We start from the raw sequence: 72,089 nt of genomic DNA on the forward strand, positions 1-72,089 counted from the left end.
TACCTTTTTTGGTGGCAGCTCGTGCTAAGCTGTTTGCATCCCCAATCCCACCGACGTTGTCTGGATCTATGGTGGACTCCACCAGCTACTCAAGCTCAGTTAGGGCAGGTGACCTGTTCCTCCCTCCTCCTGTCCGCCTCGCTTGTTTCTGGAGCTCAGCCAGTTTTCTCTTTGTCACGCTCCGGAGGTCATACCACCTCTTCTTGAGGTTGTCGATGTCCCGTGGGGTCACTCCAATGGCATTTACCTTGGTTTGTATAGACAGCCAAATCTTCCTTTTGGCAGATTCTGCCACCGGCAGGGACTGCTTGCCAAACAACTTGTGGTGTTCCTTCACTACCTCCTCCACAAGGACCTGCAGCTCCATTGTGCTGAATTTCACCTTCCTCTTTCTCTCTGCTCCTTCCCTTTCAGTGTCCTTGCTTGACATTGTGCTGTTTTCCTGGAGTAAGTATCCCAGTGTCTCAAGGGCTCTGCTCTGCTCTCCCAGCCTACCCAGCAGCTTCAGATTGAGTGCACCTGCATGGGTGTGGCCACTTCCTGGTTGGGAGGTTGGGTGGTTGCACCGGATTGGCTGATTCCTTAATTGTTTCTTTTTTGAATTGCCGATTCGGTATCTACCGAATCGGTATTTACCGAATCCGATTTTACCGATTAGGGCCTAGATGTAGGTAAATGTGAAATACCGATTCATAAATACAGAATTTTACCGATTCGGTATTCATGAATCGGTAATTCAAATGTAGGTAGAAATTCGGTAACAAATACCGAATCGGTATGTTCGGTATTTACCGATTCTGTAATTACAGAATCGGTATTTGTCATTGATTCCTATGGGCCTTGAAGCCCATAGGATTCAATGGCAGATACCGAATCGGTAATTACCGAATCAGTAAAAATACCGAGTTCACAAGGGGGACAGGGTGTCACTTTGACACCCTGTTGCACCCCTGTTTCTGGGTTGTGTGCCATGTGGCACACAGACACAGACATGCCTTAGGGCATGTCTGTGTGCCACATGGCACGGGTGTACATGCACAGATGTGCATGTACACAGGAATTCGTTATTTACCATGGAATAGTATTCCATGGTAAATAACGATTCGGTAAGGCCCTGTGGCACTGATTACAGTGCCACCTACATATTGATTTACAGAATCGGTAATTTTACCGATTCGGTATTTTACCGACTCTGTATATTTACCGAATCGGTAAAATGACTGATTCTGTAAATCAATGGCCCCCTACATGTCAATTCCCAATTACCGGTCGGTAACGGCCGAAATCGGCCGTTACCGACCGGTAATTGGCGAGCTACATCTGGCCCTAGGTTTTTACCGATCTGTGTTGGGGATTCGGTATTTCTTTACCGAATTTTACCGATTCGGTAAATATTACCGAATTTTTACCTACATCCCAAATACCGAATTCCTATTACCGATTCGGTAAAATTCGGTAATAATCGGTATTTAAGATTCGGTATTTGGGATTTACCTACATATGGCCCTTGGTTGTGCTGGGACTATTTTACTATCACAGACTACAGTTTACACTGAAGAGCTTGAAGGGTAGAGTGTAGGGTTCAGTGAAATCTTCCGAAATTATGCAAATCTTAAGTGAAATTACATGTAACTACTAAAAAATGCAAAACCGCATTTGGACTGTATTTTAGTGTGGAATGTGTCCTTGCATACATTTTGGATATGAGTTTGCATTTTCTGCTAAAACAATTATAGGATAAACACAAGCACTGCAAAAAGCAGCTGCTCCTGCTGTATGGCCATATTATGTAAAGAGTGCACTGTCCCTGTTTGTGTCGTTGCACACCTTCAACTAGGTGCTCCTGTCACAAACAGGGACAGTGCATCCGATTACAAAAATGTGAACTTGCGCCTGCCTGAGGGCAGCAAGTTAGCGAAAGGCAGAGTGGCTACTCCAAAGAGCAATTTAATGTAGGTGGTCCATCTTTAACACTGCAGGACACATCCACTTGCTTTCCAAAGGAGAACAGGGATCCCCTGGCAAGGCGGGTACAGTGAGTGACTGCACCCACCTGTAGGGAATTGTCTAGGGTGACCACAGGACCTACTTTTCCCTTTGGGAGCACACTGACAATGCACCACCTTTTTCTGTGTCGCAGTCAGTGCACCCGGTGATAGCCTCCTTGACGTTCTACCTGCTTCCATAATATGGTAGGGCCACATTGGCAAAGTGTTTCCATCATTATTTGCATGGGCCACACCCCCATGCAAATGAGGGAACACCTCTTCAGGCTCTCATGGGGAATACATATGTGCCAGAGCTTTCTGTATTATAGAAGGGGCTGCACAAGTGTCTGCAGGACCTTCTGTAATATCAAAACTCCCCAGGTCCACACAAAGCAGAAGCACACACCCATTGCAATCTCAGGGCCCTTTAGGTAATGTGGCCCCTAGTAATTTGCGTTATTCCTGTGTGCCCACACTAAAGTTTTTGCATGAATATCATGTATCTACATGACATAATAGCATAATTTCTGAAAATGTGCGTAACACGCACAATGTAAAACTATGAGATTACGTTGGCGTTGCAGAATTTTTGTCCGGGAATAAGATGTCTACATAGCTGCATCCATTTTGAAAGGACACAGAAACCTGCAATGGGTGACCACAAGCAAATGCAAATAAGCACTTCAAATGACATTTATTTTCCTCTGGCATGACTTAAAAGTATTTCAGAGAGATAATAAAAGTTTTAAATACTGTGCTAGAACGAAAGGACAACTTAAAACCTTTATTGTTTAAAAAATATGTTAATTTCTGAATGGACATTTGAGAACAGGTGAAAGGTTTGCTGAGTTACACTTGCTAATGCAGGAGATGTAGTAAACAGTTCTGGAATATTACTGGACCTAAACTTAAAGGTAACCTCTCTGTTTTAAAAAAATAATTGTTTTCCTAAATCCCAAATATGAAATTGGGAACCATCAATTCAGCAATAGTAGAAATGGGAACTAGGAGAATCATGAGGTTGGATAATAGATGGAACCTTTCATTGCAGAAGAAGTACATCACACACTCAAAAATCTAATCTAATTGACTGCTAATCCTCATGATGGCAATTTGCTGCAACTGGGCATATAACAAACAGCTCTGTTTTTGCAATGAAAGCATTATGCATACTTATACGGGCTCTGGACATCAAACATGCTGGATTTTACTGCGAAAATCTGTCTAGTGAAACCACTTATTATGTGTCCTGGGACAAAGCATAGAACACTTTATTTTATTCATTTTAATTTATAAAATGTTATACCGTTGTATATATAACACAGTCCAAGTCCATCACTATGTCAAAGCGCGGACCAGAAAATGTTTATTAGACTATATATAAATTATATGGAAAATTGTCCTAACTAGACATATTTTATAGTTATAATAAAAATTCATTAGAAGGAACTATCACAAAGTGTAGGACAGAGAGCCATATTATACAGTATTATTATTTTATATAAAAGTTTATTTTAGCCTGAAAGCCTGTTGTTGAGGGCTATACACGTTGTTAAAGTCCTTGAACAAAGAGGACTTTGAACAACTAGTATAGCCGAATGCAGAAGGGCTATGACACTATTTGAAAATTCCACCCACTGAGGGTAGAGGGCTCTAAATTGAAAAGGGAGGAACACTAAGATAAAGACTGGATTGTTGGAGCAGAATGCTTAAACCAGCCATTATTAACCCTGCAAAGAAAAACTAAAGGGGACGATGGACGGAGCGTTGACAATACAAACACTCACCCCCAGTCAACTGATCTGGGTTTAATCCATCACCGTTCTTTAGCTCACTCCGCCACCCCAGTTCAGACATGGCCATGTGCAAATCAGTCTGACCCTGTGCCTCATGGGAACAGTCCAGGCCGAACTGCCAAGCCATGTCTTCCCTGGACCGGAATCAAGCTTCCCAGGACCGGTTTCTGGCATTACAGCCGTCTTCAGACGGGCTTGCTTGAATGCAGTGGCAAAGTGAGCAAGGGACTCACGTCTGAGCATACCCTGCCAACTTAGGGCGAACAAAGAAAAACCAAAGGGGATGATGGATGGAGCGTTGACAATACAAACACTCACCCCCAGTCAACTGATCTGGGTTTAATCCATCACCGTTCTTTAGCTCACTCCGCCACCCCAGTTCAAACATGGCCATGTGCAAATCAGTCTGACCCTGTGCCTCATGGGAACAGTCCAGGCCGAACTGCCAAGCCATGTCTTCCCTGGACCGGAATCAAGCTTCCCAGGACCGGTTTCTGGCATTACAGCCGTCTTCAGCCGGGCTTGCTTGAATCCAGTGGCAAAGTGAGCAAGGGACTCACGTCTACGCATACCCTGCCAACTTAGGGCGAACAAAGAAAAACCAAAGGGGATGATGGACGGAGCGTTGACAATACAAACACTCACCCCCAGTCAACTGATCTGGGTTTAATCCATCACCGTTCTTTAGCTCACTCCGCCACCCCAGTTCAGACATGGCCATGTGCAAATCAGTCTGATCCTGTGCCTCATGGTAACAGTCCAGGCCGAACTGCCAAGCCATGTCTTCCCTGGACCGGAATCAAGCTTTCCAGGACCGGTTTCTGTCATTACAGCCGTCTTCAGCCGGGCTTGCTTGAATCCAGTGGCAAAGTGAGCAAGGGACTCACGTCTGAGCATACCCTGCCAACTTAGGGCGAACAAAGAAAAACCAAAGGGGATGATGGACGGAGCGTTGACAATACAAACACTCACCCCCAGTCAACTGATCTGGGTTTAATCCATCACCGTTCTTTAGCTCACTCCGCCACCCCAGTTCAGACATGGCCATGTGCAAATCAGTCTGATCCTGTGCCTCAGGGTAACAGTCCAGGCCGAACTGCCAAGCCATGTCTTCCCTGGACCGGAATCAAGCTTTCCAGGACCGGTTTCTGGCATTACAGCCGTCTTCAGCCGGGCTTGCTTGAATCCAGTGGCAAAGTGAGCAAGGGACTCACGTCTGAGCATACCCTGCCAACTTAGGGCGAACAAAGAAAAACCAAAGGGGATGATGGACGGAGCGTTGACAATACAAACACTCACCCCCAGTCAACTGATCTGGGTTTAATCCATCACCGTTCTTTAGCTCACTCCGCCACCCCAGTTCAGACATGGCCATGTGCAAATCAGTCTGATCCTGTGCCTCATGGTAACAGTCCAGGCCGAACTGCCAAGCCATGTCTTCCCTGGACCGGAATCAAGCTTTCCAGGACCGGTTTCTGGCATTACAGCCGTCTTCAGCCGGGCTTGCTTGAATCCAGTGGCAAAGTGAGCAAGGGACTCACGTCTGAGCATACCCTGCCAACTTAGGGCGAACAAAGAAAAACCAAAGGGGATGATGGACGGAGCCTTGACAATACAAACACTCACCCCCAGTCAACTGATCTGGGTTTAATCCATCACCGTTCTTTAGCTCACTCCGCCACCCCAGTTCAGACATGGCCATGTGCAAATCAGTCTAACCCTGCACCAGTGTCTTCAATGGAGCTCTCATCATTCCAATATTCTAATTTGGTTGTAAATGTTATAAACATATATCTATCAGAAGCTTTCATCATACATAAAAGGTTTGAAATATGATCAACATCTTCACTTTTAATATGGAGCGGAGTTATAAAAATGTATCACGCTCTATCTAAAGCAGTACAATGAAAGAACAGGGGACATATTTAATAAAATGGGCACGGTAAGTTCTAAATTAAAACACGGTTTCTACCACAGTTTTAGGGTGACTGGTGTCTTAAATAATTGAAGAGGGGGAGCAGCACTATTTTCCTACCTTGGACAGTCGTAAATAGTTGTTTTTTACGGCATTGCAATGAGTTCCCATTAGGGCCCACTTAATTCTCCCTTATTTTAGCCTAACTGTAAGTTGTAGGCTACTTTGCTTTGCACACATTGCAGTCAACGCATTTAATGTGTGCCACAGTATTATTTTAGCAAAACACTGCACATGTTTTTTTGTTATTGGTTCTTCTCTCTGGGATTATGTCTGAACATCTCGTGCAAGGTCATACAACACTATGCCTTGTCTTCTGTGCACGGTTAGCAACATAGCTTGGCATTTAGACACAGCGGCGTAACGAAACTCAAGGGGGCCCCCCCTTCAAAGTACATGGCGCCCCCCCTTCTGCCTCACTCAGGAGCTCCCAGGCCAGCATACTTTGCTGAAGGGGCCCCCTGGAGCTCGCCCCCACCCGCACTGCAGGGTTTGCGGGGGCCTTTGTTACGCCCCTGTTTAGACACTACATACATTCACAACTGCTGTTTTCAAAAAGACACCTCGTATCATGGACACCAAGACTTGCCATTTGAAAATAGAGAGGGGAATTCTTGCAGAGAAGAGTGTCTTAGACGAACATGCCAGCCCTGCGCATCCTGAAATGCAGACTACCTAACCATAATACAAGGAAAGGTGTTCGGTTCTAATCTCAGAGATCTATGATTTATCACTGTGCCCACGTAGTGATGACAGGCTGAGGCAGATATATCTTTAAACATTAGGGCTTCTCAATGTATACAGTTTACTTGTTATGATACTTATTCTGCTTACATATATATGTTTTAAAGTTGCAGGGCCAATGTTTTATAATAGAACACAATAGTTTCAATAAATATTGTAAACTGTTCACTTGTCTTTGTTTTGTTTATTATGGGCATGCATAAGTGAGAAACGAAAGGTGATGATCCATTTCCATGGTTCCCTGAGGGGACTAGAGTGGTATGTTCTGGGGTACTAACTTACCTGTCACTCTGGAAAGTTTAGGAGGGCAGGTAGAGGACTATGAGCTAGTTTGGATTTGGGCTCATAGGAACTGATGTGGTATGGAGTCAGTCCCTACATACTGACGTTCTGTGATCACAGGCATAGTTCTGTTTACACAGAATCCCTGCAACATCATTTGCTGTTTACTGTTGGAAATGTAACAGCATTTGTGAGGCATCTAAGGTAAACATCAGAACATACCACAATATCATACACAAAACAACATAGCAACACAAATAAAACACAGCACAATACAAGAAAATACTCAAAACATAATATGTAGCAACCACAGTAGAAGACAACTCCACATTGCAATTAATGCAGCTCAAAAACACAGCAGCAAGAAGACAAGAGAGCATAATTACCACCACAACAAAACGTCACACAACAAATATGCACAAACATTCTTTTCATATATTACTAACCCCAAAAACCTGTTTTCAAAGCAGGGTGGTAAAATGTATTTGCAACTACCACTGTTTTAATTTACCACAAAGGACATAAAATAGTTCCAGTGAAAATGTCTTGTGATCCGGCCCCAAGTATTCTAAAGTATCCCTGCTTACCCGGCTTAAGCCACGCAATCTAGATCCGAGAGCAAGGCCATGCCAAGCACCTCTCACTTCAATGAGTGGTAGATAATTAGATATGATCTGCAACACTAGTAAAATGTATTTCTTATTCATCAAATCAAAGTGTGGAGCTGAAGACAGTTTGTATATAGACTGCTTAAGTTTGTACTTGAACATACTGAAAGAAATAGAGAAGTCAGACAAGTTTTCAGTCGTGCTTTGATGTATGGCCTCCTTAACGATGATGTACCGATTTTCCCACAGAGAATCCTTATCGGATCTCGGAGAAATCATTACCTAACTTAGAGCTAATTGTGTGTACTTCCCTGGTAGATCGATTCCCAGGTGTCTCAGGTAAGAGCCCTTGCTGGACTGAGCTCTCAAAACATTTTTTACTAATCCATATGGGATTGATAGATTTCCTCCTTTTCCTTCCTTCCTCTCCTTGTCTACGCACTCAGGCGAGACTTATTGGTTCCTTTGTGAACTATCTGACACCCCCATCAAAGGTGCGATACAGATAAGAACTGTAGAGGCTCCTACTAACTATCACAACAGATGAGGCATACATGGAGTAATAGATAAACTCCTTGAATAATTAGTTTTTCTACAACTTGACACCAACACATATTCTCTAACACATAGGCTGTTTTCCTGGCCCAGTCCTGATGAAGACCTGACGTGATGATTGTGAATTATACACATGATGGGTCGAAACGTCAATGATAATTTCTAGTATTCCCGTAACCTGCCAAGCTATTTCCACTTGTAAATATAGAAAGGACATCTGCTTGGACAGGCATCTGTTTCTTTGGGATACTCTCAGAAAGAATTGTTTATGTAACGATTGTATTTGTGTATATGTCAACATTGGTTTAAGTTCACAATTTTTATGCAATTCTATTTTTGTATGTTTCCAGTCCATGTTTATCAATGTTTATCTCTTAACAGTCCTGTGCCATTTTGAGATTCATTATGATTTATTATTCAGTCTATCATTTTACGATATACAATTAAAAATATATCGTGTTTTCTAAATCGTGTGTTGGTGTCCTATTATATGTGGTCCGTACCAAGGCGTGATTGAGTTACCAGACCGACATAAAGTATTTGTGAATGAATTAATGTTCTTGTTAAAAAAATATAACTCCCCATAGAACCAATTGTTCTTGCAATTTAAATCTGTGGTACAATCTGTCAAAATAACCCTTTTGACAGGGGAAAACATTTCTCTTAAATATTAAGCCACCCCTTTGTAGGCCTTGTATCCCACAGTGTAAGCTCTAAGGTATTTAAAAGTGGGACATGTAGAACTGTAAGGTTACCTTATACCTACAGTTACTAGGTCCCAAAAGCTGTATGGAAGGATCTGGCTGTCCTATAGGAAAACTAGAGTACAAATGAAAATATTAATTCTGCTATCTCCAGTATTGTCCCAGCTAGAAAAATATTATAACCATTCATTTTAATATTTATTTAAATCCCAATCCACCCACTGGTGACATTTTATTTTTAATAAATATTTAGCAAAAGTCACTTTTAGAAAGTTGTCTTTTCCCTGCCTGAAGATCCTGGAGGATAATCTACTTTATCTCTCCAGCTACTGTCAATCAATGGCCTGACCTCAATTAGGCATGAAAACTGCTCCCAGATCGTAGACATTGACCTGGGAATTGGGAACTGTTTTCTTCCGTTGGCAGGAAGACCATTTAGGTTGGGCCCAGAAACTAAATTAACTTTAGAGGAACCTGCTGTCATAAGCCACCTACCTGGATCCCAGATTATTCCAATGGGGTGGAGACACTAGTTCCCGTATCCTCCAAAGACCTGACCTTGCTTTAAAGGAGGCGATACTGATCCGGTGGCAAATCCCACAGAGAAAGGGGGTTGGGAAGGAGAGAGAGTCTAGAGTCAAAGATGCTGTGGGTCATCTACTGAACAGCAACACTGCGGCAGGCATTCACACAAGTCTGATGAATGGAACCAGCAGATATTGTACCTATAAACAAACAAATAATAAGGCTTTAGTCTAGTATTAACTCTATCTCTTAAGATATCACCTCACAAAAGCTACTCTAATCTCAGCCAACCTTTAGTTTTGTTGTTGTTTTGTTTTAATTTAGATTGTCTGTAGAGCATCAAACTCACAAGCAAATTTAGGCGGGGTTCGCTTCACCCAAGCCCTCCCAGGCAGAGCCCTGCCAACAGTATATACAAGTGGAACAAAAATATTGGTTACCTTTTTTGCTGCACAATGTTGCGACTGTGCTCAGCGCATAGAAAAATCAAGTCTGTTAATGTGCTTCTCCTTTTCTTCTTGTTCTTTTTTCTATCCCGATGCAAGACTAATGTGGGACATTCTTTGCGGTGAGGTCAAAGCTGGAGGATCAAGGGTGTTGGCAAGACAGCGGCCTGGAAGCCAGGAAATAGGTACGTGACAGGTGAAGAGGCTAAGCAAAGGGGAAGAGTGTGGACAGTTTTTAAATAAGACGGCTTTAGAATGTTCATAAAGGTCACATACTAACTGATTGTAACAAGGAATAGGTGCAGATAATTAACCTGATGTGGCTGCCTTTTTGAAGGTGCTTTAGAATGTTCACAAAGGTTGCTTTCTAATTGCTTATAGCAAGGAACCGGGTGCAGATGATTAATGTGATGGAGTTGTTTTCTAGGAGGTGTTTTACAATGTTCACAAAATGTGCGTTCTAATTCCTAATAGCAAGGAACAGATGCAGGGGATTCATTCAATAAGGGCTGTCTTCCGGAAGGTTCAGGTTGAGGTCATCTATGACGGTTGCTTGATGCTTATTCTGGCAGATATTCTGGATGTTTCCATGGCGCCTGAAACCTGACCTTGCATATGCATGGTAAAACATTTGTAAAAGCTATTAAGCCTTTTCAAACAAACCAGGGGCACCAGCTGCAGCTAACTATTACCTACAGGATGTAAGTTTCTCATAAGGGTTGGGAAGAATGATAAGAGTCATGGCGGTAAATTGTGATAGTCAAGAGAAGTGAGCTGTGGCAGGAATCCTGACACCTACCCTTCCATAAGCAAATATCATGTGACACCTGCTAGGGTCAAACCTTTGTCACAATAGTCAGGTTGGCACCAAACCGAGCAGGAGGAAAGCTACACAAAGACCTGGTTTTTAGTGACCACAGAGGAGAGCACTGTTCATTACCCTGGCCAACTCTCTGGATAGGTACACAGGCAATGCAAAAAGGGAGATGGATTGCCCCAATTTTGATTTTGGGAATACGATGCACTGTGAGATTCTTTGCAGAAGGGCAAACAGGAACTATTGTAAAAGTGGGGAGGGCTGCTCCTGGAATCTTTTGCACAATTGGTTAGGGAAGAGCCAGGAGTCATCCTCACCCACTGGCTGGTACCCAGCATAAATGTGGCACCCCAAGGTACCCTCCTTAGCACTCTCTCTGGATCAGTGGAAAAAGGACTACACCTGCTCTTGGAGAGCTGAGATGAGACTTGAAGGGTTGTACCTGCTCCTACCTGTGCCCAGGACAAAGAAGCAAACACGAATGGTCAGATGGCTGATCTTCTGTATTGCTTCAAGGACACAACAAGCTGCTAGATGTTTTTTTCTTGCAAATGCCTAACTGAAAGTAGTAGCAACTGGACCTGGACTGGACCCTGCTGTTTGGTTGTGCCTGACACCCTGAGAGTCTCAAAGTGACTTCCTTTATGGCCCTGGGGACCTTAGAAGTGTACTCCTATTGTTGTTTGGGCACCAGAATAAATGTTGGACACTTAAAAACCTTTCCTCTGGAGCTCCAGCTGGACTGTCCAGAAAAGGTACCCAGCTGGTGGGTCTCTGTACCTCTGAAAGTCTCATTCTGCATTGAAACGTAAAACATTTTCAGTAAGAAATCCCCAAAGCTCCAGCAGGACTAACCAACCTGCTTTTGAAATTCAGCCTACAGTTCCACAGTAGTGGCCTGTGCTGGGAAGATATTTCTGCTCCTAAATTTTCAATGTCCCATTCTGCATTGAGACGAAGAAGAAATTTCAATGTTTTATGTCAAAAAAGTGACAAAGGCCCCTTATGAATTGTGTTTAGAAACTTGCAGGTGGTATTCCCACCATGGTTGGCTCATGGGAAAATCAACTCGTTATTCAGATGGCGGTGAACTTCTTGGTACAGCCGCCTGATAGCTGCTTGTCCCCTACCAATGTCACGGTGGTCTGCGAATGCTGGCTGTGCTCCGGCGGTCTTTCTTTCTGCAAACCGACAGCATCATAATATGACAGGCAGGCCAAGACCACCAATGTTGTAATCAAGCGCCTAGACGCCTTCGGTCATTCGAGCGCTATATACATTTTAAATTCATTCATTCCTTCTTCAAAATTTCCAAGAAATAATATAGGTTCTGGTGATGTCTGCTAATTGATTTGAACGAATTGTACCATCCCTCTATGGCTTTGTAAGTCTTTGCACCACCCTCTAAACAGGTCATTTCGCAGTTCTACCATTCAATGGGAAACCTTGGCTTCCTCCTGTGACTGACCTGCTTAGACGGCAAATTCATGTATCTTCAAAGTAATTTAGTACGGGTGCCAATTTTTCTTCATTTTGTGTAAAAAACTTCTGATTCAGTAAATGTAGTGTAGACCTAATCTACACTGTTAGGTAGTAAAAAGCATAACACAGTTAATTTTCCTAACTCATACTGTAGTTTACTGCTTGTTATATAACCCTCAATTAAGGGATGCTTATTGATTTTTATGCCTATATGCCTGTGAAAAGTGAAAAAACATTGCATTTGGGTTTCAGGGTTAAATTTCATGACTGTATTAATCATTGTCAACTCAAAATCATTTCTCTCTTTTCTAGGACTTTGGGTGAATGGATGGGGTGTTGACTTGAATGTCCCATCCATCATTCATATTTGACAATTCTCACGGGGAACCAGGTTATGGGTTGTGCTAAAAGTTAAGACTCTTTTCTGAGGGTTTTCATTGTTTTGCAGGAGGAAAGGTTCTTCACAAAAAAACAGTTAATTCAGGGGGGATGATGATATCAACATCGGTTTGGGGGTTGCCCATTGGGGATTACTTGGCAGTTTTGTCAATGGACCATTCTCCTACGTTTGGGTATGGTGGGCATGCTATTAGCAATAAGCATGGGAATGTTTTGGGCAACCTCCCTCAAAACTGAACCACAGGTCTCAATGGAGGTGTGTGCTAGTAGTTTAATTTGCTGTACATTATTATGAACTTTAATTTCCATTGCAGATGAAGAGTGGTTATGCTCAGTTGTCCTAAGAACAGCGTCTTCCAGAGTAACCGCTCTGCCTGTGCAATGGGAAGAGAAATATTGCATTCACCTCCAGTGACAGCTGGGCTCAGTCAACCCCTCCTTACAGTAGAGATAGCAGCCACCATACTTTAAAAGCCTGTTTCCTCTACATGAATGTATGTTGTTTATTTATGTTACGCCAACAGTTTGTGTTGTCCGTTGTAGTGACTTAGAGGACTCCAGTGATAATCTAGGCCTCAATAACCATAGAGAAGATATCTCAGATAGACAAGAATCTAGTTGGAAGGCCTTAATCTACCCTGATGTTGTTCCTTTTGATTCTGTTGGATCTGTTGATTAGATGTAGCAATTGGATGGAACCTGGTGCTTAATAAAAGCTGCAGATGCTCGTATCCCGAAACCACAGAGACCAGTTCCTTAACTGGATGGCTAGGACACAAGCTAAAAAATATGTATGGTGGCCCTAAAAGAACTCCACCACTGTTAAGGAAATGCAACTGCATATGGAGTGACAGGTGATTGATAGGCCCCACAGCATGTTTAACCTGTACTGTAAAGGGGACCTGTTGGACAGTGAAGCCATACAGCCTGATTCTGACACTATCGGGTAGCTATTAGTGACTCTATGCCACAAGACATTTCACTAGTGTTTACTTATGGCATTTCCATAGAGGACACTTTGGCTTCTTAATGATAGTATACACGATTGAGGTAATCACAAGACCTTTACTAAACCTATATATGAATTAAAGGAAAACTTAATATGAGAAACGTTGAAGGGACAATTACCTTTTTCCTCTCTGCTGTATCACTAACCTATAATCCTTGTACAAAAACCCATTTGTGCAATGAAGTGAAACTCTAACAACCAGGTACAAAAACCCTTTGACACCTGGTTTGGATAATGAGACACTGGCTCATAGTACCTGCCGTTAATCACAAATATACATATAGTTTAATTAGAGTTAGTTGAATAGAATGAAATAAACAGGCAAGTTGAATTTTTTTATTCTGAAGGCTTCCACCTAAATTTTATTTTCCCACTCTACTATATACTGTTGGGCAGGGAAATGGAGAGAACCGCCATGGCTCCAAGAGGGGACTGCAAACGTCCCAGATGACTACTCTCCCTGGACGTGTCTTCTTTTGAGGAGATTAGTCTGGCCTCTGTATTTTTGTTTTTCAATTTGTTTCTTCCTAAGGGACATCATTTTTGGTATTGTTTGGAATGGTATTGTGATTCTGCCAAACAGCCGCACACACTGGTGTTGCACTCTCAGGGACCAGGTTCTGTACACACTATGCACTTTACACCATGTCAAACTTGCTCTTTGTAGTGCAGCAGCATGCTGCCTTGATGCAGTCCTATTCCCTGACAGGATCGCTTACTTACTAACAAATGGCTTGATTAAGTTCATGTGCACTACGGTACAGCATGGGACTGCCTCGCGCCGCAAGGGTGCTTGAGCCTCTTGGTGGCGGTAAACGAACGTGCATTTTCGTTAAATAACAGCAAATTTGTAGCTTTTACGCCAACTATTTGTTTTTTTGGCGTGTCCATTAAACTACGCACAGAGTGATTGATTAGTGTTAATTACATTTTACTTTTCCAATCATTGGAGATATAGTGAGAATATTCAGGGACTACTTTCTTGATCTCAGATTAACATTACAGTATTACAAGATTAAGGAAAGGGTGTAAAAGATGGCTGGAAAGGTGTGAAAAAAGCATATAGGGATTGATGTCTATTGAATGAACATTTTATATACCTTTTGTACAGCACTGTGTACGTATGTATTCACTCAAATCACATTGTCACGTCTTGATCACCTTATCACAGATTAGCTTATCTTGCATCTTTTTTTATTAACGTTTTGTTTTCTGTGACAGCCGGACTATGTTATCACCAAATCATATTGTAAGGAAAATTAATTAATTTACAGATACAATTCTTATTGATTACATGAATCTAGGTGTGTTCCTTTTCATTTCTTGTTAATATGTTTATGACCTAGTTAAAGTAATTCTTCTTCTCCCGACAGATTAAAACGTGTGAGGTGGGGCAGGCTAATTGTACAGAAGGGGTTCTGTGCATTTACAAGGCAGGCGACAGGAAGTTAACACCTCTTCTGCCTGCTGGCCTGTTGCTCACCCTCTCTTTATTGGAAAAGTGGCAGGGCAGAGCCTATAAAGAGAGAGTCCGTCTTTTTACTTTAAAACTGCAATTTTTTGTGTGCACTTTTGCAAAACAAATTGTTCAAATTTTACAAAAGTGCACATTTCATGAAAAAACGCAAAATCGAGTTTTCTGAGGGGTCAGTATGCAAATCACACAGATCTACAATACGTTAAGATGCAGCATAACCGATGTTTGTATTTTTGCTTCACTCTTTTGGTGCAGCAGATATTAAGGGCAGCACAACCTAATTAACTTTCATTCTAAGTTACATTTAGCATCTTTTTTCTCTTCACAAGTCACATTTATTGAATGGAAATGAAATAGTAATTATTAGAACATCAGAAGATTGGGGTTCCATTGAAAACAACAAAGTGGCTCAGGGCTAATAATGGCTGATATAAGACATCTGCTCCAATTTTCTAATTTTCGCCTTTCTGTTTTTCCATTTTGAATTTGTAACATTCTATCCTCAGTGTGTGTAATGTTCTAATAGCCTTATTGCCCTTCTACAGCTGGCTATACCGGTTGTTAAAGGCCCTCTACCTTGTTATAGACCCTCGTATAACCAGGCACGGCCCGTGCAGGGCGTTATACCGGGGCGGTGACGTCAGGCGGGGGAGGGTCAGGGTGGGGGGTTGTAAAATGCGGGATATGGACCATTACAGGTAAGTACCGAAAAAAAAAAAAAAAGAATTTCGTTACCTGCGCTGCATCGCCAAATGTGATGCAGCGCGGGCAACAAAATTTGTTTTTTTTTTCCGGTACTTACCTGTAATGGTCCATATCCCGCATTTTACAACCCCCCCACCCTGACCCTCCCCCGCCTGACATCACCACCCCGGTATAACGACCTGCACGGGCCGTGCCTGCGTATAACTCAGGTTCAGGGCCGTCAATCAGTAGAGTCCTTGGCAGTCAGCTATAAGGCTATATTGCCAGCCTACTCAAACCTACCTCAAGATGACAAAACAAAAAAAAAACACTGCCGGAATAACACTTCCATAAGAAATTATTATAACAACAATTAAACAATCAGTTGGTCGAATAAGATAGCAGAAAATCAAACAGTGAATTGTCTTGAAAAGCACCGAGGCTCGGTTGTAAAATGGATTTCTTACACATGCCTAAATTGAAAGAGCTCCCCTATGCAAAAGCAGCTAATGATTCCAACAGCCAACCATTAATTATCTTATCAATAGTTACTGGTTTACCTAAAAGCTTCCCTCAGCCTCTGCCTCTTTAAGCACTCACAAATTACTACGTTCATTTTAACAGAGTCTCACAATCAATACAGAAATAAGAGCAAAGAGATCTTCGGCTTTTTGATTAGTGGGTTCCATTAGTTTACGTAATAGCTCCCTTTAAATAGTTTTTCTAAGCTCACGTCTCCTCAATGCTGGTATCTCCCCCTTTTCTTCTCCGTTTCCCTATTTATCCTATTTACGATTAGATGACATTGTTTTGCAGCTCGTTTGTTCGTGGGTGAAATAGCAATACTGTTCCATACGCAAATATCAAGCATAACATTAAATGTATCCCCAATATGTATTTGTTACAATGAATCGCATCACTTGCTATTTAAGATCAGATGTTGGAAGTATTACAAAGTGTTACATTTTATTTCCAAAATCATGATTGGCTAGTTCTTACAGCAGTGCTGTAGGAACCTGGTAGAGTGTTCAGGGCTAGGGAGGAGATGTGGCTCACAGGCTAAATTGCCCCTTCTAAAATTTTGAGACTGCGATTCTAATGCCATTTTTCTCAAATAAACAATTTATCTGATTCATGGTGGATCATGTGATGTTAATTCCCTCATATGGAAAACATACTGTAAGCACCTAGAAACCAGCCAGACATATGCATTTAGTAGTGGAGCTTTCTGTTCCACAAAGATGAGCCACTAGTCTATTGTTGGGCCAATTGGTCCCTGATAATCTTTATTATGACGAATCCAAGTATTCCTCATTATTGTACTTCATTCATGAATGTTCATAGCCATGTACCCAAGGCTTTTGTCGAAGAAGACGGACGAGGTGGTAATAGTTCTATTACCTATAATGCATGATTTTTTACTCCAGATCTAGGATTCTCATCACAATCCTTACATGCATGAGGAAAATTAATCAAGTACGCAAGGCCTATACCTAGAAAGACAGTGAAAGTAGTTAAATATTATTTAACGTTCCTCTCTAGCACAGTGAACTCCCATATGATGAACAAATCCCTACATTTCCCATTGCTTACAATGTATCCAATAAACTTACCACAGTCTCTTTCTCTCACTCTCCCTCTCTCTCTGTCTCACACACACATGCACGCGGACACGCGCACACACACACACGAACGAGAGGCTTCCTCACTTACCTGAACAAATACACACTCACACAGTGATACTTGTTATTTACAACACTTAAAAATAGCATAAAAGCAGTATTTTACACTATATAAAAAGTTATAATCACTGGCTGTTGTTACAAGTTGGATTCCTGGTTGGCTGAGTATGCACCTAGGCCAGGCAGGCGTCTCAACAATGATATTGGACTTCTCACAAATTATGGAGGGTTGGACTTTTCAGAGACTTACTGTGTTGGAGATGCTCATAATCCTACTGAGGTGTACTCCATGTGCTATGGTCATACACCATTTTAGACTTATCATGTACAGCAATATGAGAGTGCGATTGTTCTATAGTACCAATCCGCTGACTGTACTTGTTGCAAAACAACAATAATCCACAGCTAAAGTTTGTATTTTTATACATTAAGGTTCTCCTACTTTACTGATAAAAGGGAATGGAGAGTGGAAATTAGCTGGATGGCTTAATGGGAACAAATCATACTCGGACTACTGGCTCAGATGAGCATATTTCGTGACGTTTGGGCCCCATTGCTAAAAGAAGGGGCTGGGGCCTGCTTCTGATAGGAAATTAGATCCTCAACCATAATTACCATTACGTCCATTTCTTCCTTGCAACAGGGAACCAGCAGAACTAACTTTAGTTTGATATTTTCTGTGAATGGCTGAGGGCATGTCGTTAGGTACCTAGGAGATGTTCTGCTAACCATGTTCTGTTATAATGTCAAAAGTTGTATGATAAGGATTGACTTCCTTACCTCTTTTTTAACCTCATTCGCCACACCCTGATCCAATTGATGGATGTTTATTTAATAACTATCGTGAAAATTGTTTCTATTCCTAGCAACGCAATAGGCACTCTGATTTTTACCAGCACATACGTTTTTGTATGTCAATATATTGTATTCTAACTTCTAAGGGCCAGATGTAGATGGCCATTTACCGGCCGGTAACGGCCGATTTCGGCCGTTACCGACCGGTAAATGGGTTATTGGGATGTAGGGGGCCAATTTTACCGAATCAGTACATTTACCGAATCGGTAAATTTACCGATTCGGTAAAAGACCGAATCGGTATTTTTACCGATTCGGTAACTTCTAGATGTAGGTGGGACTATTCTGAGTCCCAAAGGCCTTTCAGATTCGGTATTTTACCACCCAATCCAATTGGGTGGTAAAATACCGAATCCAGGTGTGCATGCACACCTATGCCATGTGACAGACAGACATGCCCTTAGGGCATGTCTGTGTGCCACATGGCACACATGCCTGTATTTGGGGTGCTAGAGGGTGTCAAAGTGACACCCCCTGCACCCTTGCTGGAATCGGTATTTACCGAATCGGTAAATACCGATTCAGTAATGCCCATTGATTCCTATGGGCTTCAATGCCCATAGGAATCAATGGGCATTACCGAATCGGAATTTACAGAATCGGTAAATACCGAATCTTAACGATTCCGTATTTACCGATTCTGTAATACCTACACCCTCCCCCTCTATTTTACCACCTCTTAAATACTGAATCGGTAAAATTCGGTATTTAAGAAGTGGTAAAATGAAATTACCTACATCTAGGCCTTAATGTTCAGAAAATTCAATAAATAATGATTTAAACAACTACTTTTCTGCAGGTGATGATACAGCAGCAAGTTGGAGCATATGAATTCAGGTGGTGCAGCACATTAGACTCAAAAGTTGGAGACTATTAAAATAATGACAGGTCGTAAGGCTTTTCCCTCCATGGGTGAACTGGCTATGGGGTTCATCTTCTCTGGTGAACAGAGTAGAAAGCACTTGCAGTCTCTGATGATCTGCATAAGTTGCAGGCCCGTTTTGTATATTCAGCAGCATTCTGGAGTGAGAAAAATGGCAGACTGTTCATTTTCTGACAGAAAGTGCTGCAGTTGCGTTCATCCCACAAAAGTACCAGAGGTCCTTACAGCTTCTGGTCTAGAAGCATGAGTTAGGCCTCCGTGCCTACTCCAAAACAGAGTGTCCCTGGCTTCAGGTTGAAGGCCTTTGGTAACAGCAAGTTCTCAGAGATGGTGGTCTTCCTTGTAAAACAAGATTGGTGTTCTTATCATGAGCTCCTTACCCTGTGATATAGTGAGCTCCTTTTTCAGTATTCACTGTACTCGACACCACTCCACTCTACACCACTCCCCTCTACTCTGCTCTACTGTACTGAACTCCATTGAATGTCACTTTATTCCCCTGCACTGTACCATGCAATACTCTACCCTGCAGCAAACCACTTTACTTCAGTCCACTCTACGACACTACACTCTTGATACTCCAGTATACGACACACTCTTCCACTGTACTGTACAACAGTCCACATAATGACCAACTCCACTCGATGACAGTAGACTGTACGATTTCAAATACATTTTCATTAAAAAGAAATTAAAAATATTGGAATTTGCCAGAAAAATTAATGTTATGGATAAGCTATAGTTAGGAAAACGTTATTTATTCTTTCTATACAAACCCAACTTAAAATACACAAGCATTACACATTCAAAACCATAATTTAAGCACCACCAGTTATAAAAAGTGAAGTCTTTGGATAAAATAAATGGAACAAACATGCATGAACCGTCACTCTAAGTGTGATTCCAGCATGTTATTTCACCAAAACTGGTAATCGCCACAATTTGCTTGATTTACTGAGACCCCAGGAATTATATATGTGTGGGGTATTGACTGGTGCTACTGGTAACACATAATAAGGGTATGTGAATGTTAGTCACCATCACTTTGGCAAGGAACCCAGGGGGCTTTATATGGTCTTCTATACAAAATCCTAATTCTCTGGTCTTATTTGTGGACCTTGTTTAAAGCTTCAGTGAACTATTTAGCATCCAGGAGATTTGCAAGCTACAGTATTCACACTCTCAGATCTACAAGTGTAACGGGTCTTCATAGTGAGAGGTCATTTCATTCCTTTAATATGCCGGGGTATCCCCTCACTGTCTGCTGGAAAGGTTTGAAAACGTTCAGGATGGATTTTGTCTGTTAGATTGGATTCATCAGTGCTCTATTGGGCTACCAATATTCCCTACATTTGCAAATGTACGGTCTCACTCTACTATTGTGATGCTGCTAGCTGAAATTAATATTCAGCTTCCACTAAAGCATTCGCACATGCCGCTTTAATACATTATCCACCAGTAGCAGAGTTGGCAAGAGCTTCTTTACTTGGATCTCACCTCCCAAATGACCACCCATCCGGTGGAGACATAATATGCACATCAATCATGACGACCTGGAAGTGTGCCAACTCCCCCCCCTTTGAACAGCAGAATGTAAACGCAGTGACTATTTGCGTCAATACCTCCGAAACAAGGATCATGGATGAGGTTTAGCCCCTGCGAGAAAAAAGGTGTAAGAACGCAACAATGGAATATGTAGTAACTCACTGAAGAAAGGAAACACCTCAGACAACTCAAAAGTAAAAAAACTTCCAGGGCAGTCCTAGAACTTCTTTGTAACACAGGGCGATCGTACCAAATTCATGGCTTTAGAGCAAAACAGTGGTCATATAAGAACATGAATCCCGTCAATACATTTGATGACATGTGGAAATTGAGCTATTTCATAAAATCGTTATTTGTTGAACTGTAATTTCTGTGTAGTTGTAGAATTACATAAGCATTACTCTCCAATAGCATTGCATCAAGAGAAGCTTTGAAAATATGGAGAGCGCACTTTGTGACACCCCATCTGCTAGAGCAATCACACCTTGGAAACTCCCAGAGGCAAAGAGGGTCAGTGGGCATAATGCCTGTACATGGGTGGGGATTGAATTACTCCTGAGAGAGTTTCTCTCTAGCCAAGGCTAAGTTTTCAGCAATATTTGTCAAATATGTTTTCCTTTGTTAGAAAAGAGTAACTCTAGCTCTAAATATGTGCTCCAATCGCCCCCTCCTTCTCTGCAAACCAGTCAGTATCTTCATCCTCCTCACCGTCACATACTAAGCAAACATCTGGTTACATCTGTTTTGAGTTGGCGATGAATTGCACGTACGAAAAGAGCAGTATGTGGCTAGTTGCAGTTTGTGAATGCTTCAAACATTGAAACACTGAAGCAGTAATATGAAATCGCAAATTGCTACTCGCTCTCAGGTGTCGCGAAAATGCTGATTCTGTATTTATTCTGTTTGCTAAAACAGTGAACTGAATGCCTATTGTACAAACAAAAAAAGGACTTTTTGCGTGCGCAAACAACCCTATTTAGCATTTTGGCCCTTTTTTTAATGTAAAAGTCATTCGTACATCTGGCCCTGAGTTCCTTCTTCTCTTGCTAAACTCATCTTCGACTCCAGTTGAAGAATCGTAAGCCTCAACCAACTTCCTAGAATGCCAAGTCTCCATCTACCAATCGGCCATCCCTCTAGGATTCACTCTTGATCGAAAACTAGCCATACCTCTAGAATTCACTCTGGATCGAAAACTAGCCATACCTCTAGGATTCACCCTGGATCGAAAACTAGCCATACCTATAGGATTCACTCTGGATCGAAAACTACTTTTCCTAGACCACATCAGTGCGATAAACAACTAAGAACTTGATCCTGTCCATCCTAAACCGGTTGCCTGTTGAAGGAAGATCCCCATTTAAAATTGCCTGCTTAGTCCACTGGATCACCCATTTTACCAATTGCATTGCACAGCAGTCAAAATGAAGCGTTGTCGCAACCCAAGTCAGGTGAATGGCACGTACTTATTAACACTACTCGAAATCTCAATTTTCAGGATGAAACAAAGTTTGAGCCAGTCATTTTCTAGATGTGCCCCGAGAATCTGTAAGTCAATCCCTCCTGAAATTCAGGTATAACTTCTGTGTCAGTGTTTAAAGAACAATTCAAAGTCATCTATCTTAATGAGTTGGGTTTAAAGATTTATGCATGTGATCTAACCTCCCCGCACATCAGACCGGAACATAGAACAAGACGGCAGTCTATTGAACCATGATGACTCCCTAGAATCTTAAAAGGGTGGAGGGCCATCTCTCTCATTGTACCCGAAGGCTAAGACATAATCTGCAGGTAAACATCTTGCTGCACTACTGTAAAATACATCTTCTTGACAGAAACAAGACTGCCTATTTAATACCTATGAGAGGAGCAAAGTCCGGATGACTTCTCCTGTTAGAGACTACTCTTGCTTTTATACTTTCTTGCTCATATTATTGTTTAATTGTTTAGTATTGTATAATTTGTTCATTAATATCCAATGTGAGGCCCTATGGCCTCGTTGGCGCCATATCAACATATTTTAAACAAGTAAAATTAAATAATAGATATGTGGTGAGGCCATTATTGCTAATTTGGAGGATTGTGTAGTTCTCAATTCAGTCAATGTTCTTTTGGTGTTAATGTGGGGCATTTAATCAGTGTTTTTACACAACCTTTTGTCTGCCCTTCCTGTGTAGCAAGACACATTATCTAATTAGCCGAGGACCCCCTTAGACCATAAGGTTCAGCTGTGTGTCATAAACAGAAACGGAAGCCTACACCTGAGGCCCTCTGAAGAATTCAAAATGGATGTATTCACACACTTAATAGCAATGCGGACTGTTGTGGTCCCTTAGGGACACCGTAGTTCACATTAGAAGCGTACAGCAAACAGCGTACGTCATCGCAAAGTCTGAGTGGAAGATGCAGCAATCCTGCAAAAATAGAACACATCAAATGAATGTTGTGGTGGCTACCCTGAAATGATACAGTCGGTATCGTAGACGGCCAGGTTGAAATAGTGAGGTTTGCGTCTAGCTTTTGCTGGGGGGAGAGTAACAGGGCCGTTGGACGTCTCGCAGTCGGCGGCTGCATTTACTATTCAATTAGGCCTGCCAAAGAAAAACGCAATTAACATTTGAAGATAGATGCAGCTGAGTGAGGAATGAGGCAATGGCATTTTTAGTTCCCTTGGAGAGAACTACTAAGTTAAATATTACATGATAGTCTGCAAATACAGTGGAGACCGATCCAGCTTTTATATTAACAGAAGTGCAGAGATAGCATTTTCAAGTGCAGAATGTATGTGCCAGGAACTTGTTAAAGATTTATATTTGGCGTGATTCGTTACAGTTAAATTGACAGGACGCTAAAAATGCAAGCCTGGCTTTATAAAAAAATATTATCAGGGATAAAGCTGCAGTGAGCTTCCGAGATTTTCTTCATACCTTACTAATGCTTTAAGTATAGAACCCTAAATGCTTAGGAATAAGAAGTCAACTATAAGAGCATAGGGCAAGGCACATTTCTCATATTTGGGTACCAGCTCCAACTCTCACGTGCAGAAATGAGTTTCGTGCTGTCAGGTCCGCTACACACACTTGGTTGTGTACTTATCTAATGAAACCTCTCAGGGCCTCATTTACAATATTTTGAAGCCCAGCAGCACAGCAAGTCTTCCTGCAGCACTGCGGTGCGTCAAAAGAAAAGGGCAGGAATGCACCATATCTACAAGATACGGCTCTTTCCTGTCCTTTTCCCCTGCGCTGGTGCACAATGGACTGCCATGCACCAACGCAGGCACCCTTGCACCACTGGCGTAGCGAAAATTGAGGGGGCCTCCCTGCACGGTACGCAGAAGGGCCCCCTCCGGGCTCAATCAGGAGCTCTCCTGCCAGAGTTCAGTGCCGAGGGGGCCCCCTGGAACTTAGGGTCCCCCCGCACCGCGGGGGCTGCGGGGGCCTGTGTTACGCCCCTGCCTTGCACCATGGTGCAAGGGAGTCTGGGCTATAGGGGTGATTGTTTTTATGCAGGAAGGGACAATTCCTGCACAAAAACAACCACAAGAGGTGTTTTCCTCTTTCGATGTGTGCTACATGGTATATGGAAAAACGAGGAGAAATAAGGGTATTTCTCCTCCTTGCGCCTTCCTTATACCTCCAATGGAGAGGCATATGAATCTAATGCATTCCCAAATTTACGAAACCTTGTAAATCTGGGAATGCGTGAGGTTCCATGGATGTTGTGTAGGAACACCCTCAGCAACACCCATGGAACACCCCTTTCATGCAGTGTAATGCTTAAAAAGGGGGCATATTTATAAAGCCATGAAAAGCCACGCAGGGTGGCTTTACATGGACATGTAACTATGGGCAAGCACACTTCGCCAACGGTGACACACAAGTGGCACAATAGGCTTGTTAATGATTGTTAGTGATGTAGAACTGAATAAGAGAGCAATTTTGTTTACTGCTTAAGCACTATACTGATATGTATATTATCATATTAATACATCATGAAAGTTGTCTATGTGCTAAAATAAAATGTGCTGTGAGAGCTAAAGTATGTGAGCTCTGGTGAGAACTGCACAGGACTGCTTGTGTATTTTGCAATGCTCTGCATGCATTATTTATTATTCAACCATAAATACCCTACGCTACGAACACTTTTTGAGTTATTAAAGAAATATCTCACAACTGTGTTTATAGAGAAGACTATGGGACTTGCCGCTGACCCTCACAAACGCTCCTGTCTCATGCACATGCTCTGGAAAACAATAACATAAAGACAAAAGAGGGCCCCTGATAATATGAATATGGAGAAGCAACACAGGGGAAAAAACAATGCCAATGAAGCAAACCAATGCTTCTCCACAGAATTTGAAGCAAGAATCATTTTTTAAATATTTAAAGTCATAAGTCAGACCAAGTCAATTTATATATTATTTCTTTAAGATGTATTCATATAGATTTATCAATTTATCAATTCAAATCCATATACATATAGATACTTATGAACTCCCTATCTAAAGAAAATCAAAACCAAAAAGCAGCCACATCCTCACAATTGGAGTCAATCATACCCATTCATACTGAAAAACCCATACACATCAAATAATAAAAACATTATTAAAACAAGCATTGGAAATGCAATCGGGCTCGGATTTATTTGAGTTTGAGCTAATGGCATTGTAAATGGCAATGTCTTTTCGCCATGTGTTATGGAGTGTGTGCATGTGGTATGTAGTGGAATTATGTGGGTTAGATTTGAATTGTAGCAATGGTGGCATGCTGTGCTTTACATGAATATGTTTAAAAGTAAAGTGTACCATACTGAGATTGCTACAATAGTTAATTGTGGATGCGTTATCAATTGATGCGTGCACTGATGGCTGGTGGTGTGTGTGACTATGCCACACTGGTGCCACTGCACCTGCTGCACAATGGTAGCTATGCCACACTGATGGTACTACACCTGCTGCGCAATCATAGCTAAGTAACACTGATAACACCTCACCTGCTCCACGAATGGTAACTACGCCACACACTGGTGCCACTGCAACTGCTGCACAATCATAGCTAAGCAACACTACCACTGCACCAGCTCCACAAATGGTAGCTACCAATCACCGGTACCACTGCATATGCTGCACCAATGATAGCTACGCCACACTGGTGCCACTGCACCTGCTGCACAATCATAGCTAAGCAACACTACCACTGCACCAGCTCCACCAATGGTAGCTACCACTCACCGGTACCACTGCACATGCTGCACCAATGATAGCTACGCCACACTGGTGCCACTGCACCTGCTGCACAATCATAGGTAAGCAACACTACCACTGCACCAGCTCCACCAATGGTAGCTACCACTCACCGGTACCACTGCACATGCTGCACCAATGATAGCTACGCCACACTGGTGCCACTGCACCTGCTGCACAATCATAGCTAAGCAACACTACCACTGCACCAGCTCCACCAATGGTAGCTACCACTCACCGGTACCACTGCACATGCTGCACCAATGATAGCTACGCCACACTGGTGCCACTGCACCTGCTGCGCATTCATAGCTAAGTAACACTGATAACACCTCACCTGCTCCACAAATGGTAACCACCCCACACACTGGTGCCACTGCACCTGCTGCACAATTATAGCTAAGCAACACTACCACTGCACCAGCTCCACCAATGGTAGCTACCACTCACCGGTACCACTGCACATGCTGCACCAATGATAGCTATGCCACACTGGTGCCACTGCACCTGATGCGCATTCATAGCTAAGTAACACTGATAACACCTCACCTGCTTCACGAATGGTAGCTACGCCACACACTGGTGCCACTGTACCTGCTGCACAATCATAGCTAAGCAACACTACCACTGCACCTGCTCCACCAATGGTAGCTACCACTCACCAGTACCACTGCACATGCTGCACCAATGATAGCTACGCCACACTGATGCCACTGCACCTGCTGCACAATCATAGCTAAGTAACACTGATAACACCACACCTGCTACACAACGCCATCTACCACACACTGGTGCCACTGCACCTGCTGCACAATCATAGCTAAGTAACACTGATAACATTACACCTGATCCACGAATGGTAACTACGCCACACACTGGTGCCACTGCACCTGCTGCACAATCATAGCTAAGCAACACTACCACGGCCCCAGCTCCACCAATGGTAGCTACCACTCACCGGTACCACTGCACATGCTGCACCAATGATAGCTACGCCACACTGGTGCCACTGCACCTGCTGCACAATCATAGCTAAGCAACACTACCACTGCACCAGCTCCACCAATGGTAGCTACCACTCACCGGTACCACTGCACATGCTGCACCAATGATAGCTACACCACACTGGTGCCACTGCACCTGCTGCGCATTCACAGCTAAGTAACACTGATAACACCTCACCTGCTCCACGAATGGTAACTACGCCTCACACTGGTGCCACTGCACCTGCTGCACAATCATAGCTAAGCAACACTACCACTGCACCTGCTCCACCAATGGTAGCTACCACTCACCGGTACCACTGCACATGCTGCACCAATGATAGCTACGCCACACTGGTGCCACTGCACCTGCTGCACAATCATAGCTAAGCAACACTATCACTGCACCAGCTCCACCAATGGTAGCTACCACTCACCGGTACCACTGCACATGCTGCACCAATGATAGCTACACCACACTGGTGCCACTGCACCTGCTGCGCATTCACAGCTAAGTAACACTGATAACACCTCACCTGCTCCACGAATGGTAACTACGCCTCACACTGGTGCCACTGCACCTGCTGCACAATCATAGCTAAGCAACACTACCACTGCACCTGCTCCACCAATGATAGCTACCACTCACCGGTACCACTGCACATGCTGCACCAATGATAGCTACGCCACACTGGTGCCACTGCACCTGCTGCACAATCATAGCTAAGCAACACTACCACTGCACTAGCTCCACCAATGGTAGCTACCACTCACCGGTACCACTGCACATGCTGCACCAATGATAGCTACGCCACACTAGTGCCACTGCACCTTCTGCGCATTCACAGCTAAGTAACATCGATAACACCTGACCTGCTCCACGAATGGTAACTACGCCACATACTGGTGCCACTGCACCTGCTGCACAATCATAGCTAAGCAACACTACCACTGCACCAGCTCCACCAATGGTAGCTACCACTCACCGGTACCACTGCACATGCTGCACCAATGATAGCTACGCCACACTGGTGCCACTGCACCTGCTGCACCAATGATAGCTATGGAGCTGACTACTCCCAAGTTGTAATTTGCTATCGTGTAAAGGAACTGCCACTGTAGATGAAAAGTCAAGTAACATTTATTTAATCTCTCCCCCGTACTGAACGAGTGGCTTTCCTGCTGCATTTTTTTTTATTTTTATGCACGACTGCTGATATGGCCGGATGCTGATTTGCCTCTTTGTAAAATCATATTTTGTAACAGCTTCCAGAGATGACTGACAGTTTGCACGTTTTAGCCTTCTGCCAGAAATGTATACATAAACACGGTTACTTCTATACGAGTTGTCAAACACTAGACCCTTCATTTATTTGCAAAAGGAGAAAATTGATAACGAATCATATTGTGTTCTGCCATACCGTAGCCTATACCGTATACACTTACACATGCAACACTGGTGCCACTGCACCTGCTGCGCATTCATAGCTAAGTAACACTGATAACACCTCACCTGCTTCACGAATGGTAACTACGCCACACACTGGTGCCACTGCACCTGCTGCACAATCATAGCTAAGCAACACTACCACTGCACCTTCTCCACCAATGGTAGCTACCACTCACCGGTACCACTGCACATGCTGCACCAATGATAGCTACGCCACACTGGTGCCACTGCACCTGCTGCACAATCATAGCTAAGTAACACTGATAACACTACACCTGCTACACAACGCCATCTACCACACACTGGTACCACTGCACCTGCTGCACAATCATAGCTAAGTAACACTGATAACACTACACCTGCTCCACGAATGGTAACTACGCCACACACTGGTGCCACTGCACCTGCTGCACAATCATAGCTAAGCAACACTACCACTGCACCAGCTCCACCAATGGTAGCTACCACTCACCGGTACCACTGCACATGCTGCACCAATGATAGCTACGCCACACTGGTGCCACTGCACCTGCTGCACAATCATAGCTAAGCAACACTACCACTGCACCAGCTCCACCAATGGTAGCTACCACTCACCGGTACCACTGCACATGCTGCACCAATGATAGCTACGCCACACTGGTGCCACTGCACTTGCTGCACGTTCACAGCTAAGTAACACTGATAACACCTCACCTGCTCCACAAATGGTAACTACGCCACACACTGGTGCCACTGCACCTGCTACACAATCATAGCTAAGCAACACTACCACTGCACCTGCTCCACCAATGGTAGCTACCACTCACCGGTACCACTGCACATGCTGCACCAATGATAGCTACGCCACACTGGTGCCACTGCACCTGCTGCACAATCATAGCTAAGTAACACTACCTCTGCACCAGCTCCACCAATGGTAGCTACCACTCACCGGTACCACTGCACATGCTGCACCAATGATAGCTACGCCACACTGGTGCCACTGCACCTGCTGCACAATCATAGCTAAGCAACACTACCACTGCACCAGCTCCACCAATGGTAGCTACCACTCACCGGTACCACTGCACATGCTGCACCAGTGATAGCTACGCCACACTGGTGCCACTGCACCTGCTGCGCATTCACAGCTAAGTAACACTGATAACACCTCACCTGCTCCACGAATGGTAACTACGCCACACACTGGTGCCACTGCACCTGCTGCACAATCATAGCTAAGCAACACTACCACTGCACCAGCTCCACCAATGGTAGCTACCACTCACCGGTACCACTGCACATGCTGCACCAATGATAGCTACGCCACACTGGTGCCACTGCACCTGCTGCACCAATGATAGCTATGGAGCTGCCTACTCACAAGTTGTAATTTGCTATCGTGTAAAGGAACTGCCACTCTAGATGAAAAGTCAAGTAACATTTATTTAATTTCTCCCCCGTACGGAACGAGTGGCTTTCCTGCTGCATTTTTTTATTTTTTTTATGCACGACTTCTGATATGGCCGGATGCTGATTTGCCTATTTGTAAAATCATATTTTGTAACAGCTTCCAGAGAGGACTGACAGTTTGCACGTTTTAGCCTTCTGCCAGAAATCTATACATAAACACGGTTACTTCTATACGAGTTGTCAAAACACTAGACCCTTCATTTATTTGCAAAAGGTGAAAATTGATAACGAATCATATTGTGTTCTGCCATACCGTAGCCCATACCGTATACACTTACACATGAAACGATGCACACGAACGCGCGCCCTCCAAACGCACTGCAGAATGGTGAACGCGCCCAGAGCATCTGGATTCCATTACAGCGGCTCCCTGACAGCTCCTAATTAAAATTTATGGACGGCCCTGCGCATAACCGCAGACTATATGCAGGAAGTGCCCCACGAGTAAAATATATGGCCTATTGCGTTACGACTACTATTAACACGGCACAGCGCGGACCAATTACCATTCAGATTGGAACTAAACGTACTGAAAAATCTCGTGCACTAAGGAATTTTTCCTGCACGAGTCAGAAACCCCTTAACAATAGGAGCTCGGAGCTCCGCCTCCCCTGCTGACGCAGGGTTGACGTAGGCCGAGCCCTAAAAATGACATGCATATTCCAGTGAAATATCAGTTGGCCGATATCCTATTGACATAAATATATACAAATAAACATGTAAAAATCATCGTTCTCTTTTTGAAGCAAATACATATATCTATTAACAATGAAAATTGCATTAACAATCATAAAGGTTATTCTAAACAACGAGAGAAATTGCTTCAAGGCTTGTTTTGGTACACAAGACACACTCTGATGGATTATGCAACCTTCATGAGGGCACTAGACGTGATACATAAAAGGTGGCAAAGGCCATCCGAGCTGAACAATTGGAAGATGCAGGCAGCTCACATATGTTTCTTTGGAGGGTTAAATCCATGGAAAGGCACACTTTTCCCAGCAGAGAGGCAGCCATTAGACAGAAATATTCTAAAGTTCTTTATACTAAAAACAAAGTAAAGGAAATGGTTCTACCGAATTTACCGCGGTGAACCATTACTAACAGTTTTTCTTTCAGAATGTATTTCACTCGGTTGATGAAACCAATCTGGAGAATATCATTCTTGAAGAAATTTTAGTTTCTCCATGTTTGTTTTTCTCGTTCAGGCACATGCATCAATGTAGGCTTTTGCGATTCCTTAATTGTGACTATTAAGGAATCGCAATTAAGGAATTGCAAAAGCCTATGCATGTAGGAATGATGATAAAATTAGCAATTCCCAAACATTCCTTAAATGCGCGTCGCAAATTGTGAGTCTCAATTAAGGCATGCCTTCCCATTTATTCCAATGGGCCTAAAGGTCCATAGGAATGAATGGGAGATTGCATGTGCAATTTGCGAGTACTTGCAAATTGCGCATGCAATTTGAAGGGTGCAAGGGTGTCAAAAGGACACCCTGGTGAACCCCTGAAATTGATCTGTGCACACATGTTGCGCACACACAGGGGCATGTCTGTGTAACCTACAACTTTGAAAAATGCCCTTTAGTGCATTTTTCAAAGTTTTTGCAAATTACTATCAAGTAAAAATTGATGGTAATTAGCAAAATCGCAATTTGCGATTCCATCATGCATTGCATTTAAGGAATCGCAATTTGCAATTCCTTAAATGCAATTGCAATTTAAGAAATCTCAATAATTCATGATTTCTTAAATTGCAAGAGGCTGACAGGTAGATGCATGGCAGAAGCCCTTTTTGCAGGTGCAAACGGATGATTTTTGCGTTTCGCACCATTTGCGCTGGCAAAGATGGTTGATGCATGTGCCTGAATTTGTCTCTATTTAAGGGGGAGGGGGTTACACCTCCTAACTACCCCATTTTTATTAAAACAGAAGAGTTCTTCATACACCCCCCCTTCCCAGTCTAACCGCTAGAGCTGCCACACAGCTGCTTTCCCTTTTTTGTTGAAGGAGACGTACAGACTTTTCACGAAAACATACGTTTTTTGCGAAAAAGTATTCCATCATTTCCCCACAATGGAATTTTGTCAGCCTGATTTTGTGTGTTGTGTGGCTGAACCTTTTTCTTTATAGAAACTCGTCAATGCAACAGAATTCTGTGATCTTCCATAGTGTTTCTTTCATTTTGTGCCTCTTCTGGGCGATCACACTCTCTTGAATAGCACATATCATTTTATTCGGTATTTAGATATGTGTTAAAAAGCATAGAATCTCCAATTGCATTCACTCCATCATCTAAGTCATTGTAACGTATTTTATGCTCACTGGTTGGCATCTTTCTGAATGTTGCTATATATTGATGGACGTCTTTAGACCAGGTACAGCTAATAAATAGGAATTCACTTAAAACTGGCTACCATTCCTCCGGTGTTGCCGAAGGAAAAGACAGGAATGTATGCCAGGGAAAGATTAAAATACAGACAGAACATAGCCTCTCTAACTGTGTATAAGTGCCTTGTTAAACGTTTAAAGCAGGACAATTGAATGGACGACTTCTATACGCGTGCTATTCTTTCATGTGCCCTGTAAATCCTGGGCACATCTTGGACCCGTCCCTGTCCGGATTCAGACGAAACCACACCACCGAGACATCCCTCATCGCCGCCACTGACGACATCAGGCGCCAACTAGACAACTGCGAAACATCAGCCCTCATCCTCCCGGACCTGTCGGCCGCCTTCGACGTGGTCTGCCATCGCACTCTAAAGACACGCCTCCTAGAAGCTGGAATCCAAGAGAAGGCCCTTGACTGGACCATGTCCTTCGTCACCGGCACCGGCAGGACCCAGAGCGTCCGCCTCCCACCCTTCCGTTCCGAAGCCACCAACATCATCTGCGGCGTCCCCCAGGACTCATCCCTCAGCCCGACGCTGTTCAACATCTACATGGCCCCTCTCGCACAAGTATGTATTTGTATTTGTATTTATATAGCGCACTTCTACCCAGAGGTCTCGTAGCACTGTATTCATACTGCTGTGGAAACCATCCTGGCTTTCCTGTGAAATGTCCACTTCTGGGCACCTCCAAGGTGAAGCCAGGCATCCAAGCGCTGCTGGGGCCGTTGTGGAGATTAAGCAAGCTATTGCCCAGAGTCACAGAGTGGGACCCATGATTAGACTAGGCACCAAGGCGAGAATTATCAGGTCCGGGGAAATTGAGTCCAAGATCCGCCGAGGCGGGAATTGAACCCTGGTCTCGGGCCAGACCTCTGCATCAGGGTCTGCCACTCTAACCATTGAGCCACGCTTCTCCAAGTGGCCCTCCAGCACGACCTCAACATCATCTCCTAAACCGACGACACCCAGCTCATCCTCTCCCTCACCAGGGACCCTCACACTGCCAAAACCAACCTCCACGAGGGAATGAAGGCCGTCGCCGACTGGATGAGGAGCAGTCGCCTGAAGCAGAACTCGGACAAGACAGAGGTACTCATTTTCGGACCCACCCCCTCAGCCTGGGACGACTCCTGGTGGCGGACCACACTGGGAACAGCACCAACACCCAGTGACCATGCACGCAACCTAGGATTCATCCTCGACTCCTCCCTCTCCATGGCTAAGCAGGTCAGCGCCGTCTCCTCCTCCTGCTGCAACACCCTGCCATTGCTCCACAGGATCTACAAATGGATCCCGACCGAAACAAGAAGAACGGTGACACAGGCCCTCGTCAGCAGCAGACTGGACTACGGCAACACACTCTATGCAGGAATCCCAGCCAAACACCAACGACGACTACAATGCATCCAAAACACCTCCGCCCGACTGATCGTCAACGTCCCTTGCCGCAGCCACATCACTCCCCACCTGAGAGACCTAAACTGGCTCCCCGTGGACAAGAGGATCACCTAAAAAGTGCTCACCCATGCACACAAAGCACTCCACAACGCCGGAACAGCCTACCTTAACAGCAGACTCAGCTTCCACACCCCCATCCCCCAGCTCCGCTCCGCCACTGTCCCCCGCATCCAACGGACGGCCTCCGGTGGCAGATCCTTCTCCTACCTCGCCGTCAAGACCTGGAACACCCTCCCTACCCACATACGGCAGACTCAAGACCTACTCGCCTTCAGAAGACTCCTCAAGACCTGGCTCTTCGAGCAGTAGCAGCACCGTCTCCCCTCAGCACCTTGAGACCCTCACAGGTAAGTATCGCTCTCTACTCGGATTGATTGATGTATTTTGGTGGAGGCATATAATGACCTGCTGGTGGTTGATGCTGTCAAGGGTATGAGTAGGTAACCAACATTCCATGTCAGAATATCGTTTGACATGAGTATTGTGCCTTAAATATAATTTGCAGCAATGGTTCCCCACTTGAGTTAATCATAGAAAAATACCCCCTTTTGGGACAATAGTTTTGTAAACAATAATCAGGACACAAAATTGTTCTGTAAATTATATTTCTTTAGAAGATGTTCTAACATACAACCATGGTCAGATACATGGCTAATGACAGGAGCTTCCAGGGAGATGACTGTTTGTTCAAATAGATTTACACAGAATAATTGAGAACGATATTGACCAAACCCCACTCTTTGTTTTATCAATCAATCAATCAATCAATCACTGCATTTATAAAACGCGCTACATACCTGTGAGGGTCTCAAGGTGCTGGGGGGGTAGGGGGGGCCGCTACTGATCGAAGAGCCAGCAGGTCCTGGGTCTGTCGTAGGCTGGTGGGGAGAGCGTTCCAGGTCTTGGCGGCGAGGTAGGAGAAGGATCTGCCACCGGCGGTGGTTTTCTGGATGCGAGGAACTGTGGCGAGGGCGAGGTAGCTGAGCAGAGGTTTCGGGTGGGAGTGTGGAAGCTGAGACGGTTGTTGAGGTATGTGGGTCTGGTGTTGTGTAGGGCTTTGTGTGCATGGATGAGGAGTTTGAAGGTGATCCTCTTGTTGACGGGGAGCCAGTGCAGGCCTCTCAGGTGGAGTGTGATGTGACTGCGTCGGGGGACGTCGAGGATCAGTCGTGCTGAGGCGTTCTGGAGTCGTCTCAGGAGCTTGGTTGTTGTTCCTGAGTAGAGGGCATGCCCGTAGTCGAGTCTGCTGGTGATGAGGGCCTGGGTGATGGTTTTTCTTGTGTCGGGAGGGATCCATTTGAAGATCCTGCAGAGCATGCGGAGGGTGTTGAAGCAGGATGCGGAGACGGCGTTGACTTGCCTGGTCATGGAGAGGGTGGAGTCGAGGATGATTCCCAGGTTGCGTGCGTGGTATGTGGGTCCGGGGCTGTGCCTAGAGATGTGGGCCATCAAGAGTCGTCCCAGGCTGATGGGGTGGGTCTGAGAATGAGGACCTCCGTCTTGTCTGAGTTCAGCTTCAGTCTGCTGTCCTTCATCCAGTCGGCTATGGCCTTCATTCCTCTGTGGAGGTTGGCTTTGGTGGTGTGGGGGTCTTCGGTGAGGGATATGATCAGCTGGGTGTCGTGGGCATAGGAGATAATGTTGAGGTTATGTTGTCGTGTGACATGGGCGAGCGGTGCCATGTAGAGATTGAACAGCGTCGGGCTGAGGGAGGATCCCTGTGGGCCACCGCAGATGATCTGGGTGTGTTTTGAGCAGAAGGGTGGGAGGCGGACGCTCTGGGTTCTGCCGGAGAGGCAGGATGTGGCCAGGCCAGGGCCTTCTCTTGATTTCCGGCGTCATGGAGGCGGGCTGATAGGGTGTGGTGGCAGACTGTGTCAAAAGCTGCTGCTGATAGGTCCAGGAGGATGAGGGCGGCTGTTTCTCCTTTGTCCATCAGGATTCTGATGTTGTCAGTGACGGCGATGAGGGCGGTCTCGGTGCTGTGGTTGCTGCAAAAACCGGATTGTGGGGGGTCCAGGATGTTGTTGTCTTCGTGGTAGCGGGTTAGCTGTTTGTTGACAATCTTCTCCGTCACTTTTGCCGGGGATGGGAGCAGGGAGATGGGCCGGAAGTTCCTGAGGTCCTTGGGTTCCACCTTGGGCTTCTTCAGAAGGGCGTTGATCTCGGCGTGCTTCCAGCTTTCCGGGAAAGTTGCTGTCTCGAAGGAACTGTTGATTGTTTTTCGGAGGTGGGGTGCGATGGTTGTGCTGGCTTTGTTGAAGATGTGGTGAGGGCAGGGGTCAGATGGGGATCTGGAGTGGATGGAGTTCATGATTTTGATGGTGTCTTCGTCTCTGACGTTGGACCAGGCAGTCAGGTGGCTGGTGCGGGTGGTGGTCGCAGGGGTGGTGGACTCTGTGGTGGGGGCGGGGGTGTCGGAGTTGAAGCTGTCGTGGATGTCGGTGATCTTGCGGTGGTAGAAGGTGGCCAGGGAGTCGCACAGGTCCTGTGATGGTGGGATGTCGTTGGTGTTGGAGCTGGGGTTGGAGAGTTCTTTCACGATGCTGAAGAGCTCTTTGGTGTTGTGTGCATTGTTGTCTAGGTGGTCCTTGAAGGCCGTTCTCTTGGCGGTCCTGATCAGTTGGTGGTGTCTGCGGGTTGCGTTCTTGTAGGCTGTGTGGCTGTCTGGTGTTTGGTTGTGGAGCCATTTTATCTCCAGGTTCCGACAGGTGTGCTTGGAGATTCGGAGGTCTTCGGTGAACCAGGCGGCTTTTTTGTTAGTGTGGTTGGTTGTGGAGGTCTTGAGAAGGGCGATGGTGTTGGCGCAGTCGTTGATCCACTGTTTGAGGTTAGTTGCGGCGGTGTCTGGGTCGGTGGGGTTGGCGGGAGGTCTTAGAGCAAGGGTGGTAGTCAGTTGGTCCTTGGTGATCTTGCCCCAGCAGCGGCGAGGCAGCTGTTGGGTGCGGTGGTGTGTGGTGGGTTTCCTGAAGGTGAAGTGGACACATCTGTGGTCGGTCCAGTGAGGTTCGGTGGTGTGGTTGAAGGAGACGTGGGGGCTGGTGGAGAAGATGGGGTCCAGCATGTGTCCGGCGGCGTAGGTGGGTGCCGTCACGACCTGTTTGAGTCCGAGGTTGGCAAAGTTGGCAATCAGGGTGGTGGAGTTGGCGTCGTTGTTGTTCTCGAGGTGGAAGTTCAGGTCCCCGAGGAGGATGTAGTCCGTGGAGACGAGGGCTTGGGTGCTGACAAGGTCGGCGATGGTGTTGCTGTGAACTGTGGTCGAGGTCCGGGAGGTCTGTAGACGAGTGTTCCTCTGAGGGTGGTCGGTGTGGATCTGGAAGTGCATGTGCTCGGCGGAGGTCGAGATTCTGATGGTGTCTTTGTGGATGATGGCGATTCCCCCTCCTATCCCTTGGTGCGGTCTCTGCGGGAGATTTTGTAGCCCTGTGGGATGACTATGGCGATGTCCAGTGCTGAGGTGGCGGTCAGCCAGGTCTCCATCAGGAAGGCGACGTCGGAGGCGGTAGAGTCTAGGAGGTCCCAGAGTTCGATGGCGTGTTTGCGAGCGGAGCGAGTGTTGAGGAGGATGCAGCGGAGGTGGTTGGGTTCTCTGGTTGGTGGTTTGGTGGGCTGGATGCTGGTGAATCTGCAGTTCCGGCAGGCGAAGGGTCCTTGGGTGCGCTTCGGGGTGGCTTGGTAGCAGAGGTGGTCTCGTTCGGTGTTGAGTGCATGGAGGGTGCTGGAGTTGTAGTGCAGTCTGGCGTTGCGGGGGGCGCGGGGTCCAGGGGTCCTGGCACTGGGCGTGGTCCAGGCACGGATGGGCGCAGACGGGCTTGCCTTAGGCGCGCCAGCGGTGCGCGTGCTGCCGCTGCGCGACCTCCATAAGAGGCGAAGTGGGAGGGAGGGGCAGCTGGGAGGCGGGAGCGGGGCGGCCAATATGCGGGCAGGCAGGGGAACAGAAAGGAAAGGGGGGCGGGGTGGGGGAGCAGCGGTGGGAAGCGGGGAGTGGGGCGGCCCCGAGGGCAGGGGTGCACAAGGAGCGCCTAAGAATCCACAAATGACAATGACAATGGTACAATAAAATACAGGAGAGCAACAACAATAGTACAGTGAGGAAAAGGAATGCAAACCCGGGGGACACCAGCGGCGAACCCTCGGCGGCACTCAGGTCCTAGAGGAGTCGAGCGGCGCGGGGAGTGACCTGAGGTCAGGTCACGCTCGCCTGCGCCGCGCGACCTCCATAAGAGGCCAAGTGGGAGTGAGGGGCAGCTGGGAGGCGGGAGCAGGGCAGCCAATAGGCGGGCGGGCAGGGGAACAGAAAGGATAAGGGGGTGGGGCCACCGGGGAGCAGCGGTGGGAAGCAGGGAGCGGGGGGGCACCAAGGGCAGGGGCACAGGAGGAGCGCCTAAGAATCCACAAATGACAATGACAATGACAATGGTACAATCAAATACAGGAGAGCAACAACAATAGTACAGTGAGGATAAGGAATGCAAACCCGAGGCACAGCAGCGGCGAACCCTTGGCGGCACTCGGGTCCTAGAGGAGTTGAGTGGCGTGGGGAGTGACCTATTCATCTGTATGAGAGGGATTTTGCTGGCAACGAGGGGGCAGGTCTCTAAGGCCCAGTCTGCACCACTGCAGCAGCGCAGGAATCCGTCCATCACTTTTGCACTAGGAGGAGCAGTTTGAAAGACCTTCAGGGCTCCCTCAGTGCGGGTGAAACAAGAGGGCAGGACTCTAAGCCCCAGTCTCCACTGCTGCAGCGCTGCAGGAATCTGTCCATCAACTTTGCACTAGGAGGCGCGGTTTAAAAGACCGTCAGGGCTTTTGCAGTGCGGGATGCAGGCATTCCTGGGCGCGTGCCCGAGCAAAGATCGGGCCAAGAGTGGGCCTATCTGTGCCCGTCTGTGCCTGTACGAGCCTGGGCTGGGCCTACTCCCTTGGTTGGTGACTAGGAGTTCGGATCCTTGAACATCTCCTATTACTCCTAGCAAACGGAGGGGCTGATCAGAGACACAGGGACACCAGTGAGTACCTATACGCTTGGAATGTTGCCTGGAGGGCCTGCGCATCCTGAGTATAGCTGCACACTACCTAGTCATTTTGGGCATTTGGACTTACTGCCTTGGCTCTGACCCAAACCTCTAGCCTAAATGGGAAAATGACATCTCAGTTAGTGTCTCCCATGGGCCGGCCGCGCCTTACCATCAATACATTCGTGACATAGGTGGTGGGAGTCATCTATAAGGAGATCAATCGGGAAGAGAGGTGGCTTTCAGCTGACCTGGGAAGCATAGGCCTGTGTCCCTCTCCTGCCCCCACTGACATCTAGGGCCACTCCATCCATAGATCCTTCCCTTCCGCCTACAGACCCAGCACCAGCTGGGCCAACTTTCCTAGAGATTCTAAACCCCCAGCACTCCCCCCTCTGTCTATTTCACCAACAGATCTGATGACCTCACCGGCCGCAGCCTCCAAACAACAGTGAGAGGCTAAGAAGGAGAAGGAAGCTCCTGTGGCTGTATGCCTGGTACGATCAAGTGCCGCTCCTAGGTCCACTGCTAAGGAATTGTTGAACCAGCTGGTCCCTGCTCCACACAACCTCAAGATGACCCTGAGTGACCTTTTATCACTGGTTTTAATAGACTGGACAAACTGGAGTCAGCCTCCAGGGACCTGGGAAATAAAGTGGACACTGTTTTATCTGTGTGGGCAAAGTCCCCATTGACCCAATTGTCAGTGAGCCCCCCATCGGTTGATGCTACTCCTGTTTGTAATTTTGTAAATAATATTGGTACCTCGCATGTGAATGCTCCTCCAAAGTCCAAGGGTGTGGCGGCCCAGTAAACAGGACTAGAATGCAGTAGGTCGCGTTTTGGAGTGTGGTGGCGCACCCCTTGTTACTAGCTCCATCCGGGCCCTCGGCACGATAGACGCATCCCACCTAGGGGCACATCCCTCAAAGGTCTCTCAGCTTCCAGTGATCAACCTCCCACCAGAATGCCTCCTTACACTGTGGTTTTGCAAGGCGTACCTGGTTGGTGTTCCCACAAAGAGGAACCCGCCACCCAATTGATCAATAAAGCTGTGCATTGGTTAGCACATCACTCTTGGTTTTCTATTAGGGACTACCATGATATATTGATGGCATGGAGAGTGGCTTGGATAGGCCCGGTAAGGAAAAACTTTGAAGGAGATTGTATTATCCTCTCAGTACGACACCCAGAGGTGGGGCAAAAAATCCTTTTCGGAGCATCTAAAACATTTTCCCCTGACACATGCATTAAAATACTACAGTTGGGCTTTTTTTATAGACCCCGTTGAGTAACCAGATAGGGAACCATGCAGGGGGGAGGACTCAATGAAGGAGGTATTGGGAGGTTGCTGCCTCTGTCTAACCCCTTTGCACCCCTAGCGGATCTGAATGAGCTAGACTAACTCCATGAGTTAGAGACCAGTCCTATAGAGTCACCTCATCAATCACGCCCCTGTGTCAGGTTTTAGCGGTAGCTAGCTCCCCTCTAGCATCAAGCTCAAATGTGATTTTTTTTATGCCCCCCTTCACCGTGTGCCCTCCATGCCCAACCTTGACTTCCAGACAAGGCCTCACATGCTTATTCCGCCTCCGGCCCCCACCTCTGGCGCTTACCATAATCCTGGTAGAGAGTTTAGCTTAATCTCGTGGAATGTGGCTGGCCTGTCCTCCATGTTTTCCAACGATAGATGGCTATAATTGATCAGGTTACACAAAGTCATATCAGGAAGATCTAGCGGGGGCTTATCTTGTTTGTTAACTTAGAACTACGCAAGGAGTTAAAGATGTTTAAATGGGATGCACAGGTCTGTCAGGGCATAAGATTGCATATGGGGATAATGCCCCCAATTGTTATCATTCATTTTTATAACTCCAAGAGGGGGAACGTCTGGCAGTCCAACTTGCACGCTTTAAACTGTGCCCTAGACTACCTAAAGGATGAGGGCTTTGGGAACATAAACCTAATTTTAGAGGTTGATTTTAACTGTCATCTGTGCCCCTTTTTTAAAAAACTACCCAGCGCCCAATCTTATGTGCTCTCAGAGGTCTTGCATACGGAGCACTTATAATACATTTTTAGCCAATCATAATTTTATAAACACCAAAGACTACTGGTTCACCGGGCCCATTTCACACCTGCCCCCGTCATATAAAGAGAATGGGTTCTGGTACTGTAATAGATTTCATCTTTGTGACAGCACCCTTGGGTGTGGTCCCGGGGTCTTTTCATATTAAACATAATGCATATAGTGACCACGACCTACTGAGACTTTTGCTCGGTGGGTTGGGCCACAAGTTAAAAGGCAGCCAAAAGTGTCAGGCATGTTTAATCGCAATGGATCAGGGCAGGCACCTACGTTGGGCAAGTGCTGATATTAAGGCTTTTGATCATAGCCTCTTCTCCTCCTGCCAGCACGAGATTATGGTATGCTTAGATCTCAATACATCGAGTGAGGATATCTTAAGCTCGTTCTCTTCCAATGCCCAGGTAGTCTCAGGACTTTTAGCAACACACAGGCAGTGGGGCTGGCCAATCTTCCCCCTCCTGGTCCGATCACAATTGTTCGCAGGCATTGACGAGCTTAAAAGTAACCCTGAATCAAGTGCCCCCGGATCAGGACAGAGTAACCTCCTGTCAGTGCCTTAATAAAGAGTCGTTAAAAATGCGAAGCATGAGCTACAAAAGCAAGCATGGGATGACTTAGGTAAAGTGGGGAATTGAGGGATTCAGCCACTTTTTGGAAGATTATTGATAGCCTTGCTTTGCTGAACCAGCAAGACCAATCGTGTGCCACCACATAACGCCAGATCAGTGGGTCTGTCCCTTTCAATACGTATACGGCGCAGACTCCCTGGTGGAGTTATGCACAGATATACCTCTCGGCCCGGCTTTTAAACACATTTGTTTCTCTTTGGAGGAGGTACACTCAAGGCCCCGGGCCCAGACGGAATACTACTGGACCTTTTTTGTAATAACATTGAGGTTTGGGCTCCCATACTGACCCAAGTGTTAAATGTGGCGGCAACCAAGGGGATGTTGACCTCCTGGTCCATAGCCATAATAGTATTGATCTTTAAAAAAGGGTACAAAGATAATCCGCAATCTTACAGACCGATTTCCCTTATTGATGCTACGGTAAAGGTCTTGGGCAGGGACCTCTTATCTAGATTGTCTGTGTGGGCCACAGACGAACATATATTATAAGATGTCCAATTTGGTTTCTGGGAAGGCATGTCAACCACCGATCAGTGTCTCAATCTTTACCTTTTGATAGCTAAATACACATTACCACAACCGGGGGCTCTGTACCTCACCTTCATGGCTCTCATGTCCACTTTTGACAGCGTAAACCGGACGAAGCTGTGGGACATTTTAACCTCTTTGGGAATATACCCTGGTATTGTGCACCTTCTTTTCTCTCTTCACGGCCAGACAACAGCGGCAGTGAAATACTCACAGGAGGGGGCCCTCACAAATAATTTTAACGGCAGATGGGGGTGCATCAGGGCTGCATTTAAACTCCTTTTTTATTTTCTGTGTATATTGATGGCCTTGAGTCGGCCCTACTAGCACTTCAGTCGGATTCCCCTAAAGTGGGAAGAGAGCCCTCTCAGTCTTACTTTACGCAGATGACGCGGTGCATATGGCCAGCATGCCCCGTGGACTACAGGTTTTAGTTGACAGCTTTGTCGCTTTTATGGACAGGCTGGGCCTGTCAGTTAATTTCATCAAGTCCTATGTACTAGTATCTGGTCCCCAGGGCCTTCGGAGGAAAACCTTTAAAACTGTTCACCACACTCCTGTTAAGGTCCCGGCTTTTCCTTACCTAGGAGTGTTATTTGACGACTGCCTTCAGTGGAGAGCCCTTTTAGAGGGAAAGCTAAGCAAGTTTAGTGAATCGGCGGGGCCATCACTAGCTTTGCCAACAGACTGGGCTCTTGGGCACCGGAGGTTATCCTGAAATTGTACAAATCTAACGTTATCGCACAAGTCTTATATGGCAGTGAGATTTTGGGGTATATCATCTCTCAGAGGTTACAAGGGCGGAAAACACGTTTTTGAGCTAGATCCTCCGAGCCCGCCATGGCATGCCAGCCTGGCTCACGCACAAAGAGCTAGGGGTGGATTATCTGGTAGATCAAGTAGCAGTCAAACCCTTACTGTGTTGGAAAGTAGAAGTCTGCAACAACTACTCAGGGACTCCGTGACTGTTGAGAAAATTAAAGAATATTAGAAAATTAATAAAGTATATCTACACAATAAAAAAAAATACCATTTAAAATGTTGAAAAGCTCTCTAAATGTGAAGGAATTTGAAATCGAAGGGAAACAAGCAATGGCATAGCCAATAGGTTCCACCTTTGGGACCGCATAAGTGTTTAGCTGTGCAGCTCATTATAGGGACAATAAACCTTAATTCATAAAGTATGGCAAGAAAGAAGTCCTGCAGTAGCGGGATACGAGATCTGCGATGGTACAAGTGGGAAGGCCTGATAGAGAGCACTGCTGATAAATACATAATAATAAAACACCACTGACTCTTTTATTCTTACACCTCTTCTCCGTTCCATCTGAACTATGATGCCCCTTCCCCCAGCAGGCGGGTAGTGAAGTATAAAAACCAGGGTCCCCATTTGTTCTTCATAATAAAATGGAGGCGTGCTAGACAGTAAATAGTTTTTTAAAAAACACAGAGCTTAATTCCGAAAAGTCTGAGACCAGCAATCAAAACTGTCTCCCACGTGGATGGCTAGAAGCCAAGGGAAGCTGCCTGCCGCTTCTTTATATACTAAAACATTGTTTGGAAAAAGTACAGCCCACGTTTCTGGAGTTGGGCATTCAGGAAAATAGATACAATATCCTTGGCGATATTAAAATAGACATACCGATCTACCGCAGTGCCTAAAATCAGTTCTGTTCATGTGTGCACGGTTTGCATACAGTGCCATTCCTGCAGAAGTAGGGCAGACAGCAGGCAACAGTCACCAGCCCACCTGGGTACTTTAGAGGCCCTGCTGGCAGGCACTTTACCCTGGTTTCAGGCATTAGCTCCAGAAACTAGTAGGCAACCTGGCACAAGACTCGATGAAAATTTCACAAGCAATTAAAAAAAATTTGGGAGATGACGGTAAGCACGCACTCCAAGGTCTCGCATATCCAGAATCTAGTACTCTCCGGACAAAGAAAGAATCACGAGATGGCCTGGCCTCTAAAAAACAGGCTCAACAGACCAGAGAGGATAAATCCCTTGTCAAATGAAGAAACCCTTGCCTTACTCCGAACCTATGAACAACCGGCCCAGGGGAGAGAGGAGAGAATCAAAACAGTACCAATTGACTCTAATAGAACATCCAGAAACAATGACAGGAAAGCAATCCACCTCAACTTACAACATATCCAGTTAACAGCAACCGAATCCGAAAATGGGAACCTCATTAACTCAGAGAAACCCTTGCATTGCCTTCTACTTAATTGTCGTTCGGCAACCAAACATGCATCAGACATAGCAGCCTCATCATCAACAAAGAAATTTACCTGGCAATCCTCACGGAAACCTGGCTAAGTGAATCATCATCTCCTACCATTGATCTCTTAGTACCACCTCAATATAACATTGTGAGATTAGATAGACTAAGAAAAGTAGGAGGAGGTATAGCCTGCATTCATCGATCAGAGATAGAGGTCAACCAAATCCAAGCCGACCCCCTAGAATCTTGTGAATACCTTGGTCTGAATATAAGGTCATCAAGTAATCAAAGATGCAACCTGCATGCGTTTTACCACCCACCAGAAGATAACGCAAAGTTCACAGAGCAAATAATAGAGATCATAACGGCCAATTCTAACTCCGATGCCAACAACATATTCCTAGGAGACTTTACCTTACACTGGGACGACGGCAATGACAAACTGGTTAACTCGCTTAAAGTGTTCCTCGCTGAGCTAAACCTCATACAAGCATGCACCCAACCTACACACTCGCAAGGAGCGACCTTAGACTGGATTATTTCAAGAAACAAAGAGACATCAATCCTCGCTATAGATCCGGGTGATTGGTCTGATCATCACGCCATAACATTCGTGATACCCACAGTGAAAAAGGGTAGGACTGTGCAACCCCTCAAGTTCAAAAAATCGATTCGTGATACAAAGAGGCGAATATTGAGCTATTGGTTGAAAGCTGCGAGAGAGACCTAAAGCCACCTAACAACATGCAGAATGTAAATGAGCTGACTGATCACTACATAACCTCAATCGGAAATATTGTCAATGACACCATGCCACTAAAACTGAAAAGAGTCACAGAGAAGCCAAAAAATCCTTGGTTTAGTGGTTCACTGAATGAGGACAGGCGCAAACTGAGAATGGCCGAAAGAAAATGGAGACAACACCCTTCCTCCCCAGAGCTGAAAGCCCTCAGAAAAATCAGAAACCAATATAACAAAAAGATAATCAATTCCAAAAAAGAATTTATAAGAGCAGAACTTGACAATGCCAAAAACAGACCACGAAAACTCTTCGAGATCTTAAAGCAACAATCAGACAAACTAGCCAAATCGGTTCAAGAGAACTCAAAAACTCCCTTAAGCTGCGAGGAATTCTCCACATTTTTCTCCGAGAAGTCTAAATCGCTAGAGGTAGAGCTCACAAGCGCCGCGGCTAACCTTCCGACCCAACCTTTGCCTGCGAGCGAGGCCTTCATGACAACAGAGTGTATTAAGACAAAAAATAAAGCAAATTGGGACACATTTGAATTATATGACCAGGACAAGATCGCCAAAACGCTATCGGAAATCAGACCGAACAACCACTATCAAGACCCTTTACCTGCAAAGTGTGTAAGAGAAATCAGCCACATTGTGGTTCCAATCTGGACCAAAATAATAAACGCTTCACTTGCACATGGGATCCTCCCTGACTGCCTAAAAACAGGTCAAGTAGTGCCAATAATCAAAAAACCGACAGCGGATGCAACAGATCCGAATAACTATCGACCAGTGACCAACATCCCTTTACTGGCCAAACTAATTGAGAAATGCGTGCAGAGCCAACTGGGTCAACACATCACCAAGTTCTCCTTACTAGACGAATGCCAATCAGGATTCAGAGCAGGGCATAGCACGGAAACAGCGATCCTGCATATTTTCGATGACGCGCTACAAGCCCTAGACCAAAATCAAGCATGCCTACTGATTCTCCTAGACCTGTCATCGGCATTTGACACGGTAAATCACGAAGCACTAATGACCAGGCTACAGGACAGGATGGGATTGTCCGGAAATGTGCTGAAATGGTTCAATTCTTTCCTACGGAACAGAACACAACGATTCCTGGTTAACCAAGCAATCTCAACCCCGTGCCCTAACGCAATTGGGGTCCCGCAAGGTTCAACGCTATCCCCAGATCTATTCAACCTGTATGTCGAACCCCTTACAGATATTCTCTGAAAATCACAGATATCCTATCACATGTATGCAGACGACACGCAAATATACTTAAAGATCGACTCCCTTGATGACATTGATCTAATGAATGAGACACTAAAGATGGCTTTGCAATGGTTAACTACTAATCATCTGAAACTAAATGCCCATAAAACAGAATTCTTGCTAATTTCACCTCCAAGGAGCCATTCTGAAGTAAAGGAATGGACCACATTGGTGACTGCGCAAAATTGCACCCCAACCCTAGTCAACTCAGCTAAATCACTAGGAATCACATTAGATGAGAACCTTGACATGAAAGCCCACATTAATTCAATGGCTAAAAGTGCCCGCTTCACTTGAACTACTTAAGAAAATTAAAACCATTCATCTCAGAGGCGGATCTTAAACTGGCTATACAATCCTTAGTTATCTCTAGGATCGAATATGGTTGCTCCACATTAGCTGGCCTACCTAAAACATCCACAGCACCACTAAAAGCCTGTCTCAATGCAGCGGCAAGACTCATCACGGGATCTAGGAAATTTGATCATATATCTCCTCACCTGAAAGCACTAAACTGGCTACCTTATGAGGCCAGAATTCAAATGAAGATAGCATGTATTACCCACAAAGCGGTTCACTATAACACGCCAAGATACCTAGCCAAGAAAATTAAGCTATCGGGAGGTAACAGACCAACTAGAAGCGCCAAGGAGCTGCTGTTGCGGCCAGCCATTTTCCGAAAGAAAAAGACTTATGACCGAGCGTTTTCTGGAGCTGCCCCCAGAGTCTGGAACTCACTCCCTCCAAGCATTAGGAAGATTCAAAATATTGTAACATTCAAACGAGAATTGAAGAGCCTTATGATGAGTAGATACCCTGCATAGGGAAGCCGACGGATCGCTGGTATGAATATTTACTTCAGCAGAAGGGTGGTCCTCATCATGAATATTATGAAGATTAATCATTGACAAGTGACTGACTCCACACACAAGCCTCGGCTGTATCCTTATCGCTACCTCATGTCTATGTGAACTTATAACTGTTTTTCATAGCCAAAACTATATACCTCACCTTGTTTGTCTATATGGACCGTGACATAAGCTAAGCCTTACTCACCTTTTAATGCTAATTGCACATGCGTTAGGAATATATATATTTAGTCACCCCCTCATAGCCATATTTTCTTCTACCTCATATCTGTTTGTTCTTTTATAATTTGATATTATATTGTCAATCTGTAACCTACCTGAATGTTAAGCGCTCTGATACCCACGGGTCTTGTTCGCGCTATACAAAGCACTATAATAAATTAATAAATAAATAAATAAAATTAGATGACCCATTGCAGGCAGCAAGATCAACAAGAAAGCAGCTTTCAAATTTGCACTCAGCCCTGGGAAAGCGCCGCCTAACACTTTTTGTGAACAATGAGGAACCCGCCCCTCTGAGCCAAAATACGGCCCGGGAGCAAGGGAGGGCATTGTGAGCTTAGTCACCATCTTCCAACCGGGCTCTTCTCATTTTAAGAAAGCATGGTTATAAAAAAATGATTTATTGTAGCACTAACTGATAAGTTGAATAACAAACAAAACAAAGTATTTTTCGATTGTAATTGACACAGGGACACAAAGAGTAGTGGTGGGGGTGGGCACACGGACACAAGGAGGCACTGCAGCTTCTGCCCTGCGCGCTGCTAATTGCTCCCTCGGCAAAATGCCGTGGGAGTGAACCTTATGAAAGAGGTGGGACTTGCACACACGTTTAGCCATTTGCAGGCTTTGATTCTTAAAAGACACATGCAAAAGCCAATCCAATGTGTGGAAGGAGTCAGACTAACACAGAGTAGGTACGAGAAGTTTCGCAGAGCAGCGCATGTGCAATGCGCGAGGCTCGACCTAAAAATAAAATTGATATCAGCTTGATTTGTAGAAGGAGCGCCAGTACAGCAAACATAGGGACTAATTTATGGGAAAGGGACACAGTGCAGTGCAGGAAGTCACCTTGCTGCGTTGTACTTGATGACAGGGAAAGGGCTGGAATGCGCGGTATTTAAATCATTATGGTCCATTACTGACATTTCCCTGCACTGGCATCCTTTTGGAAGTCTAGCGCCAATGTAGACAACTTTACACCATGGCCTGTGTTGCATGCAGGATTGTTTTGTGCAGAAAGGGGCATCTTCCTGCATGAAAGGCATGCTTCTGTGATAGTCAAGCAGTTCACCTTTATTAAACAGACGCTTGGCTTGCACCAAGATCAACCACGCTGCAAATCCTGTTTGCTCATGTACCTTAATATTATCCATTACACAATTCCTCTTTCTAACCTTGGGTCCAACTCTGTGTTTTGCTGTTAATTAAAAACCTGGCTGTTTTCTTCTCATCCCTATTCATATCCAAGAACAAGCAGGACAAGAGCTGGACAAACTAGACCTAGGAAGTGGACTGCCCACACTGTGCAGGTCAATGCAGGTTATATTGGTTATAGGGCAACCCTTGACCTTTATTGTGATATAGGGGCAATGTCTACTCCTTGTTTTGTTTGGTGGTTTGAGTTTGTCATTTGTTCTTTGGCACAAGCAGCCAAACCTACATGTGCCTGTCATTCCTTGGTCAATGCCAACAACGAACATCCATCTTCTTCACTGGCGCTCGACAATGACAACGATGAGTCTTTGTAGGATGAACTTGATGAAGATCAAAATTGTCTGGTTTCTACTTGTCATAACTGATGTTGCCATTTGGCTTTGTGGGCGTGGTGAGAATGCTTCTGGAACCTTCTGGCATCCATTTTCTCTTCATGCTGTGAAGCTGTTAGTTTCTCTTTTGCTTTGCAAACTGTTATGAAGGGGTTCTCTTTACTGCAAGCTTTGCACATTTGTCCTATAGCTGGATATTCGCCTTCATGTAGAAATAAAAACTAACATCAGAAACACAATTTTGTCTTCTTTGGAGACGTCGACTTGCATGACTTGCTTTTGATGATCAACGTTAAATCAGTTTTCACTGTTCTGCTTCCATGTCAGTGGCTTATTGATCTGTTCTTTCTTACGCCCTTGCAAACATTTGCAATTTCTCTAAGCTGAGCGTCTCTCTCAACATTCTTCTTTAGAAAGAGTCTGAGAGACAGCCATCAATACCATGGTATCTTCATCATTGAATTCACTAACCCTGGAGTGTTTCATAAGCCCATCAAGCCCTTCAACAAACTCATTCATCATTTTACCAGCTTGCTTTTGTGCTTGATTGAAAATGTAACTTTCATAGTCGACATTCAGTATCAGATTAAACTTGGCTTCCAAAACTTCCTAAATTTGATGGTATGATACTCCATTAGCTTCTGGTATTTTGTTCAGCACTTCTTTTACTCCGTCACTGGCAAGGTTCTTCAAATACTTAATGATTTTCTTATCATCTACTTCTTCCAGGGCATCTATGAAAGCATCAATCCTTGCTAATAATGAAAAAGTCAATATCAATGTGAATAATGATACATTCATATATAAAAATAAAATTGCATCTTTATTGACAAATTCACCTGTTGTGAACTCCAGGTCAACCCAGACTCAGAAATACGTAGTTAGGCAGGCTCTGAGACCCAGGTTAGAGGACAGCCATGTAGCCATGGAGGGCATTTGAGGACCAGGCCATCTTTGGCCCGCCTTAAATGACCAAGTCAGCTGGCATAGTATAGAGGTGCAGAAGTTCAGAAGGTGGTTGTGCAATAAAAATGCCTTCATGTTTTGTTTTTATCTTGTTACATTTGCTGAATGTTTTGTCTTCTGAAAAATTGCGTTCTATTCTTTTAAGGGGAAATGTTGTTTAGTTTTCTTTCCCTGACTGCAAATTGACAGTATTTTGTAAAGTGAACTATGTGACAATCTTGCTGGGGTACAGACAAGACCAATGGAATTTTAAGAAGCAGGAGGCTAAATTATACGCCCATGTTGTCTAGAATTATGTGGCCAGAAAGCTCAAATTATGCAGCTTATTGCCACACACATTGTGATAGTTTCACTTCACTATTTTGTCATTCTTACACGTTAGCACTGTTTGGGCCAATGTTTTACTTCATTAGTACCAGTTCCACATCCAAATACAGCTATAAATTACTAAAAGTTGACCAGCCAACACTTTTGTGAAGGCAGCACGTGTTCCAGCATTTTTAGTAATTTCTTATCTGTTTGAATAAGAAATTTTTTTGCTTTCATTAACATCTGCAGATTATACAGCAGATGATGGAATATGTGAAAAATGCAGCTAATTCATAATTATGTCGAAAATACCACAGAATCACTAAATTGGTGGTTTTGCGTACATGGAGGGCGAAAGAACGTAGTATAGGATGTCATTTTGTTTCTAATTCACAGAAAAATTAAACACTTGTAAATTAACTATACAGATATTTCAACATATGACAGCAGTTATGAAAGCACAAATGAAGCACATTTTGTTTAATAATTCAATGTGACGGAAACAAATATTTTAAATGGTTCAAAACAAATAGCGGTGATGCACAAACGATAAGTAATGTGTTTTTTTTGTATAGTTCTTACTATCCCTATTTGTGGCACTGAAGTGCTTACCTACATAGGCAGCAAGCTACATCCCATAGGGTGGTGTGTGGTTGGAAGGGCGGTGTCTCTGTTTTGTGATCCTCTGTGGAAAGGGATTCCATGCAATGCTTGATGGCCTCCAAAGTACAGTTATTGTATTATGGGGCACAGCTTGTAGCAGTGTAGTGGTTGAGGACAGACAGATGTGCAGTTTATGTTTTTGCAGTACACATCTGTTGATCCCTTTATGTTAGTATATGTATAGTCTGCTAGCTGGTTACTGCATTGGGTTGTCTATTCAGTACTTTTGAGACAGATTTACTTACATTTCACACAACTCAACACAGGAAGGCAACTTGCTCTGCTGTGTTTTGTGAAAGGGAAGCAGCAGAAATGTGCCATATTTACAGAGATAGATTGCATTTCTGCTGTCGACTATTGATGACTCACCTTGCGCCAACGCAGGCACTCTTGCCCCATGGTGCAAGAGTGCCTGCATTAAGGGCACAATTGTTTTTGAGCAAGAAGGGGCAACTTCTTGCACAAAACAATTCTCAGTGGAATGCAGCACACATCGAAAGAGGGAGTAATGTGGAGAGTTAAAGATATTTCTCCTTTTTATTCCTTTCAGGGGATGGCATAGCATTTTGGCAAATGCGCAGGTTTGCTGTCTTTAGTAAATCTGAGACTGCTATATCTATGGGTGGGTGCATGGATGCACCCATGCTCCCCCTGTCGAATGCCTTCCCAATGCAAGATAACTCCAGGCAGCAGTGTTACTTTGTATGTACTAAACCGTTCAAAGCTATGTAAAGCGGCTTTGCATAGCTTCGTAAATACCAAAAATAATTTTGCGTCAGGGTTGCACCACAATAGTGATGCAAAATTGATGCAAAATCTTAGTCAATCAGCCCCCACTGAATAGGTCTTGGCCTTCGCTGGCATTGTTAGAGGGAGAGAGAAATTGAGAGATCTGCTTGGATGTGCATTGTTACTATCATCTAATATCTGAAAGTCATTGTGAGAGGAAAGAAGTGGCCATAGTGTTTAGATATTTGGGACCTCCAGTCATGAACTGGATTAAAGTCTTCCAATTAACCATCGATATGTAAAAGATCTCTTCAATTATTCCATGTCTTTTCATTTAGTGATGGCTGGTATATTGCCTGCACAGTACTGGTGATGGACTACCCTCGTAGCAAATATGCCTCAATTGAATGTAAGAGGTGTAAGTTGCAGTTGTCTGCTGACTGCTGGATCTTATGACATTAGTATTAGTGTGGGCACGAAATGTTATGAATTAACTTACATGACCATATAATACCCTGGGAAAGCATAGCTGAGCCCGTCTTAACTTACCTGCTTATCAAAAGTAGTTTGTTGGTTGGGTTGTTTCGTGTCTGTGGATTATAGGTCAAAGATTGTGACTTTATTTCCAGATTCTGTGGCTAGGAAGTGGGTGATGTAGTTGTCTTAGAAATATCCATGTTTCCAACTGTCGTCTGAAGTGTATAGGCTCCAGGATGCTTGGAATGCTGGCTGGTAGTGAGCTCCAGAGTTTGGCAGCTTGTACTGAGAAAGCAGTGCCTCCTACTGATTTCTTATGTTAAGGTGGAATGATGGTAAGTGGGCAAGCCTGGAGCGCAATGTCCTGATTTGTTTGAATTGCACAAATTTAGCTTTAAGTTATAGCGGTCATTTTCAATGGAAGCTCTATAAACAAAAAAAAGTATCTTGAACATTTCCCCTTCGAGCTATAGATAGACGGTCAAGTGAGTGCAAGACTGGAGTCATGTGTATTCTTGGATAAAGCCAGGGAACAAGTTTTGCTGCAACATTTTGGATAAGTTGTACTTTACATATGATGAATGAAGGAGTGCCAAGCTATAGGCTGTCAGCATAGTCAAACTTGGAGATTATGATGGTGAGGATTTATTGAAGTTTCTGTTGGTATCCATGGTATGGGAGGGTGCAACATAGTGTTTTAATTGTGTAGAAGGCATTCTGTTTTACGTTTTTACCATGTGGTACCATGTCGTGTCATGCACTCATCTATACAGTTATGCACTATTCCCACACTTCTCTAATCACCCAGGCACTATCCATGCACTTCTCCAATCACCTAGCCAATACCCATACACTTATAATATCGCCCAGACACTACCTATGTACTCCCCCAGTCACCCAGACACTACCTGTACACTCAGGCAATCAGCTAGACATTACCCGTACACTCTTGCAATCACCCAGGTATTACCTATGCACTTCTCCAATCCCCCAAACATTACCTCTGCACTCATGCAATCACCCAGACACTACCCTTGAACGCTTTCAATCACCCAGGCAGTATCTATGCATTCCTCTAATCACTCAGCCAGTACCATTCACTTAGAAAATCACCAAGACACTACCTATGCATTACTCCAATCATCCAGGCACTAACACTTCACTCATGCAACCACCGGGACATTACCCCTGCACTCATGCAATCACCTAGACATTACTCATGTACTCCTCCAAATACCCAGACTTTCCCCCTGCACTCATGCAGTCACCTAGCCATTAAACATGTACTCCTTCAATCACTCAGGCAGTACACATGCACTTATAAAATCTCCCAGGCACTACCTATGCACTCCTCTAATCACCCAGGCACTACCCCCATAGTCCTCCAATCACCCAGACAGAACCCTTGCACTTATAAAATCACCCAGGCACTATCTATGCACTCCTCCAATCACCCGGGCACTACCCTTACACTCATACATTCAGCAAGACATTATCCCTACACTCATGCAATTACCCAGGCATTACCTGCATTACTCAAATCCCCAGACATTATCCTTGCACTCATGCAATCACTCAGACATTACCCTTACAGTCATGCAATCACCCAGACATTACTCATGAACTCTTCCAAACACTCGCACATTAACCCTGCACTCATGCAATCACCCAGGCATTACCCAAGCACCCCTTCAATCACCCAGGTACCACCCCTGTACTCCTGCAACTATCCAGCCAGTACCTATGCACTTATAAAATCACCCAGGCACTAGCCCCACACTCATGCAAACAGCTACACATTACCCCTATTACCCAGGCATTACCTCTGCACTCCTCTAATCCCCTAGACATTACCCCTGCACTCATGCAATCACTTAGGCATTACCCATGCACTCCTCTAATTACCTACACATTACCCCTGCACTCGTGCAATCACTTATGCATTACCCATGCACTCCTCCAATGTCCCAGACATTACCCCTGCACTCATACAATCACCTAGGTCTTACCCATTCAGTCCTTCAATCACACAGGCCGTACCCATGCACTTATAAAATCATCCAGGCACTATCTATGCATTCAGGCAACCACACAGGCACTACTGATGCACTCCTCGATTCACCTAGGCATTACCCATGCACTCCTCCAATCAGCCATGCACTATCCATGCACTCCTTTAATCACCCAGGCACTACCGTTGCACTCCTCCAATCGTCCTGTACTCATACAATTACCCAGGCAATACCCATCCACTTATAAAATCACCCAGGCACCATGTCTACACTCATGCAATCAGCTAGACATTACCCCTACACTCATGCAATTACCCCGGTATTACCCGTGTTCTCCTCTAATCCCCCAGACATTACCCCTGCACTCATGGACAAACCAATGTATTAGCTATGCACTGCTCCGGTCACCCAGGCACTACCCTTGCACTCCTCCAATCACCAAGGCACTAATTATGCACTCCTGCAATCACCCAGGAACTACCACTACACTCATGCAACCACCCAGACATTACTCTTGCACTCATGCAATCACCCAGTCACTAGCTATGCACTCATAGAATAACCCAGGCACTACTACTCCAATGCTGCAATCATCCAGGCACTATCCATGCACTTGTCCAATCATCCAGCCAGTACCCATGCACTTAATAAATCACCCTGGCACTACCTATGCACTTTTCCAATCACCCAAGAACTCACCCAAGCACTACCACTACAGTCATTCAACCACCCAGACAGTACGCCTGTACTCATGCAATCATCCAGACATTACTCATGCACTCCTCCAATTACCTACATATTACCCCTGTACTCATGCGGCTAGGCTCTACCTATGCACTCCTATAATCATGCAGGCACTACTCATGCACTCATCCATGCAGTCTGGCTCTACCCATGCACTCATCCAATCACTCAGCCAGTACCCATGCAGTCCTCCAATCACTCATCCATTCCCTGAAACACTAGCCATGCACTCATCCATTCCCTTAGACACTAGCCATGCACTCACCCATGCACTCAGGCACTACCCATGTATTCCTTCATTCACCCTGGCAGAATCCATGCACTCATCCATGCACTCAGGCTCTACCCATGCACTCATTTAATCACTCAGACACTACTGTTGCACTCATCTATTCCCTCAAACACTACCCATGCACTCATCCATGTACTCAGGCACAACCCATGCACTCATCCATGTACTCAGGCACAACCCATGCACTCCTCAAATCACGCAGGCACCATGCACTCTTTTCATCACCTATGCACTACTATTGCACTCATCCATTCCCTCAGACACTAGCCATACACTCATCCATTCTCTCAAACACTTCCCATACACTCATCCAATCACCCAGGCACTACCCATGCACTCCTTCAATCACGCAGGCACCTCCCATGCACTCAGGCACTAACCATGCACTCCTCCAATCACCCAGACTCTACCCCTGCACTCATGCAATCAGCCAGTCACAAGCTATGCCCTCCTCCAACTACCCAGGCACTACGCCTGCACTCATTCAATCACTCAAGCAGTCTTTGTGCACTCATCCATTCTCTCAAGCAAAACCCATGCACTCTTCTATGCACTCACACTCTACCCACACACTCATTTAATCATTCAGACACTACTCTTGCACTCATCCATTCCCTCAAACACTACACATGCACTCATCCATGCACTCAGGCACTACCCATGCACTCATCCAACCACCCAGGCACTACTCATGCACTCATCCATGCACTCAGGCTCTACCTATGCATTGCTTCATCTACTCAGGCACTACCCATACACTGCTCCAATCATCCAGACACTACCCACGCACTCAATCATGCACTCAGGCTCTATCAATGTACCAATGCAATCACTCAGGCACTACTTCTGCAATTGTCCATTCCTTCAAACACTACCCATGCACTCAGGCACTACCCATGCGCTCAGCCAATCACCCAAACACTACTCATGTACTCATCCATGTACTTAGACTCTACCCACGCACTCATCCAATCACTCAGGCACTACCCATGCACTCCTCCAATCACCTACGCTCTACTATTGCACTCCTCCATTCCCTCAGACACTAGCCATGCAATCATCCATTCTCTGAAACACTATCCCTTCACTCATCCAATAACTCAAGCACTACCCATGGACTCCTCCAATCATGCAGGCACTTCCCATGCACTCATGCATGCAGTCAGGCACTACCCATGCACTCCTCCAATCACCAAGACACTACCCCTGCAGTCATGCAATCAGCCAGTCACAACCCATGCACTCTTCCAATACCCAGGCACTACGTCTGCAATCATCCAATCACTCAGGCAGTCTTTTTGCACTCATTCATTCCCTCAAGCAAAAACCATGCACTCAGTCTATACCCATGCACTAATTTATTTACTCAAACACTACCTTTTCACTCATGCAATTCACCAACCACTATCCATACATTTATCCATTCACTCAGGCACTATACAGGCACTCATCCAATGACCCACACATTACTCTTGCAGCAATTCATACAACACATACAAGTTTGTCTATTTTCAACCAAATAGGCTGTTCTAAAAAGAACCCTTTTATTTCTTCTTTTTACATTTTTTAGGTGTTTTTTTAACTCTTTTATACATTTTTGTGGTGTTCTTTTTAACAAAACAATCGAAAAATCAACAGGATGAACTGAAAAAACTTCAAAATGTTTAGCAATTATAAAGCCATTGCAAAAACAAAAAACAAAAATTAACAGCAATGGTTCTTTGCAGCAACCACAACAGCTTCAACAGATTGCTCTCTATCACAAAGTAGTTTTTTGAACTTTATGCAGTGCTGCTCAAGTCCAGCAAACTCTGGAATAATGTGTCCAGTGTGTGTGAATGCGAAAGAACCTGCCAATCTGCTAGGCCCTGCGACCTGATGATCTTGTTCACGCTGTTGGAATCGGCGACGATGTTGTTCTTGCGCAAGACGATTCGGGTGTGTGGTCCAGAGGTGCTTCATCATTGATGAAGTTCCGCATGAATATTTTTTTCGGGTCCCGGAGACAGGATATTTCCACAAATAGTGCAGGCCACCATCTGTGCATTGATCTTCTTCTCTCCAGCTGGTATAGAAAAGAAAGCCCACACAATACTCTCCTTGCTTCGCTTGATAGGTTCTTCCACTTTCTCTTCTTCTGCAGGAATATCCTGTGGTGGATTAGCAGAAGCCATTTTCTTAATGAATAAAAAAAACACAAAACAAATGACATAACGAGGAGCATAAAACAACACAAGAACTGTGTCTTCTGAAGATGCTGCTGGAAGAATGAAAAAATTGGGTGGGTTCCTGCAAGTACTAGAATAGAAAGCTTATTAACCAACTAACATGTCTCACTTCTCAAATTAAATATTCCACTATACTAACTCACCACTAATCCTTTATGGGTTCCAGAGTAGCATGCCACTCGCCAATAAAGCGTTTCAACACCCCATTAGGGTTACACGTGCTATATAAATGCAAACCTTTTTCCCTTTTCTACCCCTCCCTAACCCTTCTCAATCCAAATAACTGACTAACATATCCACCACTCAAATTAATTTCATGTTTGACTATACTAATTCAACACTAATCCTTATGGGTTCCAGAGAGCATGCTACTGGCCAAAAAAGCACGTCAAAACCCCATCAGGCGTAGCAAGCGCTATATAAATACAAACCTCTTTCCCTCTTCTATCCCGCCACCTACCAATCTCTATCTAAATAACTGAATAACATATCCACCACTCAAATTACTTCATATTTCACTATACAGATTTTCAACACTAATCCTTTATGGGTTCTGGAGTAGCGTGCTACTCTCCAGAAAAGCGCTTCAACACCCATCAGGGCTAACAGGTGCTAAATGAATTTAAACCTTTCTTCCCCTTCTATCCCTCTGCTATCCTTCTCACACCAAATAATTGACTAATATCCACCACTCAAATTACTTTCATATTTCACCATACTAATTTTTACTCCTAATCAACACTCCATCAGGGGTAGCATGCGCTTTATAAGTACAAACCTTTTTTCCCCTTCTATCCTTCCGCTATTCTTCGGAATCCAAATAACTGACTAACCAATCCACCACTTAAAATTTACTTGCATGTTTCACTATACTAATTCAACACTAATCCTCTATGAGTCCTGAAATAGCATGCTACTTGTCGAAAAAAGCACTTTGACGCCTCTTCAGGGGTAGTAAGCGCTATACAAAGGCAATTACAATACAATACAATACTTTTAAAACCAAATAATTTCCGGTGGACTCGCTTACCTGATGCGACCCCCGGAAATACATATGTGATGTGGCGTGGGACCGTTGTGGCTCCCGTAACTTGGATTCACACACCCACCGTGACCGGTACGCGATTAGTATGCGAATCCACTTTCAAAAACAAAAATGAAAAATGCATATTTTAAAAAGGATAAAATATCACATTATTTTATTAAAAGTTTAAAAATTAAGAAAAAGTTTTTTGGGACATTATAGTTAGAAATCAGCATTTAAAAAACCTTTGAAATTGACTGAAAAAACGATAGGTTTCAGGGATGTTATAGTTAGAAATTAGCATTTAAAAAAACTTTGAAATACACTGAAAACAACAGAGGTTTCAGGGGCGTCATAGTTAGAAATTAGAATTTAAAAAACCTTTGAAATTCACAGAAAAAGCAGCGGTTTTAGGGACTTTACAGTTAGGGATTAGAATTTAAAAAACCTTAGAAATTCACAGGTTTCAGGGACGTTCTAGTTAGTTGGATATTTAACTCATACAAAACCAGTGAAATTTGGCAGTTATAGTTAGTTGAGCTAACTATAACTCGTGCCCCCGCAATGCACTGCTCATGAGATCACATATGACATCACTCATGACATGGTCAGTGACATCACTCATGACATCACTGATGACAGCTCAACTGACATCACTGATGACATCATCCAGTGACTGTGTGTTTCTGTAAAGTTTAAATATGTTTTATATATATAAAGACCAAAGTGTATTGAAGATTGAGTGGGTGCATGAGTGTCTGACAGCACCCATACCTATCAAACGTGGTGTACGCCAGGGCTGTGTGATTGCCCCAACGTTGTTTAGCCTTTATATTAATGGTCTGATTAACACCCTGTCACAAGAAAGAGATCTAGATGCCCCAAAACTAGCTTCACGTAGGATCTTGGCTATGATGTTTGCCGATGTAAATGTATACTTGTATAGTGAACTACTCACCCGCAAGGGTCTCAAGGCGCTTGTACAAATACCGCTGTGGAACCCATCCTGGCTTTACCTGTGAGGTGTCCACTCCTGGGCATCCCCAAGGTGGAGGCCAGGCATCCTTAGCATTGTGGGGGCCATTGTGGAGATTAAGCAAGCTATTGCCCAGAGTTGCAGAGTAGGACTCCATGATTGGAATAGGCACCAAGGCGAGAATTATCAGGTCTGTGGAATTTTGAGCCCAAGACCCGCCGAGGCGGGGAATTGAACCCTGGTCCCAGGCTAGACCTCTGCATCAGGGTCTGCCGCTCTAACCATTGAGCCGCACTTCTCCACTTCCAATGACACGCTCTTGGTGTCTAAATCACCTATGAGGATCCAAAGGGTATTGGACAGATTTCAGTTGTTCTGTGAGGAAAGAGGCCTTGAGATTAACCTCCAGAAAACTACATTTTTGGTGTTTAGTAAACCAAAGAGTACTCGTCCAAATCCTTCACTTAATGGTAAACCTTTGGAAAGAGTAACATCCTTTATGTATCTTGGCATCATCATCACTGAGCCCATGGACTGGGGGGCACATATAGCGAAGTCGACATTAAAATTAGCCCAGGCAACAGGGGGCATCTTGAAGGTCTTTAATAAATCAGACAAGAGCGCTGTCAGCCCGGCGCTAGAAATTTATAAGGTTCAGGCACGTGGGGGTGCACTATATGGTGCAGAACTCTGGCGCCACTGTAAGACCAAATATTTATTACAGGTTGAGAATCAATACATCAGAAACCTATTTAGATTGCCACGTAGTACTCCTTTAATTCCACTACGTTTAGATCTGGGATTGATGGAATTGGGAGAAGTCCTATGTCTCAGACCCCTTCTATATTGGCGCCTCCTATGGTCGACACCTGAACTCCTTCCATACAGAGAAGAATTGTCCGAAGTTCTAGAGATTAGGGGTGCGGTCTGACTGCCCTGGTTTTCCCATTTGATATGGGTCTGGGGGAATGCTGGTCTGATCCAGAGCTAGCATGCCCTCAAATCTCTAAGAAACAAATGAAGTCCAAATATGAGAACTATAGAATGGCCTTACTACACTCTAATTCCATTATACGTAGATTAACTAAAACCTTCTTGGAAATAAAGGATAATTCTGTCTTTGGGAAGGTTTTCGACCTTATTAAACCTGCGACTGCCAGAAAACTATATCTACAATTTAGATTTGGGGTTCTGCCCCTCCCCTATTTTACATCAAATTGGAGAATGCAAAACGAGTATAGGTGTCCTGCTTGTGACTATCCTGAGGAATCAGAGCTACATGTCTTTTTCAGTTGCCCGGGATATAGCAAAGTGAGAAAAAGATGGCTGGTGCAGATCTGCAGAAACCTGGGTAGAAGACGCTGTGTTGAAGTGTTTAGGATATTGAAATATGATCTCAATATACCAGTTGTTTACTCAGTTGCAGGATTTCTGTTTTTTTGTGGTGTGCAAGAAGGGTTTTTCCCTCGCCCACAAAGTGCACTGGGGCGCAGTAAGATTTGGAAAAACTCCGTGCTTGCTGGAAAACTCCGTGCCGCTTACCAGGCAAGTGTAGGCGGGTCCTGTTTTCAAAGAAATTTGCCACACGTTTGTTCGCAAAACAGGACACAGGTAAGGGCGGTCAAGGCGCTGGGGGCGAACACCTCCATTGAACATACACACACTCCTTCTTTACCAGATGGAAAGAAGCACCCCGACCAGGCATCAAGATTCAAGGTACCGGTTTATTCAGGCAAAGTGGCAGCACTGTATGCAAATGTCTAATCCACTCGTTAGGGCTTTGGTCTGCCAGGTAAGTACTTCATGAAAAGGATCATAGGCACAATGTCCAGACGCGTTTCGAGAACTCCTTGTTCTCTTTCTCAATGGCGTTAGTGCTGACTAGAGTTCGTGTTCCCACCCATTCACTTTAAAGGTCCTGCCCCGAAGTGGGCGTGGCACATTGCATCTTGGGACCTGTAGTGCAGGGTCTGTCACACTCACCGTTAATCCGTCGAACTCTAGCACAATGTCTAATTTCAACACCCAGTGGTTACACATTAAGGCTTATCTTGCAGCATGTCGACCAATGTCCTGAAATTTGCATCCATTTCACGCTTGATCCCTTTTGGAAAAACGCTCGTCTGCCTTCAGCCAAATGTGAACCGATGCCTTTGAATTGATGCTGAACGTGTCGCACGCTTGTGCTCCACCTTCCCTCGCCCACAAAGTGCACTGGGGCGCAGTAAGATTTGGAAAAACTCCGTGCTTGCTGGAAAACTCCGTGCCGCTTACCAGGCAAGTGTAGGCGGGTCCTGTTTTCAAAGAAATTTGATATATATATATATATATATATATATATATATATATATATATTAATTACCTACTGGCAGTCGCCAGTAGGTAGTTATAGTTAGGACCTTGTTTCTATTCAAAAAGCATTTTTTCTTTTCCCAATAACTTTGGCGCTAGTTGATGAATCTTCGTAAAATTTTCAAAACTAGTGGGGGTGCTCTGGTCCCCTCCTACCTTGAAAGTTTCGGGGTGATTCGGCAAGCGAGGGCCGAGAAAAAAGGGTGGTCCCAAAACATGTTTCTCCATGTTAATTCCTGTAGGAAACTTTAGACACGGCTACAGCCTGAACTGCTGAACGGAATTACAGCAAATTTTGCAAAAAAGGTAGCCCTTGGTTCAGAAAGTGACATTTTTTTAAATGGTGTAAATCCGTTCAGTAGTTCCTGAGAAATTAAAAAAAAAGAGTTTGAAAAATGCATTTCCCAGACTCATGACATGGAATGTCAATGGGCTAGGAGACAAAATTAAGCGGGGAATAGTGCTACAGTATATTCATCGTCAGGGAATAGATATGGTCAGGAAACCCATCGAATAGGTGACTCCTGAAAGGCCCTGGATAGGAAGGGTTATCGTATGGTCACACATGCAGGTTTCGAGAGGATCCAGGGGGTGGGGATCCTCCTTCGTAAGGGTTGACCCTACATGATACAAGACACGTGGACTGATCCACTAGGTAGATATGCAGCTTGTACTGGCATTTGGGAGGGCAGGATTCTCAATGTTATCTCAGTGTATGTCCCACCGGGCCTCCAACGCTTGACACTGACAGATGTGGGTGGGATGCTATTGAACTTACCCATGGGCGTTTTGGTGATGGGAGGAGATTTTAACCTAGCAATGAATGGCCAAATAGACCGGTCCCCGCCTAGACGGGACTCAGCACACGACTCGCAATTACACTACTTTACTAATGCCCTGGGGATGGTGGACATCTGGAGATGGTCTCACCCCCAAGACACATTCTACACATTCCAATCAGGGGTACATGGCAGTCAATCTCGACTTGATGACTTGTTTACCCAAACACAACACATACAGGATTTCACTAATTTAGCAAGCCTGGCTAGAGGTGTTTCTGATCACTCCACAGTTACTGTAGTATTTGGAGAGCACCGTACAGTAAAACCGGGCCCCATCATGATTCAGCCCTGGGCGCTAAAGATCCCACATGTCAGGGACAGTTTGCGGAAAGACACTGACTTCTATTTTGAGGCGAATACAGATTCTGTCCAGTCTGCTGTAATGCTCTGGGGTGCATTTGGGGCAGTTATCAAGGGGAGGGCACTGTCCCCGATGGTAGGTCACAGGGCAGATCGCAACCGGCACGTGACTGAGCTGGAAAAATAGATCTTAACTCTTGAACACACCACCTCACAGAACCCCAATCAAGATCTTCTACATAGCCTTAATGTTAAGAGACAAGACTATAAACAATATCCGTTAGAGGACTCCAACAGGCGCACTCTCGCTTCCCGTCATAGAATATATGAACAAGGCGAGCGAATGGGAAAACTTCTGGCATGGTTGGAACGCAAAGAACAGGTGGCCAGATGGGTGCGCACGATTAAGGGGCCAGATGACGTTCTGGTCTCTGACCCTCAGGGCATCGCAGAGACGATCGCCAAATATTATGAACAAACCTACAAAAATACCACAAGACTCGCAGGCACCAAGGGCGGTGGAGCTCCTTGCTACTATCGAGGTATCAACTGTCACTCATGAAGACAGGGAGGACTTAGAGGCCGATCTCTCAGTTGAAGAGATTCGGAAAGCAATTCAGGATATCTGGGCCGGTAAGGCGATGGGCCCCAATGGGCTTCCGATCGAACTCATGAAACCCATGGCAACTAAGCTCGCTCCTCACCTATTGAATTTGTACAATGAATGCTATGAAACTGGCCTCCTATCGGCCGACATCTGCGAGGCAACCATTGTGGTTATCAGCAAACCCGGCAAACCGGAGGATGAGTGCACATCTTACCGGCACATCTCACTGATAACAGTAGAGGCCAAAATCTTGGCCAAATGGTTGGCTAACTGACTGCTTCCATACCTCGCTGGCTTTATTCACCTGGACTAGTCGGGGTTTATGCCGGGCCGTAATACGGTGCGTAACCGACGGCCGTCCATGGCACGCTCGGTCGTGTGGCCACTATAAAAGAGGAAGCGATCTTGCTCGCGCTTGATGCAAAAATGGCATTTGACACCATGGCATGGGACTTTCTATTCGCGGTCTTGGCTCGCATTGGTCTAGGGCCCAAGTTGATGGGGTGGATCAAATTACTATATAACCTTCCCATCGCCCACGTCTCAGTTAACAACCATCGTTCTGGCTCCTTCCCCTTGTGTCAGTGCATGAGACAGGGCTGCCCTCTGTCGCCACTTCTCTTTGCCCTGGCCCTCGAGCCTTTAGCAGTTTGGATCAGGGGGGACCCCAGTGTCCGTGGTTTTAAATGGATAGCCGAACACGAAGACCGCATAGTTTACTTTATCTTACTTTACCGGCGCGCTCCCTTCACCGCGTCCTTCACATTTTCCACATATTCGGGGCCCACTCCAGCTACCAGATAAACTGGTCCAAATCCCTGATGTATTCCCTTTGGGGTGATCCGCATTAGAGCCCTCGAGGATATCCCATCCCTGTGGCAACCTATGGCTTTCGCTACCTCGGCATCTTTATAGCAACTGACGAGACAGCGTTCTATGAACGGAATCTGTTGGGTCCGCTACAAATATTTAAATCTGATGTCACCCACTGGAAGACGCTACCCCTCACCCTTCTGGGCAGGGCGTCTCTATTCAAGATGCTCGCCCTGCCACGCCTCATTTATGGCCTGCAGAACACACCCTTTCGGATCCCCGACTCCTACTTTTCGCAGATCGTCTCAACAGTCAGAAACCTAATATGGGATAATGGGCCACCTCAGATAGCCAGACACAAGCTCTCTATGGGTTGGTACGATGGAGGCATCGGGTTTCTGGACATGCGCCTGTCTTACCAGGCATCTCAATTAGTTGCTATTAACAGATGGGCATTTGGATCCTATTTGGACCCAAACTTCTGCACTGATCTGTGGTTAATGAGGAAAGGTGGCTACAATAGAGTGCTAGACTCAAACCCCAAGAAATTAGGTTTGACCGGCCCTAAGGCCTGGACAGTAGAAGTGTGGCATGGGGTCCAAAGGCGTATGGGTTGGCGAGAGCGCCTGACGGAAGCGACCCCCCTGTGGGAGCCCGACATCCTGGGACACCTCAGTGCCTGTGCAGGATTCGATAAGTGGGACATCATCGGCATCTCCAAGGTGGGGGATATGTGGATCAAGGGCAAGAAGGCCTCATTTGCAGAACTCCATCATACATATCAGCTGGCACCATCAGAACACTTCCGGTATCTGCAGATTAGCCATGCCATAAACTGCACCCTTCCCACAGACACCTCCCTCCCAGAATCCTCTCCCTTGGAGGACTGGTTATTGCTGGACCCAATGGACAGCAAGGCTGTCTCCCTAACATACAAGAAGCTCATCAACAACCAGCCCGATCCAATGCTGAAATTACGTGTCAATTGGTGAGGACTGGCGTGAAATGCTCGCTTCCCCCGCAAAGTGGCCATCCCAATGAGACTCCGGCTGGTCCAGCTTAAGATCCTACACCAGGTATATTTTTATACCACACTACTATTTAGGTTGAGCAGAAGACCAAACACAAACTGTCTTCGGCACTACAAGCAATTGGGCACATTCACACACATCATATGGAAACGCCCCGCATACAGCGATACTGGGTAGACGTTACCCGACAAATGACAAGATCTTGTGATAAACCTATACATCCAACTCCCCGCCTCCTTTACATCTGGGAGGCAATGGACCTCTCCCAAACGAAACAATCATGGGCCACCATGGGATGGAGCATAGCGAAAAGAAATATTGCCCAGAAGTGGGAGGTGGATACTTTACCACAGTTGCGGGATTGGGCTAAGGACATGCTATGGTAGCGGAGAAAACTGTATATAAAGGTAGAGGCTGCCCTCGAAAATACAATCAAAAGTGGGGGGGTTGTTGAAATAAATTCAGGGGGGATCTTTGTATCTCTCCCACGGTGGAACTGAGATGAGAGAGAAACGCAACTCTGGAGGGAGCTGACACAGACAGGGTGACAGGATTCCCCATGCCGGCAAAATATGTGCAGAAGCGGTGACTCTCAGACTTGTGGACACAAATGTAACCCTGTATAATGATTATTATGTTGCTTGATGTTGTTGCTAATGCTCTTGAAGGATGATGCACATTTACTTGTATTTGAATGTATAGATCAACAGCTGAACTGCTTATGTACTGTCTTTGCTGCTGCTGTTTCTTTTCTCTAATAAAAATTGTTATAAAAAAAAGAAAAATGCATTTCCCATTGGAAACTATTGACACAGCTACAGCCAAAACCAATCAATCAATCAATCAGAGCATTTATATAGCGCACTACTCACCCGGAGGGTCTCAAGGCGCTGGGGGGGGGGGTCCGCTACTGCTCGAACAGCCAGGTCTTGAGCTGCTTCCTGAAGGCGAGGTGGTCTTGGGTCAGGCGGAGGTGCGTCGGAAGGGAGTTCCAAGTCCTGGCGGCCAGGTAGGAGAAGGACCTTCCTCCTGTGGTGGCTCTTCGGATGCGGGGGACGGCGGCGAGGGCGTGGCTGGTCGATCGAAGGTGGCGTTTGGGAGTGTAGAAGTTGAGGCGGCTGTTGAGGTATCCTGGGCCTTGGTTGTGTAGGGCTTTGTGTGCGTGGGTGAGGAGCCGGAAGGTGATTCTCTTGTTGACCGGGAGCCAGTGCAGGTCTCTCAGGTGTCCGGAGATGTGGCTGCGGCGGGGGATGTCCAGGATGAGTCGTGCTGAGGTGTTCTGGATCCGCTGGAGTCTCTTCTGGAGTTTGGCGGTGGTTCCGGCATAGAGGGAGTTGCCGTAGTCCAGACGGCTGGTGACGAGGGCCTGGGTGACCGTCTTACTGGTCTCGGTGGGTATCCATCGGAAGATCTTGCGTAGCATGCGCAGGATGTTGAAGCATGACGAGGAGACGGCGTTGACTTGTCTGGTCATGGAGAGGGAGGAGTCCAGGATGAAGCCCAGGTTGCGTGCGTGGTCTGTTGGTTTGGGTGCGCTGCCCAGGGCGGGGGGCCACCAGGAGTCGTCCCAGGCGGAGGGTGAGGATCCCAGGATGAGGACTTCAGTCTTGTCCGAGTTCAGTTTCAGGCGGCTGTTCGACATCCATTTGGCAACGTCTGTCATCCCTTCGTGCAGGTTGGCTCTGGCGGTGGCAGGGTCGTTGGTGAGGGAGAGGATCAGCTGGGTGTCGTCGGCGTAGGAGATGATGTTGAGGTTGTGCTGGCGTGCGATGGCTGCGAGGGGGCTCATGTAGGTGTTGAACAGCGTGGGGCTGAGCGATGATCCTTGTGGTACGCCGCAGATGACTTCGGTGGCCTCTGATCTGAACGGGGGGAGGCGGACTCTCTGTGTCCTTCTGGCGAGGAAGGAGATGATCCACTCCAGTGCCTTCTCCTGGATTCCGACGTTGCTGAGGCGTTGTACTAGGGTACGGTGGCAGACAGTGTCGAAGGCCGCGGAGAGGTCTAGGAGGATGAGGGCCGCTGTTTCTCCGTTGTCGAGCAGGGCTCGGATGTCATCGGTAGCTGCGATCAGGGCGGTCTCGGTGCTGTGGTTGGCCCGGAAGCCAGACTGCGAGAGGTCGAGGGAACCGTTCGTCTCGAGGAAGGCGGCCAGTTGCTTGTTGACGGTCTTCTCGATGACTTTTGCCGGAAACGGGAGCAGCGAGATGGGGCGGTAGTTCTTGAGGTCGGTGGGGTCGGCTGATGGTTTCTTAAGTAGAGCGCTGAGTTCGGCGTGCTTCCAGCTCTCCGGGAAGGTGGCGGTGTCGAAGGAGGTGTTGATGATGTCCCGCAGGTGGGGTGCGATGACAGCGTCGGCCTTGTTGAAGACGTGGTGAGGGCAGGGGTCTGTCGGAGATCCGGAGTGGATGGGGTTCATCGTGCGGCAGGTGTCTTTTGTGCTGATCGGGGTCCAGGCGCGGAGGGTGGTGGTGGGGGGCGGTGGTTCGGTCGTGGCGTGCGTCGGTTGAGTGCTGAAGCTGTTGTGTATGTCCGCGATCTTGTTGTGGAAGTAGGAGGCGAGGGAGTTGCAGAGGTCTTGTGAAGGGGTGATGTTGTTGTTTCCGGCGTTGGGGTTGGAGAGCTCTTTCACGATGTTGAAGAGTTCCTTGCTGTTGTGTGCGTTGTTGTCCAGTCGTTCCTTGAATGCGGTTTTCTTGGTGGCGTGGATCAGTTGGTGGTGTTTTCGGGTGGCGAGCTTGAGGGCAGTCATGTTGTCCGGTGTTGGGTCTCTGCGCCAGGTTTTCTCGAGTGCTCTGCAGTTCTTCTTGGAGCTCTTGAGTTCGTCGTTAAACCAGGGGGCTTTTTTGCTGCCGGGTCTGCTCGGTGGGGTCTTCAGAGGGGCGAGGTCGTCGGCGCAGTCGCTGATCCATTTCGTGAGGTTGGTGGCCGCTTGGCTGGGGTTCGTTGTGCTGGTGGGAGGGTTCTTGCTCAGGGAAGTAGCGAGCTGGTCTATAGTGATTTTGTTCCAGCTTCTGCGGGGAACCTGTTGCTGGTGATGGTGGAGCGTGGTTCTTCTGAAGCTGAAGTGGACGCAGCTGTGGTCCGTCCAGTGCAGTCCCGTGGCGTGGCTGAAGGCGATGTCCTTGCTGGAGGAGAAGACCGGGTCGAGCGTGTGTCCGGCGTAATGGGTGTGGGTGTCTACCAGTTGCTTGAGTCCGAGGTTGGCGAGGTTGTCCAGCAGGGTGGTGGTGTTGCGGTCATTGTTGTTCTCCAGGTGGAAGTTGAGGTCCCCGAGGAGGATGTAGTCGGCGGAGGGGAGGGCGTGTGGGCTGATGAAGTCGGCGATGTCTTTGCTGAATTGTGTGCGGGGTCCCGGGGGTCTGTAGACGAGGGTGCCTCTGAGGGTGGTCTTGGGGTTGACGTGGATCTGGAAGTGCAGGTGTTCGGCGGGAGCGAGGGTGTCGTCGGTGTTGGTCGTAATGCGGATGGAGTTCTTGTGGATGATGGTGATGCCTACTCCTGTCTGGTTGATGCATCCCTCCGGATGATCTTGTAGCCGTCCGGGATGGCGATGGCGATGTCGGGCGCTGAGGAGGCGTTCATCCAGGTTTCCGTGAGGAAGGCGACGTCTGGGGCTGTGATGTCGAGCAGGTTCCAGAGCTCGACGGCGTGTCTGTGGATGGAGCGGGTGTTGAGCAGGATGCACTTGAGGTGGGTGCTGCTGGAGTTCGGCTTGGTGGGTGCTGGTGTGGCGTGGGTCCGGTTGCAGGTGAACTTGCAGGAGTGGCAGCTGAAGGGTCCGTGGGTGCATCTCGGTGTGGCTCGGTAGCAACCCGGGGTTCGGCCGGTGTTGAGTGCGATGAGTTCGGTAGCGGCGTAGGTTCATCGGGTCGGCTTCCGTCGGTGGGGGCCAGGGGTCCTGGCACTGGGCGCGGTCCAGGCGCGGACGGGCGCAGACGGACTTACCTTTGGCGCACCTTCGGCGCGCTTAGGGCGCACCCGCTGCGCGTGGCCGCTGCGCATTATCCACTCTGCCATAAGTGGAGAGTGGAGTGGGCGGAGAGATGGGGCAGCTGGGAGGTGGGAGCGGGGAGGGCACAGAAAGGAAGAGGGAATGGTCGCGAGAACGGCGGCGGGAAGCGGGGAGCGGGGCGGGGAGGGCACAGGCGGAAAAAGCACGAGAACGTGAGAAATTACAGCAGTCACAGGTCAAAATACACAAAATACACAAAACTGAACAAAATTAAACTAAGCTAAAGTACAGAAGAAAAACCGGGCAGCAGGGTGCTAGCTGATCCGGCGGCGCCGAGATCGAGGGGGAGAGCGCTCACCGAGTGCGAGCGTTTCCTGGCAGTGGAGCACGCCGCAGGGGGAGGCGGGTCAGCTGGGCAGAGGTCTGGGGCGAGGCTGAGCAGCGGCGAGGGGAGAGGGCACCGGCACAGCTGGTGGCCGTGCGGCGCTGGAGTGTCCTGTGAGCAGGTCACGCGGGTCAGCGCCGCGCGGTCACTATATATGGACCTGTGGGAGGGAGGGGCAGCTGGGAGGCGGGAGCGGGGAGGGCACAGAAAGGAAGAGGGTGTGGCCGCGAGAACGGTGGCGGGAAGCGGGGAGCGGGGCGGGGAGGGCACAGGCGGAACAAGCACGAGAACGTGAGAAATTACAGCAGTCACAGGTCAAAATACACAAAATACACAAAACTGAACAAAATTAAACTAAGCTAAAGTACAGAAGAAAAACCGGGCAGCAGGGTGCTAGCTGATCCGGCGGCGCCGAGATCGAGGGGAAGAGCGCTCACCGAGTGCGAGCGTTTCCTGGCAGTGGAGCACGCCGCAGGGGGAGGCGGGTCAGCTGGGCAGAGGTCTGGGGCGAGGCTGAGCAGCGGCGAGGGGAGAGGGCACCGGCACAGCTGGTGGCCGTGCGGCGCTGGAGTGTCCTGCGAGCAGGTCACGCGGGTCAGCGCCGCGCGGTCACTATATATGGACCTGTGGGAGGGAGGGGCAGCTGGGAGGCGGGAGCGGGGAGGGCACAGAAAGGAAGAGGGCATGGCCGCGAGAACGGCGGCGGGAAGCGGGGAGCGGGGCGGGGAGGGCACAGGCGGAACAAGCACGAGAACGTGAGAAATTACAGCAGTCACAGGTCAAAATACACAAAATACACAAAACTGAACAAAATTAAACTAAGCTAAAGTACAGAAGAAAAACCGGGCAGCAGGGTGCTAGCTGATCCGGCGGCGCCGAGATCGAGGGGAAGAGCGCTCACCGAGTGCGAGCGTTGCCTGGCAGTGGAGCACGCCGCAGGGGGAGGCGGGTCAGCTGGGCAGAGGTCTGGGGCGAGGCTGAGCAGCGGCGAGGGGAGAGGGCACTGGCACAGCTGGTGGCCGTGCGGCGCTGGAGTGTCCTGCGAGCAGGTCACGCGGGTCAGCGCCGCGCGGTCACTATATATGGACCTGTGGGAGGGAGGGGCAGCTGGGAGGCGAGAGCGGGGAGGGCACAGAAAGGAAGAGGGCGTGGCCTCGAGAACGGCGGCGGGAAGCAGGGAGCGGGGCAGGGAGGGCACAGGCAGAACAAGCACGAGAACGTGAGAAATTACAGCAGTCACAGGTCAAAATACACAAAATACACAAAACTGAACAAAATTAAACTAAGCTATAGTACAGAAGAAAAACCGGGCAGCAGGGTGCTAGCTGATCCGGCGGCGCCGAGATCGAGGGGGAGAGCGCTCACCGAGTGCGAGCGTTGCCTGGCAGTGGAGCACGCCGCAGGGGTAGGCGGGTCAGCTGGGCAGAGGTCTGGGGCGAGGCTGAGCAGCGGCGAGGGGAGAGGGCACCGGCACAGCTGGTGGCCGTGCGGCGCTGGAGTGTCCTGCGAGCAGGTCACGCGGGTCAGTGCCGCGCGGTCACTATATATGGACCTGTGGGAGGGAGGGGCAGCTGGGAGGCGGGAGCGGGGAGGGCACAGAAAGGAAGAGGGCGTGGCCGCGAGAACGGCGGCGGGAAGCGGGGAGCAGGGCGGGGAGGGCACAGGCAGAACAAGCACGAGAACGTGAGAAATTACAGCAGTCACAGGTCAAAATACACAAAATACACAAAACTGAACAAAATTAAACTAAGCTAAAGTACAGAAGAAAAACCGGGCAGCAGGGTGCTAGCTGATCCGGCGGCGCCGAGATCGAGGGGGAGAGCGCTCACCGAGTGCGAGCGTTGCCTGGCAGTGGAGCACGCCGCATGGGGAGGCGGGTCAGCTGGGCGGAGGTCTGGGGCGAGGCTGAGCAGCGGCGAGGGGAGAGGGCACCGGCACAGCTGGTGGCCGTGCGGCGCTGGAGTGTCCTGCGAGCAGGTCACGCGGGTCAGCGCCGCGCGGTCACTATATATGGACCTGTGGGAGGGAGGGGCAGCTGGGAGGCGGGAGCGGGGAGGGCACAGAAAGGAAGAGGGCGTGGCCGCGAGAACGGCGGCGGGAAGCGGGGAGCGGGGCGGGGAGGGCACAGGCGGAACAAGCACGAGAACGTGAGAAATTACAGCAGTCACAGGTCAAAATACACAAAATACACAAAACTGAACAAAATTAAACTAAGCTAAAGTACAGAAGAAAAACCGGGCAGCAGGGTGCTAGCTGATCCGGCGGCGCCGAGATCAGGGGGAGAGCGCTCACCGAGTGCGAGCGTTGCCTGGCAGTGGAGCACGCCGCAGGGGGAGGCGGGTCAGCTGGGCGGAGGTCTGGGGCGAGGCTGAGCAGCGGCGAGGGGAGAGGGCATCGGCACAGCTGGTGGCCGTGCGGCGCTGGAGTGTCCTGCGAACTGAATTACAACTAATTTGGCAACAAGTTAGTGCTTGCTTCAGAAAGCACCCTTTTTTTAAATGGTGTAAATCCATTCAGTAGTTGCTGAGAAAATCTAAAATAAATGTTTTGATATTTAGAGGCACAGAGGATCCACGCACCCTCCAGACCACAAGCTTTATGCTAATTGACTGTCAACACTCCAAACCAGGAAGTGTTGGCAGCCATCTTGTGCCTCGATAGAACCGAGGCACAAGAAAACAGTAAATCAAATGCGCAAAACAAGAAAAGTGGGCAGGGTAGAAACACCCTGACATCCTAGGCCTGCTCAGGGGGTCCCACAAGGAACCCCAGGGACAAAAAAAGCATTTTTTTT

The sequence above is a fragment of the Lissotriton helveticus genome, chromosome 8 (assembly GCF_964261635.1).
Source record: "Lissotriton helveticus chromosome 8, aLisHel1.1, whole genome shotgun sequence".
Classification (NCBI taxonomy): domain Eukaryota; kingdom Metazoa; phylum Chordata; class Amphibia; order Caudata; family Salamandridae; genus Lissotriton; species Lissotriton helveticus.